This window comes from Taudactylus pleione, unplaced genomic scaffold (genome assembly GCF_031769625.1).
Source record: "Taudactylus pleione unplaced genomic scaffold, aTauple2 ptg000296l, whole genome shotgun sequence".
Classification (NCBI taxonomy): domain Eukaryota; kingdom Metazoa; phylum Chordata; class Amphibia; order Anura; family Myobatrachidae; genus Taudactylus; species Taudactylus pleione.
In genome coordinates, this window is record NW_028284698.1 from 6,714,486 (window position 1) to 6,786,574 (window position 72,089).

A 72,089-nucleotide genomic window follows, 5' to 3' on the forward strand; every position below is an offset into this window, starting at 1 on the left:
GGAAGTGCATCAGAGGAAATGGAGATGGTCAGGTGCCCATTTCAGAACTGGAACCTAGTGGCGACCAACTCCATTGTCTCCAGTACTTCCACCATAGCCCACTGCGGTTTCCAGCCCCGCCCCTTACAAACCATTCCCTTAGCACAGGCAGATGTGTCATAGTGACACAGTCTGCCCGAGGGAGCTTTGCTGCGCATATTGCTGGGATGGCAGAGCCTAGGCATCGTCCTCTATGTGGCACCCTACTCGGCCCTGTATCCAGTGTAAAGATAAAACTGTCCCTGTATAAATGTGAAAAAAGTAGTTTCCACCTGTTTTTAGTAATGAGTACATTCAGCATTGCCCTAAGGCAGGAAATATCACTGATATCAATGTGGCACTCCTTCCCCATACACTAGAAAGGAGACCTACATTCAGTGTTGCTTGAACTGGCCATCTTTAGATGGTGTTAGCTCTCGGTGCCCCGATCCTTCCGATGGGAATGGGGTTCAGGTTGTGGACACTTGTGTAAACTTTTGCTGCTACTGAATAACAGTGAAGGCAGTGTGATAGGGCTTGCTGGGACACCAGATTTTGGAGCAGCTGATCATGCACTTGAGCAATACTGAATTGATCCAGCAGTTTGGTATTTGCCGCCACAACCCATGGTGAGTTGGATACCTAATTAGTGGGGCCAACCTGGGCTGTGTGCCCTCAAGTCCCCTTTAGAAACTGTTACTGTGTGCATGCCCTTACATTGGGTACAGGCTCATCGAGTGCCAAATTGCCTTCTCCTCCCTGCACTTACCACCCTTTGCCCTACAACATACAGTGACTTTCCCTACCCTCTCCCCTTATCCTCATGCTACCTAGGCTGTCATTTTACATGTTATTGTACTTATGTTATGTCAGGTTACTCTGTTACTATGAATATTCCTTCTATGACATTGGGGACACTTTGTGGCACCTTAAAAAATAAAAGTAATAATATTTTCCAGCCGCATGATATGATCAGTGTCATTGCAGAGTTTTTTTATGTAACACTTGTCCTAAGTGCCATAACTTATGACAAAGAATAATGTGGTAGGGAGGATAATCCAGTCTGAGAGAATACATCTGGAGATGCATACAGCTCTGCATATAAGAGGAGACATGCTATATTACTGTGCAATTTCTTTGAGCAATTTATGCCCGTTCTGCTACCACTTCACCAGTCTCAAATGAGCTAATTCAGTTGTTAGCGCCAGTGGCTGTCAGTGCCGGGCGCACGACAGAGCAATTCAATTGTCACTTTGTTTGGGAGTGAACAGCCACTGGCATTTCTGCTCATCCCCTCCTGAGGAGGTGAGCAGAAAGGGTGTGATATAGAAGTATAATAGTGTCTAGATAGACACTCAATAGATCGACAACAGATAGTAGACAGACAATAGGTGGACAGGGACAAAAGGTCAACAGGTACAAATGATCGATGCATATGGTCATGCACAAAAATGGTTGACTTTTTATTTGTACATTTACATTTAAACGTAGTCTTCCCCCTAACCCTCTCCCTAGTGCCTACCCCTCGCCCCCGCACTGGTGCCTACTCCTAACCCTCCACCTGGTGCCTACCCCTCCCCCCCCACTGGTGCCTACTCCTAACCCTCCACCTGGTGCCTAACCCTCTCACTAGTAACTAACCCTAACCGTCTCCATCCGCAGCCTAACCCTTACTCTCTGGTAGGTGCCTACCCCTCACCTTCAAAATGTTGAAAAAATCATGCATTGACCATTTGTCACTATCAACCGTTTGTCAGTCGACCTTTTGTACCTGTCGACCATCTTGTGTCGACCTTTTGAGTGTTTATGTAAACTGTCGATTTTTAAGCCAGATAACGACCAAAAATGTGCACAAAATCTGTGGTTTGGGCAACCTAACCAGGACATTAGGCAAGTTTATCCATTATACGCGGCTAAACCCTGTCTAATTGGGTGCAACAAGCGTGATAATTAATGCCCATGTGCCCAAAAACATTCGGCTCCCATTAATTATTGCGGTGGCCAAAACAATTGAATCACTCCCAATAAGTTAGTTGCAAAAAAACATGTTTGAAACCACTGATATCTCAGGGTACATCCAACTGATAAACAGCAGCAGCAATCTGCATCAGGAGTGTGCCAGGTGTACTGACGCCACACCATAGTAGTACATGTGACAGATGCATTAATCTAAACGTACTCAGTATAATGTAATGAAGTGTCATGTACACAACCAGGGGCGCCGAGAGGGGAGGGGAGCGGGTACAGTTTACCCGGGCCCGGGCTTCCAAAGGGGCCCGGCGGGGGCCCGGGTCTGGTGCCGCCCCCCCCTCACTTCCTCCCTCCCTCTGCAGCAGCCCAGCACACAGCGTGTGCCGGGCTGCAACGGGAGATTGCTTGCGGCTGCTAAGTAGCAGCCACAGCAATCTCCTATGCCTGAAGGGGGGAGCGATCACACTGATCGCGCCCCCACTGGCTTTGCCCTGGGCTGAGGGGCTCACAGTGCCACCTCCCTTCGCGGCGCTGCAAAACACTGTTTTTTTTCAAGGGGGCGTGGCCACGCCTTCTAAAATTAGGCCACGCCCCCCTCTTTACAGGGGCCCCGCGTGGCTCTCTACGCCCCTGTACACAACAGAGAATTGTGTATTGACAGTATCAACAAATACAAGCCGCATGTCCATAAAAAATTTTATGAAATACTGTACAATTTGCAAACACACAAACATTTGTTGTGTAACATTTTTAAAATACAGTAAGGTTCCAGTAAGGCTCTTCTTTCCTGCAGTAGCCCAAAATAACAAAGAGGAAATCTGAAAACATGGCTGTGACCTAATATAACTTTCAACGTGGCCCATTGAGTTCTAGCTGTGTCAGAGTCTACTAGTTAAAAAGGTATGTAGTCAGGAAGCCAGTGGTCGAAACGCCAACCGCCGGCTTCCCAACTGTGAAATCCTGGCATGGGACTAATGATAGGCGTCTAAATACCGACGCCCATCGTCAGCCCCACACCGAAATCCCCACACCCGGCATACCGAACGTAGGTAAGCTGGGCGTCAAGACCTGTTATCCGCAGGGGGGGTTAGATTTATGGACTCCCGGGGGGTTTTAGGGTTAGGCACCCCCTGGGAGGGTTAGGATTAGTCTAGGGGAAGGGTGGGGTTAGAGTCAGGAACCCCAGGGGAGGTTAGGCACCCCCCTGGGAGGGTTAGGGTGCGGAGGGGGGGTTAGGGTTAGGCACCCCTGGGGGAGGTTAGGGTTGGGCACCCCTAAGGAAGGGTTAGAATACTTACCAGGCGCTTTTGGGATCTTCATCTGCCGGACTTCCGGTGTAGGTATTTCATCCGCTGGGCTTAGGTCCGGTGGTATGTCATACTGATTCCGATAAGAACACTTGTTTATTGCAAGGCGCTACGGCAGCACAAAACATAATATCTGAGATGAGATATATAAATGTCTCCTGTGGGTTGACCTGTTTTATTTCCCTGCCATTTTATATGTATTTAGTAGTATTTATGTAAATATGTGTAGATAATATTCCGTTAGACAACTTGGTAACCACAGATTCCTATAGAACAGCCCCACATGTAACTATACTTATAATGAATTGTAGAAAGCTTCCTGTATTTTTCCATACACCAAGTATCTGAATAATGCATCACTCAGCAGGAAATGTTCTGGAGAACATTTATTGTGTTTGTTCTTACAATTCTTCATTTTTTATATTACAATCCATTCAATTTTATATCAATTTATTTTATGTACAAGGGTGGTTCAGTAAATAAGGTAACAAGACCTCTCATTGAGTAAGTTTATTCAACTCATACATATACGTATAATCAATAGTATGGCCTTGGTACAGATTATTTTTCTACATAATCGCCCTATTTGTCTAAGCATTTGACAAGTATGGGGGCTACACCAAGGTATCTATCCCGGCATAGAAGAAATCAGTGCCAAGCGCCAGAAGCCAGGGCATGATGGATTGCTGAACTTCTCAGTCAGTTGCGAATCGCCTTCCACCCAGGTGCTTCTTCAATGGTCCAAAGAGATGGAAATCACTTGGTGCCAGGTCAGGACTGTAGGAAGGATGGTCCAGTACCTCCCAATGGTAGCGCCATAACAACTCACGCGTGCGGTTGGCTGAGTGTGGCCATTATCAAAGGTAGTGCACCAAGCTCAAACCTGTTTCCATCCCATGGCATTATCAATGTACACCTCAACAAATTGGTGATGAATATCAGCTGCTTATGTGCCTTTTGGACATACAAATCTGATCATACTACGCACCTCAATGTTTGCCCATGTTCCGCCAGCCCTGCCATCTTACAACTGATATTGGGACAGTATAACTGATATGAGCCTCAGTGTAATGACCGTGAGGGGAAGCAGTGGTCTACCTGCTCTGGCCTGGCCGGAAATTAGAATGAAATAGAGAACATTACACACGTGAGAGGTTATGTTACCTTACTTATTGAACCATCCTCGTATTACAATGCATTCACTTTTATATCAATTTATTTTATTTATATCCGGCCTCCAAACCACCCCTTCCAGCCGGCCAGCACACACCTCTGATGTTATTATCTCTTATCTAATAAATATATAATAAAACCTAAATATTAAAATATAAAAGTAAATAAATAAGTATAAAAGTGATTAAGGTAATACATATAAATCACGTTTTTCTACATATAATAGAACAGTTTTCATAGAATGTAACAAATCTTATTCATAAGGCTACAATCTTCAGTCTTCCTACAATCTTCAGTCTTCCTACAATCTTGACATCTACATGGTCTTCGATGTTCTGTATAATTACAAAAGTATATCAGATCAGTATACCTATTACACATGTGTAATAATAATAATAATAATAATAATAATAATTTTATTTATATAGCGCTTTTCTCCTAAACGACTCAAAGTGTTTTACATTTGCTGGGTAACATGTACAAATAGATACTGTATAACATTATATACAGCTTTATTTACATTTGTGCAGTTTGTTTATTCCCTGTTACTCACCAACAGCTGACTGCATGAAGTAATATAGCCGGGTTATATACCAGCGTGTAATATTACGCCCCTGCAAAGCATATGCAGCCTTGTGACATCTCTTCTTGCATTAATGTGCACACTTATACAGTAAGCACCTGGATCTGTATATCTAGGGGTGGTGCAACATCTTGGTGGGAGAAGTTGGGATAATCAGTGTTTGTAGCTAAATATCGGGGGCTGCACTTGCAGGATGTGATATGTAACTGAGACTGAAGGGAAGGAGATTGGGCATGTATAGGGGCATTCTCTGGTTAGTGGGTGGTCGCAGAGACTCTTCTCTACTAAAGGATCTTAGAAGGTGTCTGTAATTAGGAGATGGTCTAACTCTATACTATCAGTAGGACGGCTTTGTATCACCCAGACATCTCTCAGATGAATGCCTGACTAGGTGCACATATATACGCTTTGTAATAATAGTACTGACATATAAAAAGGACACATGTAGTAAGAACAGTTCACAACCCTCCCAGTCATTATTAATATATGACTGGTGATGCTTGTTTTAGGAGAAGGCGTAATATGGGAAACTAATGAATAGGGTGATGGTGTAATAATAGGTGGCCGGAATGTAACGTGACGCTTTTATTCTTTCCATCATCTACATTTCCATGTGCACCCACAATCCATCCAATACAGCTTTATCTCCATTTTGTGGACAGTTACCAAAGGTGTAACATGGGCTTCCCCTGTGTATGTTCTAATACGCACATTTAAAAAACAGAACACACATTGAACGTCATCATGTTGCAGTTAGTAAATGACACTTAGCACCTTTGTGAGCTTTCAGCGCTTTTGTTTTCATAAGAAAGTCTTGTTAATTATTAAGGCATGGGGGTTGATTTACTAACATACATGTGATGTATTCCATAGCAACTAAGTAGTAATTTTCTATCAAACATCTATCCACTAGACTGATGAACGGTAATATCTGTTGTTATAGCACATTGTCATATTTATATTATTGCATGCCTGTCCAACACACAGCCCACAAGGGGTCCTCATAGAGCCTGCAGTGTAATTAGAGAAAAAGGCCTCTAATCATAATATAACCTTCCAAAGAATCAGAGTATGCGTCATCATCATCCTCTTTTTCTTATATAGGACTTCATGTCAGCATGGTAGCACCTTTAAAATTAGAGTGTGCAGTCCAGCCCCCCTTCACTTGTATTTGTGTATATAAAGAAGATAGCTATTTCCTTCTGCTAGGTACCAGCACCCTCCCATCTGCCCTTAGGCGTTTATAACCAGCACAGGTTCCTGCATTGCTGTCTACATATTAGGGGGCATTATATAAATATACAATAATAAGCTGTAACTAAAAAATATAAATAGGGTTTTGGTAAATGACTGATAATGAAAGCAGGGGATTGGGTGCCAGTATACCAAACCATTTGGAGCAATGCTGGAGGATGGGAAATAAATAAAACAAAGGGACATTACTCTGTACAAACACTGAACCCTTCTGTAGATAAGAACATGTATTAGGTCTGTGCGGTACTGTATGTGTAGCTGAGTATATAAGGCTGTGTTTTATGACACTTATATCTGATAATGTTAGGAAAACATATGTCTGTGACTGCAGGAAAATGTAACAAATCCCTCTTGGAACATTTTTAAACATCAGTGTTTCCTATGTGATATGGGCGCTGTCATTGTATGACTTCCTTTATTCATACACGTAAGCCTAAAATATGTCCCTTCATATGTCAGAAATGATGCAGAAAACAACCTGTCTGGCACAATAGTGACTGCTTATGGTTAGTATTGTATGAATTAAGCGATATGTTAGACTTATATTTTAGTGTGTGCCGGTGGGTGGTGTGTTGCATGATATAAAAGCTGGTGAACAGGGGGTAGCAAAATATTTTATAGAAAAGTTGGTGGAGAAATAGTGGCATATGAGGGACAAGATCATGGGCATGTTAGAGACAAGCTGGTGGGTAGGGGCTGGCATATGAAATGAAAGCTGGTGAGCAGGGAGTGGCATGTGATAGAATAGATGGAAATGTGTATGATGTCAGTGGTTTTGCTTTATTTAAATTGTCATTTATTATAAATCCCTCAGATACCAGTTTAGAAATAAAACAACAGTAAAGAAGCACTGACCAGCTGACAGTGGGGTCACACTAACCCCAGAGATCTTACTTTTCTGGACCCATGTCAGGACCACCAAGTGGCATGTAAGAGAAAAGCTGGTTGGTAGAAGGTGACATGTGAGAGAGAATCTGGTGGGAATGGGGTGGAATGCTTTGCATGATTGTGGGGCATGTGAAGTAAGAGCTGGTGAGCAGGGGTTGGAATGTGAGAGACGTTGGTGGGTAGGGTTGGCATGTTATAGAAAACTTGCCAGTCAGGAGACATTTGGGTGCAAAGTTATTGGGTAGGATGTGCATAGGATAGAAAAGCTGGTGGGCTGATTGTGGTATATGATAGAATAGATAGAAATGTAAATATTTATCATCATTTGTTTTGCTTTAGTTAATTTGTTTTTTATGATAAAGCCTCCAACCACAGAGTATTTGTGTGGCCAGTCACCATTTTAGAAACAAAGCAGTAAAGAAATAGTACCCAGCAGAAAAGAGGATCTTGTGTGGGAAAAGCTCTTGTGCAGGAGTGTTATTTGTGAGATAGAGACTGAGCATATATGAAGCTGGTATAATGTCAGGCAGAGCATGATACCTGTTATAGTCTTGGTATCAGTACTATATACATATATAAGTTTGGAATAGAATCAGGGCAGAGTGTGGTCCCTGTAATGTGCTGGGTATAAGATACTGTATATAAATGAGGCTGGCACAGAATCAGGGCAGTGTGTGATCCCTATAATATACTAAGTATGTACAGTATACTATACAGGATGTAGTCATAATGCCGGCTATTTGAATGCCGGCGCCAGTCAGAATCCTGACCGCCGGCATCCCAATGGTAAGTAGTGGGGTTAGGGAGAGGGTGAGGGCTAGGCACTAGGGGGGGGAGGGTTAAGCACTAAGGGGAGGTTAGGTTTAGGGTGCAGGGAGGAATGGTTAGGTGCAGGGTTAGGGGTTAAGGGAGGGGTACTTATCTGTAGGCATTGGGATTGTAATCCAGTCCGGGATGCCGCCATCAGGATTCTGACCACCGGCATCCTGTACCCAACCGATACTGTACATATATGGGGCTGGATTATTGTCAGAATAAAGTGTGTTATGTATAATGTAATTGTATCAGTACTGTACATATCAGGCTGGCAAAGTGTCAAGACAATGTATGGTCAGTGTAATGTACATTGTGTGACATTTGTGGGAACATCTGTTGGGCATGGAAGGACAGGGGTGAAAAAATTTGAAAGGCAAGGGTTAGCATATGGGATAAACGCTAGTGGGCAGAGGGTGTCATGGGAGATAAGACATGGTGGCTGTGGGAGCATGTGAGAGAACAGTTGGTAGGGAGTGTTTGGCATGTGATATAAATCTGGTGAGCATGTGGGCATGTGAGTAAATGTTGGTGACCAGGGGGATATGAACAAAAAGCTGGTAGAGAGGACATCAAATGTGAGCTAGAAGCTGGTAGGCAAAGGGTGGCATATGATAGAATAGTTGGTGAGCAGAGAATGACTTGTGATTGAATAGATACAGGACTAGGGCTGAAACGGGAGGTGTTGGGCATATTATAGTGGTCAATGATCCTGCCCACTATGCCAATAAGTAAGGTGTAGAGCTAGATGAGAGTGAGAGAGACACCTCAAATTCCTGACTCACCATGCTGTGATCCAGCAGTAATCAAGGAAAATACTCAGGCCTCACTGACGGGCGCAGCACTGATGCGGGAGAAGAGGATCCCTGCCTTGTACACCGGCCTTGGATAGCTGTAAAGAAAGGAAGGGCAGTTCTGTGAGAGCACCACCATTCACATCACTGATCAAACTATACTCACCAAGTAACGAGTTCATCTGATGACCTTGGTGGAATCCTTGCTCCTACTCTTCATGGACATGACGGTGATCTACTAGCAGGCTCTCACTGATGTTACCAGATGATCTGTGGACAGAATACACCTTATTACTTATCCTGTCCCTATTCCATCTCTGGTGATACTCTCTACAATCATTTACATGCAGCCCTGGCTGTTATACTCTACATGACATACAATAACCCAATCATCCACTGCACTGATCAGTTACATTTGGGATACATACCAGCTAGAGTACATTACTAGCGTCTTTCATGAGTGCTATAATAAATTCTCCAACAGTTGTTCCTCCTGGATCACGTACCATAAGGCCCCATGAAACAACTGATATTGCATGGTTCTCTTGCTTATTCTGAGGTGTCCATCCTCTGCTAACATCCCTGACAGGCCTCTTCTCCTCTCCTCATCCCCTATCCTCCATTTCTCCCATTTTATTATATCTCTTATGCTTAACTCAAGCTGTATGTCAGTTTAGGTAATAACCTCAGGACTGCTATTGTTCTCCATTTAGTCTTGTGAGAAGCCTATTGTACACCTTTCATTATGAATATTGATTATTACTGCTCCTTACATTATTGTTACTAGCTCTAGCTCCCTTTATCCTGCCTCCATTTAAAATATTCCATTAAACATATTTAAAAAATAATAACACACAAATATATTATGTACATACATGCAGAGACCTCCATTGGTGTAACCAGCAGTGCTGCTGCCTGAGCTCTGTGTACTTATAGGCAGGGTGGCTTTGGCAGGGTTCTCCAGGTGGAGTTGGTAAATGAGAACCCATGAAATACTGCCTGGTCCTTAGATGTTATTGGCTGTTTGCTGGCCTCTGCTGCTTCCAGACTTTCCAGGTGGTTCTTTCTGCATCCAGAGTGAGGAATGGCTGACTACAGAAAGAAGAAGTAAGTGATTATTGCATCTTTTATTTCAATGTGTAAGATAGAAAAACAGCATTTATGAAACTTCTGTACTCTGTAGCCTCAGGAGAAGCCTACGTAACCTAGAAGAGCACCTTGGTGTGCAGACAGGATAATGAATTTCCAGAGGCTCACTATGGTAAAGTGTAACTATCACTTTATATGCCAACCACTTTATTTCCCCCCATTTCAATAACAAACATTTAGTGTTTTTACTGCAATACTGAATTATGTAAGGCAAGAAGAGCCCCACTAATAGTGGAAATTCCCCTTTGCACAAAAAAAAATGTTTTTTTTGTGCAAAGGGGAATTTCCGCGTCCGCCCTTATCTCATTTCCAAAATATCACTCTGAGAAAGTAAATCTTAAGCTGGCCACACACATAGCGATATTTTACCCGATCTGGCCGATTCCGACACATTGGAACTACAGATCGTCTAAAACATGGCCAAATCCTGAGTAAATCGTGAGTCCTCACTCACGATGACGATGCAATACGCGTCCCCGCTGGTCGCACATTGCATCGTCAGACCTGCCGTGCAGTACACCAGATCTGACAATCTTGGAGGCGATGCACTGTGAAAGTCTGGATGCAGGAGAGATCGTATGAAGATTGGACACCAAATTGTGTGCAGATCGTGTGGAGATCGTGTGTAGAGCTGCCGGGGACAGTTTCAAGGGAAATCGTACACAAATCGTACACATTGGCAGATCGTGTGCAGATCGCCATGTGTGTGGCCAGCTTTAGACCTTACTGCTCTGGAAACATAGGAGTGCCGGTGTGCCTACTCCCTGCTTTATAATGAGCTCCCTTATTCAGCCTGTGCTAATTTGTGGTCTTCCACAGATGCTGCCATCTTGCCCATGTGTTTTGATGGAAATGTTGGTGCACTGGGTGCTCACAGCTGGCTTTACTCAGTGCAGCGACTGTGTTGTTTTTCACCAATGATCCAGAGGAGGAAATCTCTTTGTGCCCTGAACCAGCAGTTATGAGAATGAAGTCTGCCAATTCATTAGGAAAGAGTGACACCACTCAGGCACAAGGCACTGTGGGGTCTATTTAGTAAACAAAATGAAGGCTTTTATCCAGCATTATTTTTTCTAATAACAGTGCTACAGCCTCCGTAGGTTTCAATGGGGACTGTGCACAAACTCTATTTAAAAACACCATCTAAGGATGGCATTATGTGCACCCTCAGGGGAGATAAGCAAGAAGAGACCGTTCTTTTCCTGCTTTCTCCCATACTGCATTGCACCCCAGGCTACTTTGGGGCAGAAGGGTAAAAGATGGCAGTGGACTCTGTTATCTCCACACTAGGTCTGTCTCGGCGCCCAAAAATATAAATATGGAGATAAAAGATAAGAGAACAGAGGTGATGCTATTATGCCACTTCTCACTTTCCTTTTTAAATAGAGCCCTGTGTGTCCTTATAAACTTATTATGCGGGGGTGGGAGGGGTTAGAGTGGGGGGGGAGCGAGAGAGAGTAAGATGGTAGAAGTGACAGGTGCACATCTCCTTAGATCTATGTGACTGACACTTATACATCATCTGCTGATCTGCATTTAGTTACAGGCTGCCCAGGAGCTCATACAAGTTCTGTTCTATACTTACTGGAGCGGGTATGTATGGGGGTGCAACTTCAAGAGCTTCAATTGAGACCCAGTCAACATGCTGGAAAAATGGATGCTGGCGGATCTTTCCATGCACTCCAAGACGTCTGGTCGGATCTTTATCACGCAGCTGAAAAAGTGATTTGTATTTAATTTAGTGACTTTAATTAATACAGCAGAAGTGCTCAACACATCATGTTATACACATTTCTGCGGCCTGGCACAGAGGAATATAAAGTGATCTGTCCATGGCCACAGTATGATAACACTGAGATTCTATCTAGGGACTGTAGCATGTCTCACATTGGGCCTGATGCAGAGGAGGATGCATTTAATACATCAGACAAAAGTGCCGGATGTTATATATGTGTGCATGGGTCTGAGACGCACTGAGCAAGCATCCTGATGGTTACCGCCAGTGGACGCAGATTGGAATTTCATGGAGACATATGCAATTCTGATAAACGTTCCTGGCCGGTGACTGGGGGTGACTTATGTCGGTGTACATGTCAGCAGGCAGTCTCACGGACTGCATTGTAAGATGCATTTCCACTGGCACCGGCGGCCATGTACCATCGGACATTCTGAGAAACCATAGGATTGCTCTGTCAGGTGATGCGACCGGTGTCTACTCAATTGTGCATCTATTTGTGCACTGCAGCAGATTACAGCATTACAGTAACAGCCGGCCGGTGTCTCAGTAGACAGCCCATCAGCTGCATAAAGTCACAGTAGCCCATCATCATTTCCCACTCCAGGAACACCTAAGCACCAAGTCATTCCTTCCCATATTCCCTGTCATATGTCTGTGCAACGATGGGGGATCAGGTCTGGCTTCATTATAAAGTGAACAATTGTTTAGAAATTTGGAAATGAAATAATTACTCTTATAAATCTTACTAGACAAATATATACTTATATGTAACATCATGGTGTGCAAGCCCAAGGGTACACAGCCAGAGTGCTCAAAGACCTCACATGTGACCACTAGAAATATGTTTGTGGGCTTTGTTAGAATAATTAGTATTTTTCCAATTTGTCTCACTATACATTAGTCTTTAGTTACTTTTCTTATTATTGTCTCTTTTTCTAATAATAATGATAGCAGAGAAAACAGTTTGATGATTTAGTCATTTGTGTATGTACTTCAGTGGAGTTACTAGGGGGTGCGGGCCGTACCAGGTGACATAATCTGAGGGGGTGACACCAAAATAGTAGGAGCTACTCTGCTATTTTGCTATCACCCCCTAGGATAGTGTCATCAAGCAGAGCAATTGGAGTAGTTTCAGTGAAAAACTACTCCAATCCCTTCAATTCACATACTTTTAGTAAGCAGATCGCATTTCCCATACTAAAATGTGAAAAAAATACTGGGGGAAGCCCTGTGATGGCGTTATCAATTGTTTCCACAAGCTGATTACTGTAAAAAAAAAAAAAAAAGTTTAAAACAGAAAAACACTTACTTACCGGTGATCGGTGCTCTGGTGATGTCCTCTGGGGCTCCTGTCAGCTGGTCTACGTGCTCCTGCACTGTGACCCTGGTCAGCTGCTGCCTAAAGGAGCTGACTGGGATCAGAGTGCAGGAGCCGGCGGACCAGCTGACCAGAGCCCCAGAGGGAGGACTTCACCGGAGCACCATTCACCAAGGTAAGTGTAAGTGAGCGGAGGTGGAGGTGGCTGGTGAGTCGGTGGCACATGCTTTATCGCAAGCTCTGTCCCTGCAAAGGATTTTTTATATATTCCTGTGATATTTCCTAAATTCTCAATGCGAATGTAGGTAAAAATATAACACTACAACTGATTGTAGTAAATAGGGCCCTTAGTGTGGTATCACATGGGGGCATCTATGTGTTTAAAAATCAGTAAATGTTAAACATGGCATCACATGAGAAGCTAATACTGGTCCTGATTCAGAGCCAGATGCTCTGACAGAGCACTCGCTCTGAATCAGGGCCGTCCCTCTGAATTTAAGAGCGGCCTCCTGGCCGCTCGCATTGCTGTGGGTGACCACCCACAGCTATAGCGAGCGGCCAAAATGATGGTCCATCGGGCTTGCAACGAGACCCTTGTGGTAGGGTCTCATCTGCCGCAAGCCCTGGAGTGCTTTTGGCTCTATCAGAGCCAAAAGCACTCCCACTGACATCACTAGTGATGTCAGCGGGGCCGGCCCCAGACGGTAGGCGTTCCCATGGAAACGCCTCCATCTGGGCAGCCATGCCCCCGGCACGCCCACCAAAGGCGGCGTTCTGTCATTCACCATCAACAGCACGCCTCCTTTGGAGCGAGACCCATAACGACGGCTTGGCCGTCGTTATTCGGGTCTCGCGCATGCGCACGATGGAGCCCCCTCCATCGTGCGCATGCGCACTTGGCCAACATCGACCCGCTTGCAAGCGCTCAGCGCTCTCGAGTGGGTCTGAATCAGGCCCACTGTCTGCAGTGTCTAAGGAAAGTGTAATAATTGCTCATGTCAAATGTTTCATAGGAACTAATTTGTTTTTGTCACACTCAACGGGTTATTTAATAGGTCCGAAATTACAGAGCTGGCATGATTTTGACAAGTTCGTCTTTAAATTTTAAGCGGCAATCAGTTATATGGCAAAACCAGACTTATAACGGATTGCCACTTTAAATGCTGAAATCATACCATAATCTTGAAACCAATAGCACAGTGATAAATGGAATGTTAATTTAAACATCTAGGATTTCCCTCATGCTGTATATAATGTTATATAATGTTATCTATAGCCATTAGAGTTGCATAAGTTACAGAAATACTTCTAAACATAATATCTAGGTTACCTTTACAATGATGTCTCTGGCTGCTGCGCCTGGTGCTTTAAATAGCTTACGTTGGAAGGTAAGTCTGCTGGTGATCATTTGGGTTAGGATGACACCAAACGAATACCAGTCAGCACCAGCGTTGTAGTTCTTGCCAGACCGCATCTACCAGAAGAGAGATAATAGTTATTATGGCTGTCACCAATCCCTCTCTAATTTACATTCTTTTATCTCACTGCCCCAATCCATCACTCTATATAATAAGTGTTTATGTGGGGATAGAATACATGGAGGTAGAATAACAATACAATGTAATGCTCCAATTCAGAACACTGATGAGTGACTGTGCAAGCTTGTAATCATATTGGCATGTGCTGGGTTGTATGGGGAAGGCTGCATGTATACTATACAGGCATTACTATTACTCCGATCTTTATTTCATTATTTATATATCATGGGTATTTCCCTGACCTGGGATATCAGGAATATAATAATAGTTACTGTCTTGTATCCTACCTTACTCACCTTTTCTTCCTGTTTACATAGTAACATCACAAGACAACATTATAAATCACGTGAGGACGATGATGGCCATCATTATAAAGATCCAAATAAATAACTAAGAACTCCTTGTTATCCCTCATAATGTGTAACCAGCACCAGTGCTATAGCCAGGACTTGGTACAGCTAAAGCAGAGGGACCACCAGGGGGTGTGGGGATTAGCTCTCTGCATGGTTGGGTCACCAGTGATCTTGCAGATACAACTGTAACAACGTAATCACATATGAGAGCCTGAAGTCTCACTAAGAGATCTCTGACAATGGCTAATGGGCCTGACTCAGAGATGTACACAATGCCGATGTTTCCGCAAGTGGAGTGATTATTTGCCACTACGCAGGTATCACGGTACATTACCGTAGTCACACGCTGCCAGTTATTATTCACAGTGTAATTGGCAGGCAGGGAGCATGTGGAGGTGGCAACGGGAAGTGTCGGCTAAAAACTAAGGTGTGTCTCGTCCATTTAGGGGCGTGTCACTTCCTGCCTCTGTGATCCCGTACACAGGTAATATGGTTCTGGCGGCTTAGTTATGGAACATTCTGAGTGGCAATAGACTCTCTCAAGGAGTCAATGTTTGCCTGATCAGCGTCCGATGCTGCGTATGTGTATGCAATTGCGGATAGCTCTGATGGGCGTCTCCATACAAGTTCTGGCCACTGGTGCATTAGCATATGTTCTCACACCCACAGCTAGCTGGGGCAGCAATATCTATGAATCAAGCCCAGTGTTGCCTAATCCTCCATTTGTTTAAAGGGATAATGACAATAGATACAAACTGGTACTCACATCCTATCTGACTCCTGGAAGTGGTCACCGTGCCCTTTATACACCCTATTTCCTATTTCCCATTCATATCTAAAGTCTGTAGACTGTGAGTAAAATCAGTATCGCATTCCATGAAATTGTTTCCTGGCTTCTATTGTGGCTCCATGTGATTTATGGAATCGGTATGAAATACCGCCGGCCGCATGGCCGACAAAAGCAGGGTTCCCGGCAGCGGAAGCCCGACAGCGCTGGAAATCCCGATCGTCGCGAAGGTAAGTATAAACTAACCTAACCTAACCCCTTAACCCTCCTTAGGGGTGCCTAACCCTAACCTTCCCCCAAGTGCCTAACCCTAATCCCCCCTCTCAGTGCCTAATCCTAACCCCCCCTTCCCCGCTGCCTAAACCTAAGTCCCCCCGGGGGGGTTACCTAACCCTAAGTCCCCCCCAGGGGTGCCTAACCCTCCCTCCCCCTGGCCTAACTCTCCTGAGGGGGTGCCTAACCCTAAGTCCCCCCCGGGTGCCCTAAACCCCTAAACCTAACCCCCCCGCGCGGCGCCCGGCATCGGGGAAATGTCAGGCGTCTACATCTAGACGCCCGGCATTTCACCCCCGCCGGGATATGACAGTCGGGATGCCGGCTGTCGGTATTAAGACAGCCAGTTTCCCAATGGTATACCTGATTTATTGCATCTACATATATATAAAACTAGACTATTTTGTTATTACTTACATTGTATATTTTTATTAATTTTGTTATTTATTAAAAGTTGTCAAATAAAAAAGTTGAAACATAACAAAGGTTAAAATGCTGTTATACAGAAGCTACTGGACGAGAGCTACCTACACACTAAACAATTATTGGACCAATTTGCGAACAATGGGTGATTGGCATTATTTATTGTATTGTGTGTATGAATGATCGTTTCAGCGTTTCACCAATAAAACAGTTAGATAACACATTCCTTCCATTATCTCAGTGGTTCCCAAACTTTTTTGAAACGTGGCGCCCTAGAGTATCAGAATTGTTTTCACGGCACCCCTAAGTCAAAAGTAATTGAGAAAATCAGAAGAAAAATGTAAAGTAGTAAAATGAAGTGAATTGTGCATTCACAACCTGTCATCCTTAGGTTCAGTTATATGGTGGTGGACAGGTTTGCCCTTCTGTTTGTCCACATATTAACATTACATTGACTGCTGCAAGTGTCCCAAGGCACCCCAGGGTGCCACAGCGCACAGTTTGGGAACCACTGTATTATCTGATCTGTCAGTCAAGAATGAAAATCTCGGCCTCAATTTCCTGATATGAAGCAGTGTGTGTGCATTCTCAATAACCTGCCATACTTCCTATGTTCTCCTGTCACAATGTCATCATCCCTGTGAGTGGACTTATGCATAATCAGCGTGGTGTGGTGACAAATCTGTAGCTTCTATGAGAAAATTGCATATTGTGTAGCACAGATATTGGGGCTTTCAATTTTCGGAAAAATTCCCCCATTCCTCGTCCCGATCAAAGAAATCTGACAGTGTGTAGCTATCTGTAGCCTGTCCACACATGTACATTCCATTCAATCTGATTGCTTCTTACAGGATTGTTAATCAAGAGAGTATGGAAAATAATAAATTCAATGAATCAAATGTTGATAGTTACTTCAATCAATAATCTGATTGGTTTAGGTGAGAATGCTCTATCCAAAATGATTGTGTTATATCTTATGGGACCCATACATCGGCGACGGATTGCCGCGATCCTGCAACCCGGCATCGCAGGATCGCAGAAATCCAACATGTTGGATTTCGGCGATTTGACGATCGCGATAAAAAAAATGATCGCAGTTGTCAAATCGCTGACATTTAACAAGTGAAATGTCTGCGATCCGGCGATGGATCGAAGAACATCGATAGTGGGCGATCGGAAATTTCCGATCGCAGCCGTGCATCACGGCGATCACCTTAAGTTTGTGTATTGCAGTAATATCACTACAGTCTTGCAGACGTCTATCTTCTATTAGATACATATTGTGATGTCTATGAATCTATCACTCATTTTTTATTTATCACCAGATAAACACAATCTTATGGTGGGTACACACTACACGATATGCTCCCTGAGCGATATCGTGTAGTGTTGTCCCCGGCAGGCTGTGCTCAATGTCGTTCATGACATTAAGCACAGCCGCTGAACAATATCATTAACGATATCGTTCAGCGCCGGGCTCTCTCCCCCATTCCCTGACATGCAGCAACCTGACGAGATCATCAGGTTGGCCTGCATGTCAGCCCGATGAACGATGATGACGTACGACCCGCGGGAACGCGCGTCGTCGTCATCGTTCATCTTTTTGGGGTTAAAAATGGATGATAATGTGGACGACTGAACGATAACGATATCGTTCAGTCGTCCACTTTATCGCCCAGTGTGTACGCACCATTAGTGTAATGTGTTTACAGTACACATTGCCTATAAATGCATTGTGACATCTTGCTGCACGGCTGCAATGGTGCTTTTTATCAGGAGACAACACGTGCTGGTCTCAGCTTTCAGTTTTCCTAGTGAGGAGAAAACATTGCCATGTACAGTATGTGTCAGTGTAGAGACAGATTCAATTATCTGCAGGACTTACTTAATTTGAGATGGTAAAAGCAGCTGAATGACAGCTGTAATAGGAATATTACAAATGTCCTCTGCTGATATGGAAACTGTTGTATGAAATCTCAGTTTACTTTCCTCGTTATTGGATAGTTTGTAGGTGTAATGTACAGGTGTTCTTACAGTGTGCCTTTTGTAGCCATATTTCCTTACACCAGGCTTCTCTATGAAATGTGAGTAGTTACATGAGTAACAGTAGGAAATCCTGTGCACCTCACCTCAGGAGCGATGTAGCCAGGTGTTCCTGCGTATCCATTGGCTGTTCTGTCTCCCAGCATGTTTTCAATTGCAAGACCGAAGTCTGCAATCTTCAGATGACCCGTTTCAGCAACTAGAATGTTTTCAGGCTTTAGGTCTCTGTGAAGAAAATACAATCTTTGTATGCACTATGCATATATTATTTTAATACGTTAAATAATGTTAAACTTTAAATGTGTACATTCTAAATATTAGTAGTTTTGAATGTAGGTTTAGGAGCAATGACTAGACTGCCAGCACCTATGGTAACTTTTAAATTAGTGTCCATATGATCCCACTATTTTACATTTATATGGGTTCAGCAGAATTCTGTTAACCATTTTGCTGCTAAGGACGAGTGGGACTCTCCCTAACTACTGCATAGGTTCAAAGTGGGGTGTGGGACTTACCTAACATTCCCCTCTTAGGGCTATTTCACACACACCGGTATTCACCGGCCGGCAAAAGAAAAAAATTTTTTGCTGTGTATTAATTTTAATACAGCCTTAAAATAGATGGGTCTGTTTAGACGGCACGGACACGGCGCGGTCATCATGTTACAGATGGGAATATCCACTGACAAAGATGGCTGCCGTCCGTGCCGTCACTGCCAGTCATATATATATGTTACAATGTTTCCTTTAACACACACCAGCCGGCTTTTCTGAGCTTGTACTGGCGTGTGTGAAATAGCCCTTATAGTTGATGTGGCTTGGACCTGTGAGGGGGTGGGGCATGATTATGTCATCTTTTTGTCCTGTGATGTCATTAAGTGTCATTACCCTTCCAGGTCAAACAATAAAGAACTTTTTGAAAGCTACAAGATTGGGGAGAGAGCATTACAAGTGCTCTATCTCCTCTCTCCTGGAATCCATAGACTAAGGGGAAGAGAATCTTCCCATTCAAATGATGTGACCCCATAGAAGTTATTTTGTGGTGATCATGTGTGATTACCAGAGAACACATCTGGGCAGTCTGCTCTGTTGGCTCCTCTTCTATGGCAGGAGCCGGGTGCTGAAGGAGAATGTCACACTGCAGCACCCCATTCCTGTCACTGCAGAGGAGCCGGCATTTTGGTGTCACACCCTCCGAGGGTGACACCTGGGTGTGGGCCACACCCCCTTCATGACACCACTGTTTCTGTACAAGTGTTTTAGGGCCCTATTTATGAATGATGTATAACCCCTTTAGTGCTTGCTAAAGGGTTATGTCATCCTTTCTGTATCCAACAAACAGCAGTAATCTAAGATTACCGCTGTATGTCACAGCATCGTTCTCGCCATCTTGAGAAGGCGAGAACGATGTGGTCCCCACTGATGGAAATGGGGACCTAGCGCTGCCTTTCCGGCTTCAGCAAAGATTTCCAGGCACTGCCGGGTCTCAGACAGGTGAATGTGTCATGCACATATACAAACGGACCATCGGGGAGCCCGTCGCTAGCAGTGTTATGCTGCCAGCAGCTAAGCAGAGGACCTCGCCGACGAGGAGGACTCTGCTGGCCCTCACTGGAGGGGGAAGTATTGATATATACTAGTGCCATTTTCACTTGTATCGCAGTGATACTAAATGAAAAATGTCGCTGGTATTAAGATTCATTCTTAAATAGGGCCCTTAAGGCCATATTCAATTTGACGTCATTTTCGCCTGTTTCATTTATCCCTGTATTCAATTTCAAAGACTTTTCGCCGGTGTGAAAAGTCTTTGTAAAAAATCGGGAATAAGTTTTCGCCACAGAATAGGTGGCAAATAAAAGTGCAGGATTGAGGTTTAGGGATGCAGGCTTTAAAAAAATAGCCTGCACCCCTGTGAATGTCCCCTAAAAGTAATGTGTGTCAAAAAAAGTTTTAAAAAAAAATCAGGACACCCCAAAAAATGATCTTTAATTTTGGGGGTAAAAAAAAAATAGGGAACAAACTTCTCAAAAAGCAAAATTGATTCCAGAGGGGTTCCCAAGTATGCGGCAGGTGTTTTCTTCATTGTGGGTAGTAGCAGCAGATGCATTTTTTAAGAATTTTGAAAAATCATTTTAGGGACTTAAAAATATGCTTGAACCCATTTTCATGTACCCCAAATTTGATAGGCATAGTTATTTTCCCCCCAAAAAAATAGTTAAATGCTTTTCTGCATCACCTTCTTCAAAGCCGCATTTATGCACCTGCCGCGGCTATTTAAAAACCTGACTTCACTTCAGCAGGCAAAAACGGGGGTACCAATAGTGATCCCCCATGTCAGGACATCTTTAGGGGGAGTGTCAGGATGATTGCCCGAAAATTGTCAGGACCGTTCGCCTCTTCCAGTTTCGCCGAGTCCCGTTTTCGCGTCCTTACAAATTAAATACGGGGATACGAGGGCACGATCGCGATACTTTTCCGCCTACAGAACAGGCGAAGGAGGTGAAAAGTTTGGCAGGCGAAAAGTCTGGACTTTTCGCATCAAATTGGGCCTTACTCTTTTAATTTAATGTAAAGATGAAGGGGCTTTAATGTTTTATTACTCTTCCTCAGAGGTCCTCTCCAGTAGTGTTAGACATGTGCAGTAAGAGTGTGACATCCCTGTATTACAGGAGAGAGTTACGCCCTTAAGCAAACACAGAAAGTTGCCAACTTCTATATTTTCCTCCCCTCGCGGTAATTTGCAGCTAAAAAGTTACCGCTAGGAAGTGGGCAGAATGCGGGAGAAGTGCCTACACTTCCAGGGATGCAGGGGGTTACCCGAAAAATCGTGAGCCTCCCGCAGGTCCCAGGAGGGTAGGCAAGTATGCAGAAAGGATATCCAAAACTCAGCATGTAGACTGCTATGGAGTTACCCTGACAATGCCTGATATGAGGGGGCCATAACCAATACAGTCCCACATCAGGCAGCTGAGAAGCTTCTGGAAAGAACCTCTGAATAATGTGAGTACAAATTTTTTTAAAACTCTCCTCACCCACAAATCCCAGTAACAGAATAAATGACTTGTGCAGAGAGATCCTATATGTGTTCTGAGAATACAGAGTGAGCATTACTGTGTAAGGGACGCAGTGTGTAAGATGTAGGTGGAAATATCGGCAAAGAATAAAAGTATAACATGTAAACATTCTGCATAATACAATCCATACTTATATAATGTCATTATACTATTGTTATGTTGTAGATATATAATTACCGATGGACTATGCCCTTGGAATGGAGGTATTGTACCCCACATACAATCTCCGCTCCATAGAACCTGGTAGAAAGAAAATAAGTTAATGTTTCATTGTTAGGATGGTCACATAATGCCAACACTCATATTTTATGACAATGTCTCTGACATTTGCTTTATATTTACTAATTTCTCTTTGGTGATCCCTATCACTAATCTAACTGTATTCATAAGATTGGCCAACTTGCACACCCCCAGGCAAATAGCACCTTTCTATGTGATAAGCTCCACCCCAGCTCTATCCTATTTGGATGGTGTTATACCCATGTGTCCTTCTCCCTGCATCTGACAGCTGCCTCCTTTCCTATATAAAGCTGACTCGCCCCCTGTTCTCTCTGACCTGCCTAATGCAGCCCAGCCAGAGATCTGGCAACAACAGTGAGAGCAGAATCTTCTCCAAACACATGTGGTGAGTAATATATGTATACATTACTATAGGGACATTCCTCATCAAGTGACCAATGCAAATTACCTTACTGTTTACTTTTATGCTCAGCACACATTTATTACTATAAGAGTGTGTCCCAAATATATATCTCATGTAGCTTCTGCTTTATAAGTGTTTGACAATGTAAAAATGTGGGTAATATTGGCATTGGTGAGCATATGATTCTGAGTGGGACCCAGCCGCATCTGTGTGTGCGTCTTTTGGTGGTCGCCCATCTATGACTTTATGCCAATGATGCTACAAAGTCCTCCCTGGTGTACTCTTGTGCCTACGAATGTGCAAGGACTAAGACACCAACTGTCAGTGCCCGAGGATGCTGAATTACCAATTGGTCGTACCACTGACACTGGCACCAGCCCTATGGCAGATGCAGTTTCCCCATCTGAGTACGGCCTCCTATATGAGCGGGCTGAGCTAGCAATTTATGACTTTTAAGGCCCATTGACAGCCTGTTTGAATACTTATTTTGATATTATCCCCGGGAGTTTTTCTATATGTATAAGTGTAATTATTATTAATATAATTAAAAATATATTTTTACTATCCAAGTGTTTTCCTGTTTGATACACCAGTGCCTGGCATAATTCTCCTGGTATAAGTGGTTAAGAGTCTGTGTATACAACCACTTTCAATGAGACACCCATGGTACACCCATGACACGTCCATGACAGGGACCATCTCTGTGTATGCTCTAAGCCACCCCCCTGTCACCACCCAGGAAAACCCACTACATTTTCAGCACATTTCTGAGACTGTGCCTCCCGTGTGCTTCAATTGTAGCTCTGACCCTGTGCGCACACTATCTGGGCACATGAGCAGTGTGACATAAATTCATGCACAGCATAAAGAAATCGTCAGTGCATGCAACTCAGAGTCAGGCCCTTCATTTTCTTAGGTTAGGATAAAGATATTTAAAAAAACAAAAACATTTTGTTAAGAACATAGTATAATCTGTTATACCACATGGCTAGGTGTAAAAAGGAGAACATAATATAATTTGTTATACCACATGGTGTAAGAAGGAGAGCATAATATAATGTTTTAGTATAATCTGTTATACCACATGGCTAGGTGTAAAAAGGAGAACATAATATAATTTGTTATACCACATGGTGTAAGAAGGAGAGCATAATATAATTTGTTATACCACATGACTAGGTGTAAGGAGGAGAACATAATATAATCTGTTATACCACATGACTAGGCGTAAGGAGGAGAACATAATATAATTTGTTATACCACATGGCTAGGTGTAAGGAGGAGAACATAACATAATCTGTTATACCACATGGCTAGGTGTAAGGAGGAGAACATAACATAATCTGTTATACCACATGGCTAGGTGTAAGGAGGAGAACATAATATAATTTGTTATACCACATGGCTAGGTGTAAGGAGGAGAACATAACATAATCTGTTATACCACATGGCTAGGCGTAAGGAGGAGAACATAATATAATCTGTTATACCACATGGCTAGGTGTAAGGAGGAGAACATAACATAATTTGATATACCACATGGCTAGGTGTAAGGAGGAGAACATAATATAATCTGTTATACCACATGGATAGGTGTAAGGAGGAGAACATAACATAATCTGATATACCACATGGCTAGGTGTAAGGAGGAGAATATAATTTGTTATACTACATGGCTAGGTGTAAGGAGGAGAATATAATTTGTTATACCACATGACTAGGTATAAGGAGGAGAACATAATATAATATGTTATACCACATGGCTAGGTGTAAGGATGAGAACATAATATAATCTGATACACCACATGACTAGGTGTAAGGAGGAGAACATAACATAATCTTATACCACATGGCTATGGCTAGGTGTAAGGAGGAGAACATAATATAATCTGATACACCACATGACTAGGTGTAAGGAGGAGAACATAATATAATCTGTTATACCACATGACTAGGTGTAAGGAGGAGAACATAATATAATTTGTTATACCACATGGCTAGGTGTAAGGAGAACATAATATAATCTGTTATACCACATGACTAGATGTAAGGAGGAGAACATAATATAGTTATACCACATGACTAGGGAGTCTATTTACTAAGCAGTGTTAGGAGACAGAGTGAAAAGTGATAAGGTGCCAGCCAATCAGCTCCCAACTGTCATTTTTCAAACACAGCCTGTGAGATGACAGTTGGGAGCTGATTGGCTGGCACCTTATCACTTTTCACTCTGTCTCCTAACACTGCTTAGTAAATAGACCCCTAGGTGTAAGGAGGAGAACATAATATAATCTGTTATACCACATAACTAGGTGTAAGGAGGAGAACATAACATAATCTGTTATACCACATGGCTAGGTGTAAGGAGGAGAACAAAATATAATCTGTTATACCACATGGCTAGGTGAAAGGAGGAGAACATAACATAATCTGTTATACCACATGACTAGGTGTAAGGAGGAGAACATAACATAATCTGACACACCACATGGCTAGGTGTAAGGAGGAGAACATAATATAATCTGTTATACCACATGACTAGATGTAAGTAGGAGAACATTTCATAGTCACAGATGCAAACATTGAAAAGCAGATTTCCTAAAAAATAATGTTTTAAAATTTCCAAAAAGATTGATGTTTTAAGATTGTCCACATACAATTTCAAGAATCTCAAAACACTCTTATATTTTTAGCCATGTGTGTTTATATTAGAAGTTTAGAACATGTCTGATGTTGCACTATATTGTAGTCACTTATCAAATATTTATTTGCAATTGCAATGAGAACTGGAGCAAGGCCCTACCCACCCTCCCCTCACAGCTCTCACTGGCTGCCACATACACAGCCTCTCACCCCCTCTAGCAGTGTGAAGAGGGAGAAAGAGGAGGGGAGGAGAGAGAGTGAGTGAGAATGAGAGTGAGGGAAGAGAGATGTAGAGGTTGGAAGGGAGAGAGCGAGAAGGGAGAGGGGGAATGAGAGAGGAGGGGTTATAGAGGGAGGAAGGAGGGTAAGAGATATAGATGTAGGAGGGTGATAGAGAGAGAGAGTGTGAGAGAGAGAAGAGGGAGGAGAGGAGATGGAATGATGAGAGAGACATAGGAGGGGAATAGAGAGAGGAGGGGAAGCGAGAGAGGGGGGAGGAAGAAGAGAGATAGAGGAGAGGGAGAGGGAAAGAAAGAGAGAGAGGGGGGAAGAAGAAAGATAGAGGAGAGGGAGAGAGAGAAAGAGAGAGAGGAGCGAGGTAGAGGGGGAAGAGAGAGATTCCATAGCCATTGTTATATTAGTAGTAGCGCCAACCAGATATATACTAGTGGTCAAGGAAGGACTCAATGACCAGGGTGACTGCAAGCAGCCCAACTCTACCCTCAGGTAGGCTGGGGTAAAACCGGATGTGGTTTAGGGGTTTGCAAACTGCTACACATTGGATGTAGAGTGAGTTTCAAACCACACCAATAGTAAATGCAACAGTTTGCTTCTGATAACCACATCTGATGAGTAGTGGTTTTAAAAACACATACTAAACTACACCTTATTAAATCTTCCCTTTCATTTTGCTGACCATTATATTTATATACAGCTGGGTGCACACTGAAGTGATTTCGGGCCCAAATGTAGCTTCCGGACAAATCGGAAAAACATATCGGCAGGATTGTTTACTGTGTTATGGCTAATCTGCACGCTCCCGAGGTCTTTAGCGATATCTTCTGGTCGGCCATGCTGAATGGCCAACAGGACGATATCACATGTGGTGCCATGCAAAGTAACGAAGGACAGAACAAGGTATAATTTCGTCCCTCATTACATAGTTTTGATGTGTACCATGGATACGATATGTCGGCCCATCGGCTGCCATATTATCTGGGTACACATCGCTCCAGTGTGTACGTAGCATAAGACTTAGCTATGATCGGTGACATGTTTGCACACTTTGATAAAACAGCTTTACAATTATGTCACAGCTGTTATTCCAGGATAATATTACTGATATCCCTATTCTAAGATATAACACAGATGTAATTTATGTGTTATCTATTTCTATACATCAGATGAAAACGTTCATTAAGTCCATCCTCTATCTAGTTGTGTTTACAAGATATCATTCTATATCCTCACCTTGCACTGGGGATGTCAAGGCGGCCTTCCCTTGTGAGGAGCTGATGGAAATCCCCACCACATGCGTACTCCATGCCAAGAAGCACATGCTCCTGTTTATGGAAGAAGCAGTAGTATCATTACACATGTCGGGGAAGCCAGGAGGGAACAAATTGGACTGTGGGGAAATGTCATCTATTTACCAATAATAAATAAACAGAAATTATATGAGTTTTGCATTTTTAAAAATGTTTTTCCCTTATTTTCTCCTCTTGGGAATATAATGGACAGTCATAGGGAGGACAAGGAGAACATACAGTGGGTAGGAGAACTGGTAATAAGAAGTATCACACTGAATTAAAGCTCTATAGTGTTTTTACAGTGAAGTTCTTAATACATCACACCAGTAAAATGTTTATTTTTACAATGACAAATTAGAAAAGGAAATAAGTTGTCCTACATGCAAACATTGATAATAATTCAAGCATCTAAAGCAAAACATCACAATTAATGAGTAATTGCAGAAGGGCCACAAAACTACATTAGCATTAGAAGCTGTTATCAATGGCACCAATCCCAAATCTATGGGCCACATAGCACTGATCCCCAATCTATGGGCCACATAGCACTGATCCCCAATCTATGGGCTACATAACACAGACAAAGCCGCTCTTTTCTTCCTGCAGGAAGCAGGACAGATACATGGATACCTGGTCAGAAATACCGCTGTCTCCCTGTAATTGTCCTTTCCTGCATGGTCCTGAGTCTGAGTTTGGCTTTCTGCAATCACCCACACAGCTGCAATAAGGCCTTTTATAAGTAATGTCAGTCACGCAGCAAGAATGAATGTGCTACACTGTGATATGCCCCCAGACCATTACTGTCCTAGAGCAGAGCATGGTTACCGCATGGGAGGACAGGTAAGTGATATATAGGGGAATGTGTTACTGCATAGTTGGGACATACTTGCCTAGTCTTGGAACCTGCGGGAGACTCACGATTTTTCAGGTAGTCCTCCCGCACCCTTGTAACAGTAGGCACTTCTCCCAAATCCCACCCACCCACTGACTTGTAAAGTTGGCAGATTGCGGAAAATTTTACCGCAAGTCCACCGTCCGTCAGTAGGGGGCGGGGCTTTTTGACACAATTATATGATAAATGCATCATTTGGTCTGCCCCTATTCAAATTTGTGCGTTTCGCAGCATTTTGTCATAATGGGACCTACTGATAGACATAGCGTGTCCCTGGCCATTACTGCCCACCTGCATCTCCTTTCTTGCTTCTCCCGGAGAGGACAATGTAAAAGTTATTTTTGTCTCCCTGGCCTTCGTTCAAAATTCCTCCAACACTTGGCTTCCTGGCTCTTAATATTCAAATGGGCTTGCAAGACCCATTTCTTCCTCAATGCTTTCCAGAGCTCATCCTAACCCACTACTCTATGCTCCTTCCTCACTAACTGGCCCATCTGTGTCACCCTTGTTTGTATGACCCTCCCCTCAGAATGTAAGCTCTCACGAGCAGGGCCCTCTTTCCTCACGTGCTTCTTCTTGCCTTACTTTTACTTTCATTTACAATGGCACCTAAAACTTGGTTACTGACACCCTGCCGCTTATTTAGCTGTTATGCAGCATTGTTTATAAATCTTGTATTTGTCCTGCATTGTCTGTACTGTTAATAACTGTTGTCTTGTGTGCTCATTTGTTTCTGTACTTTGTAAGGCGCTGCGGCACCCTTGTGGGGCCATATAAATAAAGGATAATAATAATAATAATAATAATAATAATAAGTAGGTAAGTATGAGTTGGGAGGGGTGGAGAAGAAATACAAAATGTTACTGCAGTGATGGAGGGGGAATGTCTTGCTACAGAGGTTAGGGAGGAATATGTTATAGCAGTGATGGTGGTATAATAAGTAACAGTGGCATAACTATAGAGGGTGCAAGTGGTGCACTTGTTATGGGGCCCGGCGGCTTAGGGGGCCTGCCGGCCCCGCAAAGCAACCCCCTGCACCCAGGGCCAGTTCTATAATTAAACTGCATGGTACGCAGTCCGCAACCATGCTAATTTATTATTTAACACGAGGCAGCGAGCAGCTGAGCTTGGGGCGGGCCACGGGCATACTTACTGTCACTCATAGCTGCCTGAGCAGCACCGCAGTTGGCTGTTCCGCTGCTCGGCAGACCTGCCCCCTTTGCATGTAAGGGGGCACTGGTGACAATACAGGTCACAATGCAGATGAAGCACTTTTTATTAGGTCTCACTACCCGCAACGTTTACAAACTTAAATAGATACAAACTTGGGGCCGTTCAGCCCTGCCTCCCCCCTCTGCTTATGTATGGCAGCCCGCTAGTGTGATATCATGGGGTCTTGCTGTGGTTGCCAGTGTGAGGAGCCGGCCAAGAAGCTGAGGCGCAGCAGCCAGTGACAGAGAGTTCACCAGCCAAACACCGGCAGTCAGACGGAACACTGCCTGACAGGGAAGCTGGAGATGAGGCAAGTGAGCTGTTGAACATAGACAGCTGCACAGGGGCGGGGTGGGCAGGACGGTACGTGAGGTCAAGACATTTACTAAGTCACTCACAATTGATCCCAGAGGGCTCTCATGCAGAACCCTGATAGTGACAGTCAGGACTGGTAGCTGCAGCTCAATAAAATGGTAATGAGGTCAGACAGAGAGATACAAGCAGCCTATTCACAAGGCAGCCTATGGTAACTGTGCAGACTTCTGCTGCCTGCACTGCATATTATCTCTTCCATCCTTAATTTATACCCACCCTTTTATCTTCTCTTGATTTGCTGATAGAGAGAGATATGTATCCGTATCCTCAGTCTCTCCACTAATGCTGCTATTTATCTTACTTTGATCCTCAATGGTCTTTCCTTCCTCTATGTGCCCCCTGATTCCTATTAGGAGTTGTGTCCCTTGCTTACCAATTAGGGGTTACACACAGGTGCAGCCAGACAATGCAGGAAGGATGGTTGAAGTGGATATGATGTAAGGTAGAGGTTCCCAAACTTAGGGCCTCATTCAGACCCACTCGCGAGCGGCTGTCCGCTCGCAAGTGGGTCGATGGTGTGCACTGCGCATGCGCACGATGGAGGGAGCTCCATCGTGTGCATGCGCGAGACGCGATGAGCGAAGGACTTTCCTTCGCTCGTTGTGTCTGATCAAAGGGGGCGTGCTGTCGATGTTGATTGACAGCACGCCCCCTTTGGTGGGCGTGCCGGGGGCTCTGATAGAGCCAAAATCACTCCTGGCCTTGCGGTTGAGAAACTCAACTGCAGGCTTCTGGTCGCACTGGCGATGGTCGCGATGGTCAAGACCATCGCGACCATCATCCTGCACGCTCGTATAGGCTGTGGGTGTTGACCCACAGCTATACGAGCGTCCAGGAGGACGCTCCATATTTATGGAGGTGGGCCCTGATTCAGAGCGAGTGCTCTGGTCAGAGCATTCGGCTCTGAATCAGGGCCTTAGTCCTCAAGGCACCCGAACAGTCCAAGTTTTAAGGATATGCCTGCTTGACCACAGGTAACCTAATTAGTACAACAGTTAATTTAATTTAACCACCTATGCTCAACAATGGATATCACTAAAACCTGAGCTGTTGGGGTGTCTTGAGGACCATGTTTGGAAACCTCTGGTGTAAGGATATGCATGTGCACTTTGTGCCCTGAGCTAAACCAAATACCTGAACCACATAGGACAGTCCCACCTAAATGCACAGGTGACTGCATACTGGCCTTAAAAACACAACTGACTGAAGGGGTCAGAAGAATGTCCCCCCCTTTCTTTGGCTGTCCTAGTGCTGATGATCTGTTTCAACTGTGCCATGTGTCATTGATGCTGCCCATATCATCCCAGGCACATGGACATAATCCATCTGCTGTTTTTGTGGGGGTTTTTTAAGCAGGAACCACCTTAGCAAGTTGAGACTATGGCTCCCTCCAGTGTGAGCCATGAGCTCATTGTTCCAGTCTGCATACATTCAGTGTAGTAGAGAACATGCAAGTGGGTGGGTATGGTGGTCAATAGGGTTCTGGATTTTCTCCAGGTCCACTTTAAGTGTCCAGTCTGTCCCTGGTTCACAGTCTACAAGGGACTTATTATGGGGAGTCAGTCATCAATATGGTGTACATGGGTTATTTTTTTGGTTGTTGTTTGGTAATGAATGACTGTATAGTGTTGTCAGCGTCATTTGGTAATGAAGGGATTTAGCATGATGAATGAAGGGGTGTCAGGAATTATTATGGAAAAATTATTTACCAGATTTTATTATGTCCAGACATTAATTTGAAAGTGTAAGGATTCCAGGTGCTACTATGGAATTATAAACTATTATGCATTAGTATGGAGGTGAAAAGCAGTGTGGGTTGGGACAACTAGTAAATATATATTCTGAAAGTGATAAAATGTTTATCAAAAGCCTTTCTTTTTATATCAATTAGTAAAAATGGATTAAACAATCCTGCATTGGATGAAAATGTTCCACAAAGTATATTTTTAAATATTTTCTTCTGGATACTGTTAACAAAACAGGCAGAACTGCCTCAATCTTCATAAATACTTTTCCCCCAATGGGGATTATTGCAGATGGTATCCCCTCAATATATAGGGCAAAGTCAAAACAAGGCCTTTAGACAGCAGAAACACCCATTTTTCCATCAAAAGGGCTCATCTCCCTTTGATAAAATTGCCCACACTGTGCTTTATACTTAAAACCACTATTTAAGGATGGTTCAATGCTCAAGGGCCAGTGTTAAGGTCTGTTCTTGCCCCCAGGCCAAAATCTGCCAGGCAGCCTTTGCTGCTGCAGAAAATGGAGAGGGGTTCTACAAGTAGTCTACAATGATGATACTATTTGTGAGTGCTGCTTAGAGCAAGCGGTGAATAAATGCCGTGCACTTGCGTGCCGCATCTACACTGGAGAGAGGGACTGGGCATAGGCGAAACTGGGGGGTGGTCCGGGTGTGCACAGGACCACCCATTAGCCCAGTTCGCTTAAAAAAAAAAAAAAGGCCTCCGAGGGAGCTGCTGCGCATTCCCAGCAGCAGCTCTTCACACAAGCAACAAAACAGACGAGCAGCAGGTAAGTGCTGGCAGCGACTGCAGGGAGGGGGGTGGGGTGGATTGGAGCTGTGCACAGTGCTAAGGGGGGAGGGGGGAATTGGAGCTGTGCACAGTGTTGAGGGAGGATGGGGGATTGTTATAGCTGTGCACAGTGCTGAGGGGGGATTGTTGGAGCTGTGTACGGTGCTGAGGGGGGAGGGAGGATTGTTGGAGCTGTGCACAGTGCTGAGGAGGAAGGGAGGGTATTGCTGGAGCTGCTCACAGTGCTGTGGGGGGAGAGAGGATTACTGGAGCTGTGCACAGTGCTGAGGGGGGAGGAGGGATTGTTGGGATCTGTGCTGAGGGGTGAGGGGGGATTGTTGGAGCTGTGCACACTGCTGAGGGGAGGATTGTTGGAGCTGTGCACAGTGCTGAGGGGGGACTGGTGATGTGCACAGTGCTAAGGGGGGATTGAAGCTGTGCACAGTGCTGAGGGGGGATTGGAGCTGACTGCACAGGGGGCTGGGGAGGAAGGTTGGAGCTAACTGCACAGGGCTGGTGGGGGGGAATAGAGCTGACGGCACAGGGCTGAGGGGGGATTGGAGCTTACTGCACAGTGGGCTGGGGGGTATGGTTGGAGCCGACTTCACAGGGCTGTGAGGGATTGGAGCTGACTGCACAGGGGGCTGGGGGGAGGTTGGAGCTAACTGCAAAGGGCTGGGGTGGTTGGAGTTAACACAGGGCTGGGGTGACACGGGCTGGGGAATGACGCTGACGGACACTGTGGCTGGGGGAATGGGGCAGAGAGACGCACACTGGGGCCGGGGGAATGGGGCTGAGAGACACACACTGGGGCCGGGGGAATGGGGCTGACAGACGCACTGGGACAGAGACGCACACTGGGGTCGGGGAAATGGGGCTTAGACACACACTGGGGCAGAGAGACACACACTGGGATTGGGGCCTGGAGATAGAGACATGGAGGCCTGGAGATAAAGAGACACAGAGAGCCTGGAGAACCACAGAGGTCCTGGGGATGGAGACATTGGGGGGGTCTGGGGTAACAAAGGGGTGCCTGGAGAGACACAGAAGTTTGATCAGGGAAATTCACATTTTTCCTGCACAAAAGCTTCTGTTACTACAGTATATATTATTTGGTTATGATGATGACATGGGTTATATTTCTACCTAAACAGGCATCTTCCAGACAATGTGATCTCCTACATGAATAGTGAATACCGGCTGAAGACGCTGCCCAGTGAGGCTCAAATTCCTCAGATGTTCCCCGTTGCAGAGAAACCACCATATAGGTAAGAAAAGACTTTCAAACTGACTGGGGTCCCAAAAACCCGCCTAGGTGTGACACCAAGGTGACAGGAGCCGAGTGCTGCACTGTAGCATTAAATGCAGCACTCGGCTCCTGACAGTGTGAGGGAGCCGGCACTGCACAGTGCTCACCCGTACTTCTTCCACACACCAGACCACTGGGGTTCGGGCTGCGAGGCCATTCCCCCTTCTCAAGTGACCACGCCCCCTGTTCACGAGGCCACGCCCCCTTTTTGACGGCTCAAGGCTATGCACAACATACCTCCCTGCACCTGGTGACACCATGGGGAAGGACGCCACTGGTGTTTTTTTCCCAATATCTGACATGGTGCTAAAACTGGGACCACCCATTACCAGATCTCTAGTTTCGCCTATGGGACTGGGGGCATGCCCAGCAGCTTCCGGAGCGCTGTGCATGCATCCAGGGTGCCAAAAAGTGGATGTGGCTCATGGGTAAGGCTCTTCCAATGAGACGTTGGCCCTTTAATATTATCGTGTGCGTGCCAAAGCAAGTGAAAAAATAAACAGTGGGGTGCCAGGTGCCAATTAATATATTCGCTTACCCAAAAAATTGGGCTAGGGCCAGCTCTGTCTGCACCCTGCCAAGTTTTTTTCAGTGACGTCATGCCAGAGGGGCGGGTGAGATGAGGAAGTTGTTGTTCCTGCTGCTGCTGCAGGAGTCACTGACTGGCCCCGTACACAAGCCCCCCCCCTGTCTAACAGCCTTTCTCTACATCTGGTGGGGCTCTACTGAAGTGATGGTAAGTCCCCTGAATCTGGTGAGTGTCCCCCAACCCCCTCTGCACTGGGTCACATACGTGTTATGGCTGGTTACTGGATGTCAGGGCATCACCTATCTACCTGGCAGCTCACTGGTTGCATCTATGGCAACTACAGTGTTACTCCTCCCTCTACCACTATATATGCTTGTGTGACACTACATGTCCCAGCAAGTACCTACAGTGCAGACTTGTGTTTGTGGGTCTTCTCTGCCTCTACTGACAATCCACAGGCTGCCCACACCTGTGTTAATGTCACTCAGGTTATTTATATATTTGTTTATACACTTATATACACACACTCTGGTTGACACCTGAGTTGGGGAAAGTCTTAAAAATTGTGCTATGGGGACCACAAGGGTCTACTTACGCCCCTGATAAGTAATACATCCTGACTATATGATAAATAGAATAGTGGACAGCTGGCTCTTATTGGTATTTCTATGTTAGGATATCCCATACTCATCACCTGCTATGTCCTCCCATTTATCAGCCCAGTAACTGCAGCCCCTCAGATAACCCCACTCTTAAATGATTATCGGCGAAGGTCTGTGACATATTTAGGCCAAGTAAACAGCCTGGTCCCAGCACTGGAGTAGATATGGCAGGAGATACAAAATTGATGTGTACATGAATATAATACTGCAGGAAGCACTTAATTAGTCTGATGTGACAGACATACAATCAGGTACAACATTAAATTCTCTTGTCTATTTTCAATAACTTGTATATCACCAAGTGTTGTAGATACAGAATACCAGGATTTCTGGAAATTATTAGATGAGATTTGCTTTCTAGGAAAGAAAAGTCACAGCAGAAGAAATTGAGGATACATGGTATAAGGGATATGTTCAGTATCCCAACACAGGGGATGCCGGCGTTTAGAATACCGGTGCCAGATTCCCAACCACCTTCATCCCAAAGGTAAGTAGCAGGTTTGGGGGGAGTGTTAGGGGTTTTGTTTAGGCACTTGGGGGAGAGTTATGGTTAGGTTTAGGGTGCGAGTAGGGGAAGCTTAGGTTTAGGCACTGGGGGGGAGGTTAGGTTCAGGGGAGGGAGAGTTAGGGTAGTGAGAGGGTTAGGATACTTACAGACAGGTGTCGGTGTCCTAACCCTGGCGGGATGCCGCCCTCTGCATTTTGCCCATCGGGATCCTAAGCGCCAGATCCTATACCCATCCCATGGTATCAGGGCAGTTTCTAGCCAATCTGGCTCCCAGTGCGAGCATTCAAAATGTTTAGCTCTGAGGAAATGGAAACCTCTCTCTGCTGCCTGCGTGCCGTGCTCCGGCGTCTGTCATCACCACTGCAGTCCAGCCAGGCAGTCACACTCCGGCATCCCCTCACGAAATGGCGCCCAGGCTCCTCAGTGTCCGGGTTGTGGCTTTCACGTCATGATGCAGCCGCATCATGGGTGGGCGGGGACGTGACAAACAGGGAGAGAATGGACTCCAGTCTTTCCCTCTTTGTCGCATCCCCACCCATCCATGACACTGGAGGTAGGGAAGGGGTGGCGGTGAGCGCTCGGCAATGGTTGCTGATGCTGCCACTGGCCAACTGTCTGAAGGGTCAGGGCAGAGTGCCACGTGCGATTGCACGGGTCGCCCGCCCCTAGAAACGGCCCTGCATGGTATATACGTGTATATTTAGCAATACAGAGATAGTGACAGCAGTACCTTGGTCTGGAAAGCAAAGTACCCATGGATAAGGAAGGCGCTTCCCGATGCAAGTTCTAATATCCTCCTCTCCACAAACACCATATCCTCCTCGCCCTCCGCTAGCAGCTCTCTCTTGCTCATGACTTTAACAGCCAAATGGTGACTGCCATAGGAATCTGCAGCCAGCAGGACCTAGAAGAAATATTACAGAGTCAGCCTCATAAGCAACACAGGAATGTAAAGGCAAATGCATTGTTATTTCACAGTGATTGTGTATTACCTGTTGGATTACTGAAAAAGAAAAATACCAATAAGAAGCTTTTGTTCTGCAGGCACCTTCCCTCACCCATAATCCAATTTATCTGGGACCATGGAGGATAAGGGTCTAATCACCAGTTCCAAGTGGGCCTGGGACAGGTACTTCAAAATATACACCACCCTCCTCCCCCTCTCAGTACCTGCATTGCTGAAGGTAAAAGTTTGCAGATACTGATGAGAGGAGTCTTTGCTAAGTGTGCATTAGACAAAGAATTGCACCTTGTTTTCCACTTTGCAGAAAGAGACTTGAAGTATTTGGGATATGCAGCTGCTCTAATGTGTAATTGGCTGACAGTATAAGAGACAGCTCCTGATTGGCTACCCAGCTAATAACAATCCACTATCACTGGAGCTTAATTAATTTTATGTATGGTCAGGGTGTAACTATAATTTTGAGGGCCCCATAGCAAAATAACTCCCAATACTTCTACAGAGACACAGCTCTCAGAAGCAGTAATTAATGCCTGATTGTAGTGTCTCAGTTTACATTATACCAGTGGCCGGGGAACAGGGGTAAATTACCCCACATGGGGTAAAAATTAAATTCCTAGCGGTAATGGACAGACAGCCGGGCATGCATACGAATCATTCTATAATATAGAATGATTCATATGCATGCCCGGCTGTGCCGCAGGGAGGCTCTAAGCCGGACACCCGCTGAGATGAGGAGCAGCCGGGCGGACAGGACGGCGGCGGATGCAGGAGCGGGGATTAACGTGTTTTTTTTGTACAAGCGGCACTACAGGGTCATTATATGGGGACACTACTACAGGGGCATTATATGGGGGCACTACTACAGGGGCACTATATGGGGGCACTACTACAGGGGAATAACTATGGGGGCACTACTACAGGGGAATAACTATGGGTGCACTACTACAGGGGCATTATATGGGGGCACTACAACAGGGGCATAACTATGGGGTCATTATATGAGGGCACTACTATATGATTTCCTTCCTTTCAAATCAAGGGGGTAACGTCGGCGTATCTAAATATATTTTGGGGTAAAAGGTAAAAAAGTTCCCCTGACCCCTGTATTATACTATACAGTACATCCCGTTTACATTATACAACATGGTGCCTCAGTTCGAATTATGCCACACAGTGCCCCCAGTTCACATTATGCCAAAGTGCCCTCAGTTCACATTGGAGTGCACCTGCTTACTGTACCACGGTTCTTGACCTTGGATGCTTTCTATCCCATGTGCTCGGCACACCAAATCTGCTGCACGTGAACCACTGTGAGGCAGGGGTGGTGGAACGGGACAGACTACAAAGTACTTGCCATGGGCTAGTGTATACAATACACAGTATTAATTACACTAGAATCATGGAAAGTATTTTGTAGACTCTCCATTTTGGTATTCAATACTGTGTCAGCTGTTCTTACCGCACTGTTCGATGCCAATGTGAGCTGGGTGCAGGGGTCTCTGGCCCCCTAAGCCTCCACACTCCATAGCAATAGAACGCCATCCACCCACTAGCTAAGCCCCTGCAGTCGGGTGCTCCATAGAGTAGGACCATTCATTCCATGAGGCAGATTCAATTAGTGGTCTGTTTCCCCAGGTATAGTACCCAGAGCTATTCAATTACAGAACCAAGAGCAGCCCAGACACCACAAATGATGCTCATTCCTGCTCACACCTATGGGGGGAGCAAACATAAATAAGCATTAGCTTCATTGCTGCTCGTGGGTTTGTAATAAAATAGCTGCAAGCACTTTACCAAAAAGATTGCGCAACTCAACCCGTAACTAATTGAATCTGCCCCATGTGTTTTTATTCTTTCCCATATGGATTACAATCCTCCCCCTGAATTAGATCAGAACAAGAAAGAATAAAGATGTTAGGTAACTATATATCATGGGAGCTGCATTTTTTTCTTCAGCGGCGGCAAAACCTAATTATTAGTCACAGGGAAGATTTATTTCTTTAGGATCAGGTGGATTATTTCTTTAAAATCAGGGAAACAATGAATGTCTTTATAATCAGGGACAAGATTCATTTCTATATTATCAAGGGCATCATTTATTTGTTAGGCAACAGTTCTTTTATATATTATGGATGCAATACTTTTTTGTCATATATTTTTTCTGATACTCAGTTACCAGGGGCACTAAGAGAGGCCTGACAGTGTAGATCTGGAAACCTCATCTCATGTATGGGTAACAAACTGCATAATAAACCCAGCCGTCGGCAGCTGTAATAAACACAGCCGTCGGCAGCTGTGTGTTTGTTTTAGCAGCCGATGAGAGTCAGACAGACTCTCATCGGCTTCTGCTGCGCCCACTGCCAGAGCCATCTTCCGGCTCCTGCAGTGGGTAATGGGAGAGACGTCATGACATCTCTCTCATAATGCAGAGCAGATCCGCCCGGGGTACAGAGGAGCGGACGCCGAAGCGGGGATTAAGGTAAGTGGAGTTTTTTTTTATTTTTTATGTGTGTGATTGGCTGGGACTACTGCTGGGGGGGCGATCACTACTGGGGGCACTGCTGGGGGGAGACTACTACTGGAGACACCGCACGACTACTACTGGGGGCACTGCTGGGGGGTGGCTACTACTGGGGACACCGAACGACTACTACTGAGGGCACTGCTGGGGGGGATCACTACCGGGGGAGCGATTACTATGGGGGTATTGCTGGGGGGAGGCTACTACTGTGGGCACGACTACTGCTGGGGGGAGGCTACTACTGGGGGCACTATTACTACTGGGGCATTGCTTGGGGGGAGGTTACTACTGGGGGCACTGCTGGGGGGCTACTACTGGGGGCACTGCACAGGGGGCTACTACTGGGGGCACTCCACAGGGGGGGCTACTACTACTGGGGGGTACTATATAAAGGGCACTGCATATGGGGGGACCACTACCTGGGGCAATGCGTAGGTGGGACTACTACTGGGGGCATTATATAAGTGGCACTGCATAGGGGGACCACTACTGGGAGCACTGCATAGGAGGCCACTACTGGGGGCACTGTATAAGGGATTGTGTAGCTATCCAAGGGTGGGGGGCGCAAGGTTGAAGAAATGCCTAGGGTGCCAAGAAACCTTGCACTGGCCCTGAATAAACCAGAGAGTAAACTAACTCCTGGGTCTTTTATAATACTGTTACTAAAAAGATTTTGCACCTTGCAGGTTGCACGTCAGGTGCATGTGCAGCCAGCGATGGCTTTCTATATTTCATGCGCAGTTAGGAATTGCTTTCTATGGTGCATGTGCAGCCAGTGATTGCTTTCTATGGTGCATACGCAGCCAGTGATTGCTTTCTATGATGTATGTGCAGTCAGCAATGGCTTTCTATGGTATATGAGCAGCCAGTGATTGCTTTCTATGGTGCATTTGCAGTCAGTGATTGCTTTCTAAGGTGCATGCGCAACCAGTGATTGCTTTCTATGATGTATGTGCAGTCAGCGATTGCTTTCTATGGTGCATGCGCAGCCAGTGATTGCTTTCTATGGTGCATGCGCAGCCAGTGATTGCTTTCTATGGTGCATGCGCAGCCAGTGATTGCTTTCTATGGTACATGTGCAGTCAGTGATTGATTTCTATGGTGCATGTGCAGTCAGCAATTGCTTTCTATGGTGCATGCGCAGCCAGTGATTGCTTTCTATGGTGAATGTGCAGCTAGTGATTGCTTTCTATGGTGTATGTGCAGCCAGTGATTGCTTTCTATGGTACATGCACAGCCAGTGATTGCTTTCTATGGTGCATGTGCAGCCAGTGATTGCTTTCTATGGTGCATGTGCAGCCAGTGATTTCTTTCTATGGTGTAGGCGCAGCCAGTGATTGCTTTCTATGGTGCATGTGCAGCCAGTGATTGCTTTCCATGGTGCATACGCAGATAGGAATTGCTTTCTATGGTGCATATGCAGCCAGCAATTGCTTTCGACGGTGCATGTGCAGCCAGCGATTGCTTTCCATGGTGCATGTGCAGTCAGCGATTGCTTTCTATGGTGCATGTGCAGTCAGCGATTGCTTTCCATGGTGCATGTGCAGACAGCGATTGCTTTCTATGGTGCATGTGCAGTCAGCGATTGCTTTCTATGGTGCATGTGCAGTCAGCGATTGCTTTCTATGGTGCATGTGCAGCCAGTGATTGCTTTCTATGGTATATGTGCAGCCAGTGATTGCTTTCTATGGTGCATGTGCAGCCAGTGATTGCTTTTATATGGTGCATACGCAGATAGGAATTGCTTTCTATGATGTATGTGCAGTCAGCGATTGCTTTCTATGGTGCATGTGCAGCTAGTGATTGCTTTCTATGGTGAATGTGCAGCTAGTGATTGCTTTCTATGGTACATATGCAGCCAGCGATTGCTTTCTATGGTGCATGCGCAGCCAGTGATTGCTTTCTATGGTGCATGTGCAGCCAGTGATTGCTTTCTATGGTGCATGTGCAGCCAGTGATTGCTTTCTATGGTGCATGCGCAGCCAGTGATTGCTTTCTATGGTGCATGTGCAGTCAGTGATTGCTTTCTATGGTGCATGTGCAGTCAGAGATTGCTTTCTATGATGTATGTGCAGTCAGCGATTGCTTTCTATGGTGCATGTGCAGCCAGTGATTGCTTTCTATGGTACATGCGCAGCCAGTGATTGCTTTCTATGGTACATGCGCAGCCAGTGATTGCTTTCTATGGTATATGTGCAGTCAGTGATTGATTTCTATGGTGCATGTGCAGCCAGTGATTGCTTTCTATGGTGCATGTGCAGCCAGTAACTGCTTTCTATGGTGCATGCGCAGCCAGTAATTGCTTTCTATGGTATATGTGCAGCCAGTGATTGCTTTCTATGGTGCATACGCAGATAGGAATTGCTTTCTATGGTGCATGCGCAGCCAGTGATTGCTTTCTATGATGTATGTGCAGTCAGCGATTGCTTTCTATGGTGCATGTGCAGCTAGTGATTGCTTTCTATGGTGAATGTGCAGCTAGTGATTGCTTTCTATGGTACATATGCAGCCAGCGATTGCTGACTATGGTACATGTGCAGTCAGTGATTGCTTTCTATGGTGCATGTGCAGCCAGTGATTTCTTTCTATGGTGCATGTGCAGCCAGTGATTGCTTTCTATGGTGCATGTGCAGCCAGTGATTGCTTTCTATGGCACATGCGCAGCCAGTGATTGCTTTCTATGGTACATGCGCAGCCAGTGATTGCTTTCTGTGGTATATGTGCAGTCAGTGACTGCTTTCTATGGTGCATGCGCAGCCAGTAATTGCTTTCTATGGTATATGTGCAGCCAGTGATTGCTTTCTATGGTGCATGCGCAGCCAGTGATTGCTTTCTATGGTACATGCGCAGCCAGTGATTGCTTTCTATGGTACATGTGCAGCCAGTGATTGCTTTCTATGGTGCATTTGCAGTCAGTGATTGCTTTCTATGGTGCATGTGCAGCCAGTGATTGCTTTCTATGGTACATGTGCAGCCAGTGATTGCTTTCTATGGTACATGCGCTGCCAGTTATTCCATTCTATGGTGCATGCGCAGTCAGAGATTGCTTTCTATGATGTATGCGCAGTCAGCGATTGCTTTCTATGGTGCATGCGCAGCCAGTGATTGCTTTCTATGGTGCATGCGCAGTCAGAGATTGCTTTCTATGGTACATGGCAGCCAGTGATTGCTTTCTATGTGCATGCGCAGCCAGTGATTGCTTTCTATGGTGCATGCGCAGTCAGAGATTGCTTTCTATGATGTATGCGCAGTCAGCGATTGCTTTCTATGGTGCATGTGCAGCTAGTGATTGCTTTCTATGGTGCATGTGCAGCCAGTGATTTCTTTCTATGGTGCAGCCGCAGCCAGTGATTGCTTTCTATGGTGCATGTGCAGCCAGTGATTGCTTTCCGTGGTGCATACACAGATAGGAATTGCTTTCTATGGTGCATATGCAGCCAGCAATTGCTTTCGACGGTGCATGTGCAGCCAGCGATTGCTTTCCATGGTGCATGTGCAGTCAGCGATTGCTTTCTATGGTGCATGTGCAGTCAGCGATTGCTTTCCATGGTGCATGTGCAGTCAGCGATTGCTTTCTATGGTGCATGTGCAGCCAGTGATTGCTTTCTATGGTATATGTGCAGCCAGTGATTGCTTTCTATGGTGCATGTGCAGTCAGCAATTGTTTTCTATGGTATATGTGCAGCCAGTGATTGCTTTTATATGGTGCATACGCAGATAGGAATTGTTTTCTATGGTGCATATGCAGCCAGCAATTGCTTTCGACGGTGCATGTGCAGCCAGCGATTGCTTTCCAGGGTGCATGTGCAGTCAGCGATTGCTTTCTATGGTGCATGTGCAGTCAGCGATTGCTTTCCATGGTGCATGTGCAGTCAGCGATTGCTTTCTATGGTGCATGTGCAGCTAGTGATTGCTTTCTATGGTGAATGTGCAGCTAGTGATTGCTTTCAATGGTACATATGCAGCCAGCGATTGCTTTCTATGGTGCATGCGCAGCCAGTGATTGCTTTCTATGGTGCATGTGCAGCCAGTGATTGCTTTCTATGGTGCATGTGCAGCCAGTGATTGCTTTCTATGGTGCATGCGCAGCCAGTGATTGCTTTCTATGGTGCATGTGCAGTCAGTGATTGCTTTCTATGGTGCATGTGCAGTCAGAGATTGCTTTCTATGATGTATGTGCAGTCAGCGATTGCTTTCTATGGTGCATGTGCAGCCAGTGATTGCTTTCTATGGTACATGCGCAGCCAGTAATTGCTTTCTATGGTATATGTGCAGCCAGTGATTGCTTTCTATGGTGCATACGCAGATAGGAATTGCTTTCTATGGTGTATGTGCAGTCAGCGATTGCTTTCTATGGTGCATGTGCAGCTAGTGATTGCTTTCTATGGTACATATGCAGCCAGCGATTGCTGACTATGGTACATGAGCAGTCAGTGATTGCTTTCTATGGTGCATGTGCAGCCAGTGATTTCTTTCTATGGTGCATGTGCAGCCAGTGATTGCTTTCTATGGTACATGCGCAGCCAGTGATTGCTTTCTATGGTACATGCGCAGCCAGTGATTGCTTTCTGTGGTATATGTGCAGTCAGTGACTGCTTTCTATGGTGCATGCGCAGCCAGTAATTGCTTTCTATGGTATATGTGCAGCCAGTGATTGCTTTCTATGGTGCATGCGCAGCCAGTGATTGCTTTCTATGGTACATGCGCAGCCAGTGATTGCTTTCTATGGTACATGTGCAGCCAGTGATTGCTTTCTATGGTGCATTTGCAGTCAGTGATTGCTTTCTATGGTGCATGTGCAGCCAGTGATTGCTTTCTAGGGTACATGTGCAGCCAGTGATTGCTTTCTATGGTACATGCGCAGCCAGTGATTGCATTCTATGGTGCATGCGCAGTCAGAGATTGCTTTCTATGATGTATGCGCAGTCAGCGATTGCTTTCTATGGTGCATGCGCAGCCAGTGATTGCTTTCTATGGTGCATGCGCAGCCAGTGATTGCTTTCTATGGTGCATGCGCAGCCAGTGATTGCTTTCTATGGTGCATGCGCAGTCAGAGATTGCTTTCTATGATGTATGCGCAGTCAGCGATTGCTTTCTATGGTGCATGCGCAGCCAGTGATTACTTTCTATGGTGCATGCGCAGTCAGAGATTGCTTTCTACGATGCATGCGCAGCCAGTGATTGCTTTCTACGGTGCATGTGCAGTCAGCGATTGCTTTCTATGGTGCATGTGCAGTCAGCGATTGCTTTCTATGGTATATGTGCAGTCAGCGATTGCTTTCTATGGTGCATGTGCAGTCAGAGATTGCTTTCTATGATGCATGCGCAGTCAGCGATTGCTTTCTATGGTGCATGCGCAGCCAGTGATTGCTTTCTATGGTGCACGCGCAGCCAGTGATTGCTTTCTATGGTGCATGTGCAGCCATTGATTGCTTTCAATGGTGCATGTGCAGTCAGTGATTGCTTTCTATGGTGCATGTGCCGTCAGCGATTGCTTTATATGGTGCATGTGCAGCCAGTGATTGCTTTCTATGGTACATGTGCAGCCAGTGATTGCTTTCTATGGTGCATGTGCAGCCAGTGATTGCTTTCTATGGTGCATGTGCAGTCAGCGATTGCTTTCTATGGTGCATGTGCCGTCAGCGATTGCTTTATATGGTGCATGTGCAGCCAGTGATTGCTTTCTATGGTACATGCGCAGCCAGTGATTGCTTTCTATGGTACATGCGCAGCCAGTAATTGCTTTCTATGGTATATGTGCAGTCAGTGATTGCTTTCTATGGTACATGCACAGCCAGTGATTGCTTTCTATGGTACATGTGCAGCCAGTGATTGCTTTCTATGGTGCATGTGCAGTCAGTGATTGCTTTATATGGTGTATGTGCAGCCAGTGATTGCTTTCTATGGTGCATGCGCAGCCAGTGATTGCTTTCTATGGTGCATGCGCAGCCAGTGATTGCTTTCTATGGTATATGTGCAGCCAGTGATTGCTTTCTATGGAGCATGTGTAGCCAGTGATTGCTTTCTATGGTATATGTGCAGCCAGTGATTGCTTTCTATGGTATATGTGCAGCCAGTGATTGCTTTCTATGGTGCATGTGCAGCCAGTGATTGCTTTCTATGTTACATGTGCAGCCAGTGATTGCTTTCTATGTTACATGTGCAGCCAGTGATTGCTTTCTATGTTACATGCGCAGCCAGTGATTGCTTTCGATGGTACATGCACAGCCAGTGATTGCTTTCTATGGTATATGTGCAGTCAGTGATTGCTTTCTATGGTATATGTGCAGTCAGTGATTGCTTTCTATGGTACATGCGCAGCCAGTAATTGCTTTCTATGGTACATGTGCCGTCAGTGATTGCTTTCTATGGTACATGCGCAGCCAGTGATTGCTTTCTATGGTATATGTGCAGTCAGTGATTGCTTTCTATGGTACATGTGCAGCCAGTGATTGCTTTCTATGGTACATGTGCAGTCAGTGATTGCTTTCTATGATGCACAGTCAGTAATTGCTGTCTATGGTATATGTGCAGTCAGTGATTGCTTTCTATGGTGCATGCGCAGCCAGTAATTGCTTTCTATGGTACATGTGCCGTCAGTGATTGCTTTCTATGGTACATGCGCAGCCAGTGATTGCTTTCTATGGTATATGTGCAGTCAGTGATTGCTTTCTATGGTACATGTGCAGCCAGTGATTGCTTTCTATGGTACATGTGCAGCCAGTGATTGCTTTCTATAGTGCATGTGCAGCCAGTGATTGCTTTCTATGGTACATGCGCAGCCAGTGATTGCTTTCTATGGTGCATGTGCAGCCAGTGATTGCTTTCTATGGTGCATGCGCAGCCAGTGATTGCTTTCTATGGTGCATGTGCAGTCAGTGATTGCTTTCTATGGTGCATGTGCAGTCAGTGATTGCTTTCTATGGTGCTTGTGCAGTCAGTGATTGCTTTCTATGGTGCATGCGCAGATTGCAGATATCCACATTTCATCCACATTTCCACGTGCATCACACGGAGAATCTGCCCCTATGTGTCTATCCTTAGATTTTTGTACATCTCTGTAAACTACTCACTAATTAAACCCCAACTGCACCATAGAGCACAATGAAGTGACCCTGTCACCATCTCAGCACTTACCACTATTAAAGTATAATCAATGAATGTTCAATCAAACAAAAGTTCCAATGAAGTTTTATTCTCGCCCCCCAAAAAATATTGACAAACAGCCTACTGAATATGCAGCTCAGCCGATTGCATGGATCTATCCAAAAGCCCTCCCATCCAACCTCGAAGCATACCTGCCTACTCTCCCAAAATGGCCGGGAGGCCTCTGAAAATCCGGAAAAATAATCAAGTCTCCCACACCGCCCGGACCCCCCTGCAGCCCTCTTCCATACGCTCACCCCCCAAAAAAAAACCTCCCACGGCCGCCCACTAACTAGCACAAGACGACGGTCTTTGGGAGCTAATGACGCAATTCGCAGTGAATTGTGTCATCGTAGTCCTGCCCCCAGTATATGATGTCTGTTTTCTCTACACTGTACAGCTGGGGCAGAGCGTGTCATCATGCCCCCTTCACCACCCACTTTCCTGACCACCACGCCCCCTCTTTACTGACCTGGCTGCCCCCTCCCGGAGGAGGGGGCATGAAAGTCAGTAAGTATGCATCAAAGGCCTCACATTTATACCTCACAACACATTAACAACACAAATATTCATAAGCAAACATGAGGATTTCCACGTGTGGAATATTATTACATGGAATGTGTATGCAAAATCAAAACTGACAGATTGAATGGAATTGTGCTGCAGCTTTGCTCATTTCTAATAGCATCCAAACTCAGGCATACAGTAACTCCCCTGTGACTATTGGAACTTCATTGCTTACCTTTCCAAAACTACCCTGGCCTAACTGGTGGTAAAATGTAAGTCTCTGGATGGTTTCAGAGGCTCTATGGCAGGATGACTGAGCACTGCTGGTTCCTAATGGAGACATAAAAGAACATGTCAACATCTACCATATATTATAGATCATTAACTGAGGGGTTTATTACAGCAAAAAATCACAGAAAAATCACATAAAGACCTAGGCATCCAAGTGATAAAGATTTCTATTCCTGTATCCTACTACCTACTGAGTGCCAAGTGCAGTAATAATATTATTTAACACTACTGATAGTAATAATATACACATACAGTAATAAATGCATACACATCTAAACTCTTTATTTTGTTAAGGATTCCCCTTTGTGATATACAGCAGTGCCTAGAACATTTATGTTTCCGTTACCTCTGTGTGGTCACATGACAGTGCTGCGAGTGTAAGCCAATCATAAGTCAGTGACTGGTCATCAGTGCTGCACGCTGTCATATACACATTTGCACAGCTCTTGAGGGAGATGCAAACTTTATTAAAGAGGTTATCAGGGCAGCTGACAGTAAAGAAAAGCCTATTCTTCTCTTGTCAGCAAGAAAAATATAATAATAGCAGTTGCAGCAGAACCCATTGCAGTGCCACATTAATAATGAGGCAGTTGGAGTGGGATGGTGGGACTCTCCCGCTGAAAGTAGGACAGTATGGAAGTATGCCCAAGCTGCGCCAATGCCAGGCACTTCAACCAACAAGTAAATATCAGGTATGTTATTAAACATGTACTACTGCCATATACTATATGAGTGATACAGTATACTGTATTTGCAATGAAAACTTAAATAAGATTTTAGATCTATGTTTTGTACAAACTTGTCATTCCAAATTCTGAAATGTAAAGCGCAATGAAAAGATAATAAATATAAAGTGATTTAATGCTGAGAACTGTCTTTACCTTATCAATGTGAGTGGATCTGAATTTAATGTCAAATGTTTAGTACTGTTATATAATAACTTTTAGGGGGGTACCCAATTAGGTGCGAAAAGCCGTTTTCGGGAAAAAAGTTTCGCCGGTGACGTCATTTCGCCCGGTGAAAACTTATCCCTGTATTCAATTCCAAAGTCTTTTCGCTGGTGCGGAAAGTCAATGCATTGGAATATGCGTAAAAGATTAGCCTATGAAAGCTGTCGAAAAAAAGGGCAGAATTGGGGTTTTGGGGTGCAAACTTGCGAGAGCCAGCCTGCACCCTTGGGACAGCCCCCCAAAGGTAAACTGTGTCAAAAAAAAGTTTTTAAAAAACTTAACACCCCAAAAAAGTACTTTCATTTTGGGGGCAAAAAAAAACAAAGTTGGGGGACCAACTTAAAAAGTAGCTAAATAGACTCCAGGGGGGTCCCCAAGTATGCCCCAGGTGTTTTTAAGATTGCAGGTGCTTGTGGCAGGTGGATTTTTTATGTTTTTTAAGACTTCACATTAGCAACTTCCAAATATGCTAGCACCCATTTTCATGTACCCCAAATTTTCTGGGATTAGTTATTTTGATGAAAAAATATTGCTTAATGACATTCTTCACCACTTACGCAAAGACGCTAATAGCAAGCTTTTGGAAGGAAAAAAAGCCCAGATTACCTTTATTAGGGGTACTAGAACACCCCTATAGTGATCCCCTATGTTAGTGCAGCTTTTCAGGGGGTACACACTGTATTCCCCATTTTTGACAGGATTTTTTCGCAGGATCCAAATTCGCCGAGTTCCGTTTTCGTCACTTTCTAATTGAATACGATGATAAGCGGTGACGCGCGCGATACTTTTTCGCATGGGAAACCAGCGATGACAGTGAAAAGTCCGGCATGCGAAAAGTCTGGGACTTTTCGCACCTAATTGAATACGGCCCTTAGTGTACTTACAAGTGAAATTGAATACGTCCACTCGACCTGAGAATGTTCCCAACAATTAAATAGAGGAATTTTGCTTTGGCAAACAAAAATGACAGTGCTGGCCCGAAGCAGTAATATACATATACTAGCAATAGATAAAAGCAGCCTTTATGTCTCTCAAGGAGCAACCTTAAAAAAAAATATGTTTCATAGATTCCCAGGCCCAGTTAAATTGTACCTGCTTAAGCACATCACTCATCTCCTGACATGCTCTGTGCTGCTGGGGACCCTGCTGCTTACACTATATAAGTCTGTGGCTTCCTGCTGCCTCCATTACTCCTCCTCATATCATGACACACCCACATAGCACTAGCCATACCCATACTGTTTCTCACAATAGGCCACTGATTTTTTTAGCCCCAGGTGGCCCTTAATCTGTCCCAGAATGCAACACAAATACAGTAGACACAGAAAGGTCTCCCCAGTGATTATGAGATTGTGTAGGACTGAATTTTACCTACAATATCTGTTCCCATTGTTTTGTGGATGCTGCTATTACTTTTACTTCTAGAGAACTTTTCATGTAGCAAAAACAAGTCAGTGAAAACTGTTTTATTAATGGCCATTTGTTTTCTAGAAAGTCCCTGTTTACTTACATAGTTTCCATATGGGGGCTATTTAACAACATAACAACAGCCTAAAACAGGAAATATCAGTGATATTTTGAAAAACTCTAATTGGTGCTGCAGACCACAGTCCCCATTATTCTCAATGGGGAATGCGGTCTGGCACTTATATACTGAGCTCTGCAAAGTGTATGTTTTCAGAATTTAGCCTAGATTAGATTATTTGGGTGAGGGGTGAGGTTTGAACAAATAATTAGTAATTGCAATCTCTATAGTAAGCTATAGTAAACTATCTTCCTGGGGAGAAACTTTGGACGTCTCTGATAACAGACGCAGCAGTAGGAGCTGAATTTCTAGTTACAGCCATTGAAGTTACTGTGGTGTGCTGTATTCCGATATCCAAAGCATTAGCACATTTGCATAACTGTATTTACAAAGAGCAACCTTTGTGATAAGTATGTATACTAACCTACTCTCCCAGGACCCGCAGGAGTTTCACGATTTTTCAGGTAGCCTCCACCCCCCCCAGAAGAGTAGGCACTTCTCCCGCTTCCTGCCCACTTCCTAGTGAAGTGGGCAGGAATGGGGAGAATCTTACCGGCAGTCTGTATAGGGGGGCCGGGCCTAATAACATGATTTTATGATAATCGCATCACTACGCACCGTCCTCTAATATGCACAACTCGCAGGATTTTCCCACAAAGAGGCGGTGCCTAATGACTTAAATACTTCGCCCCCACCCCAATTACTGCCCACTTGAAAGGGTAGTGGATAGATCCCCTTCCGTAAATGTACCCTGACGTCATCAGTTACTGTCCAATGTCAATACTTATTATCCACGTGGACATAGAAGGGGAATATAAACCTGTGGTGAGCAAAGCGAGCCACCGTGCGAGAAGCGTGACGAGCAAAGTGGGCCAGCGAAGGGCCAATTTTCTTGTTTTGGTGGCCTTTATGGGCATGAAACCGTACTTCTGACCTCACTCCACTTCACTACCAGGAGCATCTACTGAAGGGGATCTATACACTACCCACTTGAAAATCCTTCCTAGGCCACACGGAAAGGTAAAAACAAATGTCGGAAAGTATGTAAGGACTGTTAGCACTGGCACTCTTACTATACATTCCATAAAGTGGACTTTTCGCTCCTGTTAGGATCATTGATCTACTACGTTTATGCAACTTCCCACTAGAGAGATGTTAATTTAATTTAATGGACTATTCAAAATCTTCATGTATCTATAATTACAATTTATCCCCACAAGAAAAAAGTGGTGCTGATTATCCTTGTACCCAGGTGCTAGTAACACTGTCACGTTGCTACAGGACTACAAGATCTGCATGAATATATGGACCGTTAGTTCTACATGAATCCCTCCGAGAGATAACTATTCATCAGTGACTGTATTATAAATGGCACCCTTACATTGGACAAATTGATGACAAGAAATTCATTTGTGACATCCTTTTTTATACTTAGCGCTCTTTTGTGGATAAGTTATTGTGTTCAGTCACCTATAGCTATTTAATAATTCTAAATATTAAAATAGCCAACTCCATTTTATTGTGTAATAAGGGCCTGATTCAGACCCGCTCGCGAGCGCTATGCGCTCGCAAGCGGGTCGATGGTGGCCCAGTGCGCATGCGCGAGACCCGGATAGAGACGGGCAATCCGTCGCTCCGGGTCTCGTACCAAAGAGGGCATGCTGTTGATGTTGAGTGACAGCACGCCCCCTTTGGTGGGCGGGCCAGGGGCGTGGCTGCCCAGACGGAGGCGTTCCCATGGGAACGCCTACTGTCTGGGGCCGGCCCCACTGACATCACAAGTGATGTCAGTGGGAGTGCCTTCCACTCTGATAGAGCCGAGGCCGCTCTAAAAACACAGAAGGCCGGCCCTGATTCAGAGCGAGCGCTCTGTCAGAGCGTCCGGCTCTGAATCAGGCCCTAAGTTCTTTGGGGAATGTTGGATTGACCCCATTTTTAGGATCTGCTAATATACAGTATATATAAATTCGTCAGTATAATATATATATATATATATATATATATATATATTTGTCACTCTGCATTTAATAGATGAGCCTGATAAATTTCTGTATTTGTTGTTTTTAAATAATGTAAGAGATGCGATTGGTGTGGGAACAAATTGGACTGAAACAGCACAACATTTTTTTGACCCTTGTGATCCCCCAGATTCAAAGCTCCCCAAGGTTTTGGAAATAGCAAAAGCTGAAGGTAATTTTTTTTTTTTATTACTTTTTATCTTACCTCATAAGTCTGCTTTGATGGTAAATACAGTAATGATTAATGCAGCAGTTGTGTACTTTATAATGCACTCTTCTCTATTAGAAACCAGACTGACTACTTTATATGATATAAAATTGATTTACAGAAATAATTTATAAAAGTTTTGATTCATTGATGGAATATTTGGCCTATTAAATCAAAATGCTGCAAATAGGCATAGATTATAAACAGTATAAATACATCCTTCACTTTTACTAAGAAATGTAACCATGGCCGGCCCTAGCCAATGTGGTGCCCTAGGCAAGATTTTGGCTGGTGCCCCCTATCAGATAATCCCACCACCAATCTTAAAGTGTATACACACCTGACAGATACAGTATATCTGCAGATTATGGTTGTTCATACACACTGAACAACCATAACATAGCAACCCTCTCCCCCGATGGCCTTTGCAGCAAGTGTAAGTGTGGTCGGCTGGTCGCCCGTACACACAGCATGATGAGCAGATATATCTGTCAACGGCTATGCTGGATAGCCAAAGCGATATGTCTGTGAACGATGTTGTTCATGAACAGATCGTGTGTACGGGATACATTCGGTATCTCGGCGATCGGGATGCCGATGCTTACATTACCTGCTCCGGAGACCCGACGCCGAAATCCTGCCTGCCGGGATACCGAAGGTAAGTAGCGGGTTTGGGAGGAGGGGTTAGGTTTAGGGTGCTGGGAAGGTTAGGTTCAGGCACTAGGGGAGGAGGTTAGGGTTAGGCACCTGTCAGGATTCCGACCACCGGGATCCTAACTGCCGGCATCCTATACCCAACCCATGTGTCCACACTGGCCGACGGGCACACAATATATCGGCCGTTCAATTAATAAAACGGCCGATATGTCAGCCAGTGTGTACCCAGCATTAGTGATTATACGTGGACGCCAAACGATATCTATATATATATATATATACATATATATATATATAGTGTGTGTTTAATACTAGCCACAATGAAATATATATATATATATTTATATATATTATATATATATACACAGGAGCGCCGAGTGGGGGGGGGCGGGTACAGATTACCCGGGCCTGGGCTTCCTGAGAGGCCCGGCGGGGGCCCAGGTCCGATGCCGCCCCCCCTCCCTCACAGTAGCCAAGCACACGGCGTGTGCTGAGCTGCAGTGGGAGACTGCTCGTGGCTGCTGTTCCTATGGGGGGGAGCGATCACACTAATCGCGCCCCCCTGGCTTTGCACTGGGCTGAGGGGGCTCAGAGCGCTGAAAAACTGGGGGGGGTTTTCGGGAAGGGGGCGTGGCCACGCCTCCCACGATTAGGTCACGCCCTGTTACCAAGGCCCGCCCCGGCTGCAGAGAGAGTAATGAGGGATGAAGGACCTGGGAGCTACAGGCAGAGTGAACTCTGCATAGTATAGAGACACTGGCACACTGCATGCCTCACTCTCTCCAGTCACTGACACCCGGCGCCACCAACAGCAACTAATCACCTCAGTCACCCTACCCCGGGGAAACCTGTCATGTACCTGATCTGTCAATGCAGTCACTGTGCAGCCAGTGTCACAGCTCCATGCTCCTCACGCTGCAGCTGGACTGGTCTGGCACATTGACTCCGCCCCAGCCGGTCACATGGTTGTGAAGCCAGAATGAGCTTCTGACCCGGCTCTGGCTGTCACCTGACAGGCTGACTACTGCGCTGCCCGGTCGGAGCTGAGCTCCGATCGCGGTAGCGGAGGGGGGAGCTGCAGAGCCATGGAATGCCCTTAGGCATTCCAGATGCCCTAGGCATTTGCATAGAATGCCTATGCCTAGGGCTGGCTTTGAATGTAACCATATGTGAGGTACATGTAACAGCCTGTGAGAGTCAGACATCCATTAGATTTCAGCAGATTAGCCTCTAGTGCAAGTGACTGAAGCTTCCTTGCAGGGGCGTATTTAGAGAGAAGTGGGCCCGTGTTCACTCACCATCCAAGGCCCCCTCCTCTTTCTCCGGTGGCTGCGGCATACTGACAGCTACAGTAGACACTGGGCACGAGTCTACTGTGCATGCGCAGCACGCCAGGAAAGTGGCCGCTGTGGTCAGTTTCCCTACTGCGCATGCGCAGAACACTGGGAAAGTGATCGCTGCGGCCATTTTCCAGGCGTTCTTCGAAGCGGCCTCTCCAGCCAATGTTCGGATAGGTAAGTATAGGGAAATATGGGTGCAGGGTGTGCGGTGTGGGCCCACCTGGACACAGGGGCCTGTGTGCCCGGCACACCCTGCACCCATTATAGATACACCACTGCTTCCTTGCCATGGGCAGCTCCCCATAAGCCTCTACATCTAATTAAATCACCCACAAACCCAACCTGAGTATCACTGCTCCAAACCTGAGCTCTTATGTGTGTCTGATTCAAAAGAGCAGCTCCATGGCACAGACAGATAGCACAGTCATTGTATTACACATTAGCGATACTTGTTGTGGAGAAGATACAGGAGCTGATCCTGAGTTAGGAGCAAAGCAAGTACAGTAACTGTGTACCAGATTTAAAATGTGTGACTTAGATGGATGTGTACACACTCAAATCCACAGTGTAAAAATAAAGCTGTCCAGTATTTGTGGGCTACATGCAATAGCAGCCAGTATTTACCCTTCATTTATACAAATATCTAAATGTATTTGCACCCCTTGCATTGCAACATGGTTTGTTCCAGATACAAAGATACTTTTTTTTTTGCTTCACTCCCAACTCAGAATCATTAAATATTGGGATTTATAGGCATTTTCGGAATTACCAGCAAGACAAATAACAGTAATTTAGATTTTGATGCAGGTAATTTAGCATTTCGCAAATAAATTCTAATAAATGTATTTTTAAATATTAGTAGATGAGATAGAGGCCTCAGCACTTCTCTAATGTGGTGCAGCGACCAAAAGACATTTACAGTGTTTATATGAATATAGTTTGCATGTGTGAGTTTCCCTTACTTCTTTTCTCTGCAACTGCGTCATGTACGTCGCTCATCTTCCTCTCAGCTCCGCTCTCACTCTTCTCGTCCGAGCTAGATGGTAACTTTCTCCATCTCTTCTTATCATTTCTCTTGATGGATCCCTTCTGTTCTTCATCAGAGGAGTCGGAAACCATCCTCCTCTTCCTGGCATATCCAGCCCCGCTCCTCTCCTCCTCTGAGCTAGATTTTAACTTCCTACATCTCTTCTTAGTCTTCTTCATGATGGATCCCTTCACCACGTCCTCATCAGAGGAGTTGGAGCTAATCCTCCTCTTCATCGCATCTCGAGCCCCGTTTCTCTCCTCCTCTGAGCTAGATAACTTTCTCCATCTCTTCTTATTCCTCCTAATGAAGGTTCCCTTCACCTCTTCCTCATCAGCGGAGTTGGAAACCATCCGTCTCTTCATGGCAGCCTTCTCCATCTCTGCATCCACAGCTGACGTCCAACTGTCACTGTTCCACCAGTGGTTTTAAAGTAAACAGCTCAGCTGTCCTGGCGGCAGCCGCATGCCTCAAAAACAACATGTGGCAGTTACCTGCCCATATCACTGTGCTGTATATGGTGTACGCTGGATGTGTCCATGTTCATGTAACATCCATTGGGGGGTATGGGTGAAATGAACACTGAATAACATAGGGGTGTCCTAAATTATGATGTGGAAGTAATTTGATCGATCAAGACTCACCAGATTAAAATGTATCTATATTAAGAACATTTGAAAAGATGTTTATTTTAATTTATTTATAACAATAGCAACTAGTTATTGGAAGAATAAACAACCAGGTGTAAGGGTAAATAATGTTATATAGAAGGTGAGCACAGTAGGTATTTTGTATAGCTTAGGGGGAAATTCAATTAGCTGTGAAAAGCCGATTTTATGAAAATTAAAAAAACCGGCTTATTGTGCAAATTTGTACTTATCGCGCATTCCTATCAGCCGTAACTTTTTGTGGCAAATGGTATGGAGAATTCACACCTGCAAAAGTTTTTACCACCTCCTGAATAGTAAAGGACACCCTCCTTAATGACTAATTAGGCAAAAATAAGTTTTTAATTAGCTTAATTTGGAAAATAATGATATGTAATTTTGGGGGTGAAAAATGCAAAGTGCAAGAAAATGGGTTAATTGATGTGGGACATGTATATGGAGGTGCTGTATGAATGGGACAGGTGTTTTTAACCACTTAATTGACAATTATTTTTTTTTCCAAAAACCGCTCCCAAATTGTAGGGTTTTTTTATGACTGAATTAGGTCAATGACATCTTTTTAAAACTTATCCAACATGATTTTATATAACATTTTTTTTAAAACACTGTATACCATAAAAATAGCAATTTTTATGTTATACTGTAATGATGGCTGTTGACAGCTGTACCATCGATAGCCGATGTGTCAGCCACTGATGTTTAATTAACATCGGTTGGGGGGCAAACCATCCATGGTCGGTGGCCATCCCTAGTATACTGTATATAGTATAGTATACTATATATACATTATATTCTCTCACCGGCTACTTCTGCGGATACCACTGGACCCTCTGTGGATGTCACTGGACCCTCCTGCACCCCTGCCCGACCCCCCTGCATCCCTCCACCAGGGCCACCTCCACACCTTGCCACAGGCACTGTTGGACACCCGAAACGAAAGCCGGACCCCCGCTGACAACGCTGGAACCCCACGCACCTACGCCAGACCCCCAGATATTCTAAATACTGAAAAAATCCCATATCCGATATATATATATATATACTGCATATACTGTACATACAGTGTGTATATATATATATATATATATATATATATATATATATGGAATTGAGAGCAAGAAAGAAGGGGCGCCACATAGTGCATGAAACTGTAAAACAGATTTTATTGCAGACAGCGGACATAAAACTCGTTCAATGCCCAGGGGCGTGGTTTGGCGTTGCTTTCCATTACTGGTCGAATAGCCGACGGAGTCCCCGAAGACGTTCGGGTGATATTCAGGCTTCTTCATTTTTATTACTTGCGATGGTATCTGACCGCTGATTGTGGTACGCATATTCATTGAACGAGTTTTATGTCCGCTGTCTGCAATAAAATCTGTTTTACAGTTTCATGCCCCTTCTTTCTTGCTCTCAATTCCAGATAAACCAATACCCGCTTGGATCCGGGTTTTAACGTGGGGAAGACGCCGGCCTGTGTGGTACCTGTGGCCTGTGCTATATCTGGCGTCTGTGACACAGATTTACTTTGTTCCAAAAATCCATTTATTTATTGGATTCTAAAAAACTTTTCACAGTATTATATGTGTTTATGCATTGATTGATTGATTGATTTGCGCACTGAATTTACTGTATTTATATATATATATTAGGGATGTGCAGGCTCGGATAGGTTCGAGTTTGCACGTGGAGTTCGGATTTTTCCCTCCAAAAAAACGGAACTCAGAACGAGGCAAAACGTCATCTTACATGGACGAACATCATCATTCCTGGTCTTTTGTCCAGGAATGATGATGTTCGTCCATGTAAGATGACGTTTTGCCTCGTTCTGAGTTCCGTTTTTTTGGAGGGAAAAATCCGAACTCCACGTGCAAACTCGAACCTATCCGAGCCTGCACATCCCTAATATATATATATATATATATACACACACACACACATACTGTATACATATATATATATACACATTAGTGTTAGGGACTGCTAGTGACAGAGAAGCAGTGACGTGGCCTAGCAGCTTCCCATGTATTTGCAAATTCATGCAACTAATATCTCTGAATTCCTATTACCATATATTCTTCATATATTGTTGCAAGTATATTTCAGTGTGCTGAGGAACTATAGGGGGTTAACCCCCCCTCCCACTTTTTCTACTTGGTATAACCCCTCCCTTTCATGCACCTAAATATAGTACTGCCAGATTGATTGAGCAGCTGCCATTTTTTGTTTGTTGTTATGAGATGCATGAATGAGCCAGCATTAGGAAGGTATGCTGGTTCTAGTAGTGCTAGTTAGAGTTCCCAAGGGTGACTTCCTGGTAAGCTGGCTCTCAATTTGGATGCATTTATGTATGTGCCTTTATCATGAGGCCTTACATTTGACAAAATTTATATGTGCCTTTATCATGAGGCCTTATAATTGGTATATATTACATTTGGGGTGAGCGTTTGGTCGTAGGGCCCCTGAGGCTACTCTGGCTGGGCTTCCTCAGGGTATCACCGCTTAATACACGTAGTTACTTTTCACATCACCTTTTATGTTTGTTTTTTATTCATGTAATTTTTTCACATATATCTTAACATCTTTTTCAACACTTATTAAATACTCGTACACATCTATACTTTACACTGCACTGTCACCCTTTTTCCATTTTTCGTGTGATGCCCTGGGGGGGTCCTGGGCTGGACATTTTTTGGGGTGCCTTCCGCCCCGGACATGAACCCCTTAGTGTTAGGGACTGCTAGTTACAGAGAAGCCGTAACGTGGACTAGCAGCTTCCCATGTATTTGCAAATGCATGCAACTAATATCTCTGAATTCCTATTACCATATAGTCTTCATATATTGTTGCAAGTATAATTCAGTTTTCTGAGGAACAATAGGGGGTTAACCCTCCCCTTTTTCTTCCCCTATATCTTCCCTGGCCCTTCCCCATGAGAGCCATGGCCCTTTTTCAGGTGCACTATATAATGTCCCTATTTAAAAAATGGGGGGCACAGGGCACCAGTCTACTTACAGTTCTGGAGGTTAGGGTTAGGCACCAAAGAGGTAGGGTTAGAGTAGGGAGAGGGGGAGCGTTAGCATATCGACCAACAAGTGTCGGTATGTTAACCCTGTCGGGATCCCGACGTCGGGATTCTGACCGCCGTGATCCCGACTGTCAGTATTTCATAACGATTCTCTTTTTACAACTACATGGTATTTTGTGCACACAGACACTAACTCACATGTATATACAGCACAATCTGTTCCGCCTGTTGTTGAGGAGATTCACTGCATTGTTGCTTACTCAAATGCCCATGTTCTTTCACTGCAAGTATCTGTGTAAACTATACAAAAATCAAAGAGTTTTATGAAAGCCAGCAATGTATTGTATTCAGAAAACCTTGTATTAACACTTTATTAGGAATAACAATCTGTGATGCAATTTATATACCGTTGAGTCTCCCATATCCAAAATGCTTGGGACCAGAGGTATTTTGGATAACGTATTTTTCCGTATTTTGGAATATTTGCATACCATAATAAAATATCTTTAGGAATGGAACCCAAATCTAAACACAGAATGCATTTATGTTTTATATACACCTTATACACAGCCTGCAGGTAATTTTATACAAAATTTTATGCATCGAACGAAGTTTGCGTACATACATAAAAATTATTTATGTTTCATATACACCAGTGATGTTAAACCTTTTTAAGCCTGCGGCACACCAAACAAGATTTTAAAATAGCTAATGCACACCATCAGTCCCCCATGGGAAAAAAAACACACACACATTGGCCCCCACGGGAAAAAACACTCACAAATCGGTCCTGCGTATTAAAAAGCACAGACTGTGGGCCCCACAGAAAAACAAACACACACATATTGCCTCCCACAGAAAAAAATAAAATTCATTCGCCCCTACAGAACAAAAAAAAAACACATTGGGCCCCACAGAAAAAAAAATATAAAACACAATGGTCCCCACAGAAAGAAAACAAACACACAAATCGGCCCTGCACATTAAAAAGCACAGACTTTGGCCCCCACAGAAAAACAAACACACACATATTGCCCCCCACAGAAAAAAATTAAATTAATTTGCCCCCACAGAACAAAAACAAACACATTGGGCCCCACAGAAAAAAAATATAAAACACAATGGTCCCCACAGAAAGAAACCAAACACACACATCGGCCCCCACAGTACAAAAAGCAATCACATTGTTTTTTTTTTCCTCTGGGGGTCAACCAATGTGATTGTTTTCTTTCTGTGGGGACCATTTTTTTCTATATTTTTTTCTGTGGGGCCCAATGTGTTTGTTGTTGTTCTTTTTTTTCTGTGGGGAGCAATGCAATTGTTTTTTGTTTTTTTTTCCTCTGGGGGCCAAACAATCACATTGCTCCCCACAGAAAAAAAAAGAACAAAAAAAAAAATCACATTAGCCCCCACAGAAAAAATAAAATAACCAGCTGAGAAGGCTCACTGTCCTGTCCCTCATTGTCTGGGGTTGCTCAGTCACACTTAGTGACTGAGCACACAGTGGAGAGCTAGGAGAAGGTGCAGGTGGGCGTGCAACGTGGTGTGTGTGACCCATGTCATGCTGCCGCATCTCCATAGGTCACGGCCTGGGCGCGCCAGAGCCTCCCAGAAGAGCCCAGAAGTGCCCAGGCCAGCAGTACAGGTCAGCTCTGACTTTGGTGACCTCACTTGACAACCGCTTGTGGCACACTAGTATGCCACGGCACAGTGGTTGAAAAACGCTGATATACACCTTATACACACAGCCTGAAAGCAATTTTATACAATATTTTTAATCATTTTGTGCCTTAAATAAAGTTTGTGTACATTGAACCATCAGAAAGCAAATATGTCACTATCACAGTCATGCTCAAAATATTCTGTATTTAGGAATATTCCGTATTTAGGAATATTTGGATTTGGGAGACTCACCCTGCAGCAAGAAAAGAAAGTCTGGATGTTCCCTAGTTGTGCATTGGACTGGCAAAGATTCTACAGCATTGCAATGTACAGGGTAACAGTGACATTTATTTCAGACTCACTATTGCTGACAGCTTTAATACAGTCACTGCCATGAAAATATTTTGAGATTGTGCAACCTAAATACACAAACATGGGAGCATCATATGACTGAGACATAAACAAGTCTATATAAGACATGACACAAATACTGTAGGTGCACAACACCAAATAGATGCAAACTTGCAGACACTTTTTCAAATATCTATATTTGTCTGTTATCATTAATCTGCTAATAATTATTATTATTATTATTATTATTATTATTATTATTATTATTGAGTGAATAAAATTATGTACACTACAAACAAATAATTATGAAATGTGATTTCTATGTGAATCCCTTATCCATTTGCCTCACACAGAGCCTGATTCAGACCCGCGGCTGTCGATGTTGATCGACAGCTCGCCTCATTTTGTAGGCGTGGCGGGGGGGTGGCTTCACAAACAGAGGCATTCCCATGCGAATGTGATGTCAGTAGGTGGACTTCCTGCTCTAGTAGTGCAGGAAGTCCACTGGGGCTTGCGGCAACGAGACCCTACCGCAAGGGTCTCGTCGCAAGCCCGATGGTCGCGATGGTCTTGACCATCGCGACCATCATCATGGCCGCTCGCATAAGCTGTGGGTGGTAAGAGGCCGCAACAAAATATAAAAGCATACGCCCTGATTCAGTGCGAGCGCTCGCTGTTTGCGAGCGGCTCTGAATCAGGCCCACTGTTTTAATGTTTAGTCAAAGCTTAATACACTGTTTTAATACAAAGGATTTTCTACTATAAAGGAAATGCTGATATGATACTCTGATGCAGAGCCGTAACTAGACTTTTTGGTGCCCTGTGCCAGAGAGAGCATGCGCGCCCCCCCCCCCCCATTTTTTAAATAGGGACATAAGATAGTGCACCTGAAAAAGGGCCATGGCCTCATGGGGAATGGCCAGGGAAGAGATAGGATAGGCCAGGAGATGCTGGGGATAAAAGAAGAGGAAGCTACAAGTGAGAATGATAATAAACAGGAAAATTGACAGGCCCAAACAGCACCCCCTGCCCTGCGGTGCCTTGTGCCAAGGCACAGGACAACACCACCCTAGTAACGGCCCTGCTCTGATGCCCATATGGTACTCTGTAGCCCTACATGTGAATATTAATGACTGTGCATGTGGTCTATGTAGTACTCATTTCCAATCTACCCAAACCCTTTCTGTGAACCCACACCTATTTTGGGCAAAGTTTTTTTTTTGTTTTAAACAAGAGAGCTGTTTGCATGTATGGATTTATTATAAAATACAAAAAATAAATAAATAAAAAGGAACAAATTTGAGAGTTTCAGATTTAACATAGCTGACTACACATAGACAAACAACTAGATATCTTTGAACTTTCCATGACTGCATACACAGGCTAATAATAGTAATTATTAAATACCGACATGCTTGGCTCATTATCGGGCATTAGGAGGGGCATAAAGCACCTTTTTTTTACGATTGCTGTCTATATTGGGGAATGTTTGACCCACTTTCAATTACCTTTTTTTTTAACAATTTTCCTTCCGCTTAAATAGGGTGTGGTATATTAGGTTGACAGGTATCATGTTGACATGCATCAGGTCGACATGAGAATGTCATCATGGTCAAAATGTCGGCTAGTATGTTGACAGTGACCATGTGGACATTCATATCTACACGGATGACATGTTGACATGATAGAATGTTGACTCAATGTCCCTGGTGGCCCGACAGCTGCAGCGGCTCTAGCGCGTCTTCCGGGTTCCAGCAGTCATGTGACCATCACTTCCGTTGCAGATATCTGATGGAGCACAAGTTATTTCTCCCCCTATCTCTAATCCCTACCCATAATCCTCCCCTTAGGGCCATATTCAATATGGGGCGAAAAGTCCGATATGGGGCGAAAAGACGATGTCGTCATTTTCGCCTGCAGGTGCGAAAAGTCTTTGTTAAAAGAACGGGGATAAGTTTTCACCATGTAATACATGGCGAAAAAAGTGCAGAATTGGGGTTTTGGGGTATAAAGTAATAAAAAGTAGCCTGCACCCCTTGTAGTGTCCCCCAAAGGTTTTCTATGTGAATTTTTTTTTTTTTAATGTCCTCTGGTCACCCAAAAAATTTACTTTTATTTTGGGGGTGATAAAAAAAAATGGAGGACAAACTTCTAAAGTAGCGAAATTGATTCTAGAGGTGTTCCCAAGTATGCGGCAGGTGTTTTCTAGCATGCGGGTGGTAGCGGCAGGTGCATTTTTGAAGAATTTCAAAAAATTACTTTAGGGACTTAAAAATATGTTTGCACCCATTTTCATGTACCCCAAATTTGATGGGACTAGTTATTTCCCCCCCCAAAAAAAATAAAAACCTAAGTGCTATATCAGTTCATCTAAAGCCGCATTTATCCACCTGCCGCGGCTATTAAAAACCCCGACTACTTTCAGCAGGCCAAATCGGGGGTACCCATAGTGATCCCCCATATCAGGACATCTTTTGGGGGGGTGACAGCATGATTTCCCCAAAATTGACAGGATTTTTCGATACCTTTCCGCCGGGTCCCGTTTTCGCCGGATCCTAATTGAATGCGGGGATAAGCGGGTACGCGCCCGATACTTTATCCCTGCATAAAACGGAGATGAGGGCGAAAAGTCCGACCTCAGACTTTTCGCCCCATATTGAATATGGCCCTTAGTGCCTAACCCTAACTAACCATTGGCATTCTGAAAATGTAGACATTTCACATGGCAACATTAAGAGGGCGTCGACATGGTGCCTGTCGACATTGTGACTGTATCCCCTTGAATATTGGGAGTACATGGCTTTTTTTCTAAACACAGGTTTCAATATAAATGTGCGTCTGCTTCAGAAAATATTTCACCTAGAGATATTTTCACATACAGGTTTCATAGTTCAAAGAACAAGTATGACTAGTAATTTCCCTAAACCAGTTCTCAATTCTGAAAAATAATGTTTAGAACGTGTACACAACAAATGCAGTAACCTGGGTGCACACATGACACATTACTTTTGTATATACCGCTGTAAAAACCAAATCTCAACCAGTCTGCGGGTTTTGTTCCTTACTGATTCCATTCATCTGCTTACAAGCAACAGTTTGGTTGTGATATTTAGTTATTATATATCCCGGGTGCGACCCACAGGGACATTTCTAGAGAGGAGGGGGCCCGTGTGCAGTCTCCGTCACGGGCCCCCTCTTCTCAAACCGGCGGCCGGTAGCACACTGTGCGGTGCACTAGAGTGTGCCCAGAGTCTATAGCGCATGAGCAGGTCACTGGGAAAATGGCCACGGCCTCCCATTTTACCAGTACTACGCATGCGTAAAACTATGGGAAAATGGCAGCGTCAGCCATTTTCCAGGCATTTTTCAGCACCGACACTGGCGCCGATTTGGGACTTCGAAGAGGTAAGTATAATATGAGTGCAGGGTGTGAGGTGCGGACCCCCCCTGAACCCAGGGGCCTGTGTGCACCGCACACCCTGCGCCCATTATAAATATGCCCCTGGCGACCTGGCTGAGACCCCTTTCAGACTGGCAGCCCGACCCGGCTTATTGACAGGTGGATGACATCACCGCCATCATGTGCCGAGCTGGAGATGAGATCATCTGCCAGCACTGGTTCTTTCTATGCTGTGAATGGGACCCGGTCGCATCGACCTGGGTTACCCGTTCACACTGCATCACGAGCCGGGTTGAACCAGTGTTCAAACTTGCTCATTACCAGGGTTGAAATGCCGGATTGACCCGGCTTATTTCGATCTTGCACTTTCACACTGCACAGTACCCCGGGTTGCTGCGCGCTCACGTGCATAACCCGGGTTATTGCAGCAATTGTGAAAGGGGTATAAGACAAGTTCTGGTGATGGATGATATTCATTCCTGTATTCATTCCTGTGATGTCAGCAAGATGTCTGTAAAAATAGTGAACGTCAACCTGTAGGTTTTTGATATGAATTCAAATGTTGGGGTTTATTTGCATAAAGATTGGGGAGTGCTTGAAGGATTTTAAGTTTCCTACCTTGGAGCTGTAGCCCAGCATTTGAATTTGGAAAATGAGTGTACTATAATCTTGTTCTAGGTGCTTAATATTAATACAACAGTCTCACTTACAGTACAGCTGTTGTGTTAGTGTGGGAGCCATCCTGTAATTACCACAATTCATACTTAAGGAATGTAACATTTAGGAAATGAGGATGAAGACAGTGCCCTCTTGTGTAGTATCTTGAAAAGAGATTATTATACATATTTACAATGCAAAATAGCCTCCTACCCAAAATAATATTATTTTTAGCTCACTGGTAAACTTGTCTTTACGTCCTCCTCTGTTAGATTAATTTCAACTCACTGGGGGCGATTCAATTAAGTGCGCTGTGAATATCCCTGGGAAGGAGTACCCGGAGCTATTCATTTCAGCGAGTTGTTAAGTCGGTCTATTCGGACTTCATTTGGAGAATGCCGGATATGGTATGAAGGTATGAACAGATGACCAGGTAGCTGCTGCACAGATGTCTTTCACAGATACTTCAGCCTTCTTTGCCCATGAAGCCGCCATTGCCCTAGTCGAGTGTGCCTTCAGATTTTCTGGAGCTTTACTCCAGTTTTCTTCATAGATAAACCTAATCAATTGTTTAATCCATCTTGCGATGGTCTGTTTTGTGGGTGCTCTGTCTTTCCTTGCACCTGTGTGCAGGACAAACAAATGTTTAGTCTTCCGAAATTCTTTCACTCTGTCTGAAAAATCCCCTTCACCAGATCTGACATACTGTATGTATTCTCTCTTCCTTCTCATCTTTTGTTTGTGGAACAAATGATGGCAAAATAATTTCTTTGTAAAAAACTTGGATTTGTCCTGAAGACAACCTTATCTATTAGGATATTCTGCCCATAATGCTTGATGTTCACCAATTCTTCTTGCTGAAGTGATAGCAGTTAGGAAGACCAGACCACTTTCCAAGTTAGTAGCTTTATTGGGATGTCATGTAATGGTTCAAACAGAGTTACCATTAATGCATTCAGTATTAGATTCAAATCCCACGGGGCTAAGGTCGATCTCACTTGAGGTCATATTTTTTTCATTGCTTGGCAGAACATTTTTACAAGATTCTCCTCGGATAATCTTCTATCCAATAAAATACTTAATGCTGCTATTTTTATCTTAATGGTTGAAGTCGCTAGACCTTTCTCAAACCCATCATGTAGAAAACTGCAACACTTGAGGTGTATCAGCCTTCATCACATCAAATCTTGAGCCAGTCCAAAATATTAATGTTTTCCAGATTTTATAATAGATATCTGAAGATATAATTTCTTATGTACTCAAAAGAGTATCACTTGTTCAGACACACCTTTCTGTCTTAGTAGCTCCCGTTCAATTTCCACACCGTCAAATGAAGACTTTGAAGATTCGGATGTAACAACGGCCGTTGATGTAACAGACCTGGTGTGACTGGTAAAATCCATGGATCTTCCACTGCCATTCTCACTACTGTTGGGAACCACACTCTTTTTGGACAAAAAGGAAGCACTATTATCACTTCTACTCGTTATCATCTGATCTTTTACGATAAATCATTGGAAATGGTGGGAACACAAATCCCAGTTTGAACTTCCAAGGTAGAGATAAAGTGTCCACTCCGCTTGTTTATGGTAAGTGGCATCTGGAGAAAACGCTTTGCACCTTTATGTTTTCATGGGTTGCTATCATATCTATTTGTGGATGACCAAACCTCATCACTATACTCTGGAAAACTTGGACGCCCAATTCCCATTCTCCTGGTAGCACTTTGTGTCTGCTGAGAAAATCTGCAATTATATTGTTCTTCCCTAATACATGAATGGCTGACAGGGAACACAGATGTTCCTCTGCCCATTTCAGAATTGTTGACTTCTTCCATTAGAACACAGTTTTTGGTACCACCTTGACGATTCAGATATACCACTACTGTTATATTGTCTAAAAATATCTTTAGATGTTCCCCTCTTAAATGAACTTGGAAACCCTTTATCGCATTCTATACTGCCCTAATTTCCTTTTAATTTGAGGACATCAACCTTTCTTTGGCATTCCAAAGTCCTTGCAGACTTAATGCTAACAAACGTGCTCCCCATCTTGTCGAGCTTGCATCTGTAGTCAGATCCAAAGCCTGTTTCTCTGACAATGATGTTGTTCTGGAGTTTATTTTTGTACTTACCCACCACCTTAGAGGATATTTTGTTTCATAATGTAGATATATCTGTCAAGATAATGGAAGTTCCACTGTAACTTCCTCATTCTCCCTCTTGCCCATGGCATTATATCTATATTAGATGACATCATTCCCAATAGGTGAAGCCCTAGACGTAATGGTATTCTGCAGCATACCTGAACTAAAGACGCCAGACTTCGGATCTTTGCACATTTTTCTCCCAACAGTGCTAGATTGTATTTTCGAGTGTCTGTCTGCACACCCAGAAATTGTATTTGTTGTGCCTAATATAAATGACTTTTCCCAATTGCATTATCCAGCCGTGATACTGAAGAAACCTTATGGTTCTGTGCACAGCTTCTTTCACTATCTCTCTTGAGCTTCCAGTAATTAGCAGATCATCCAGATATGGCCATACTGCTATATCATGCATTCTTAGGCAATATTTAAGAGTCACCAATACCTATGTAAATGTTCTCAGAAACGTAGCCAGACGGAAAGGTAGGCAAGTAAATTGGAGATGTTTCCCTTGAAAGCATATATATATACACAAGAGGAATAGAATAAACTATTCCACTTGAGGGTGCGCGATATCATAGATTAACTAAGACACAGATGTAAAAAATCATTCATATTTAATAATATAATATAAAAGTACCTAGTTCTTGGCTAGGCTTGCATAAAACCATACACCACACAATTCCAATAATACATATATATATATATATATATAATTATAATGGAACAATATCCTGATATATCCCCACTTGACTGTTGATAAACAATAACATGCCTAGAAACCACTAGAGCAAGTAACCGATCATATTCTTTCACAATCTCACTCTAGGTAGCAATGCTACAATGCTGCCAGGATTGTTCATATATCTTATCCAATATCAATTGATGATCTCTTATTCATTTATGGAGAAAATATGAAAGGTCCTTTATCAAATGAGGAATAGAACCTCTTAAGTGGCTTCTTCTTGTGGAAAAAAAAGAAACAAAAAGCAGTAGGGTATAATGGTATCAACTGCTCCGATATAATAGAGCTCTCACTGGCAGTATCCCGTTCTCAATCCGACATCAGTCTTCACCGCTGTTAGCGCAACACCCGCCGTATTTTGCCAAGGAGTAATGGATATTCACTATCATTCATAAGTCATGTATCGCCCCATATGGAATAATAATGGGCGTACTCACAGTCTTGTATCAGACACTCCTGGCTGGCTCCGGTGTTTAATCTTTTTAGCGTATAGCGTGTATAAAGGGAATCGCATCCAGCATCTGAGTCTTCACGAATATCATCCAGTAAGTATCCACAGATATGCCAGGGGTCAGGACTGGTCAAACAATGTCCCTATAAATGTCCTTGACGCGTTTCTCTGCCTGGTTCAAATGGCAGTTTCTTCAGAAAAGCAGAATGTCAGAAAGTTTTGATATTTTCTGCATACTGGAACATGAAAATAGGCATCCTTTAGATCTATTGATACTAGGAAATTATTTTGTCTTATGCCCATCAAAATGGATTTCAGTTTCCATATGAAATTTATTTACTCTTACACATTTGTTCAATTGTCTGAGATCTAAAATGGGAAAATGGGTTGGACTCTTCCTGTAGCTTTCTCTACCCCCAAAAATTGGAGAATAAAAACCCTTCTTCTCATCTGACAGTGGGACAAATTCCACAGCTTTTGAGGTGATCAATTTCCTTATGCTGTTTTCTAAGACTATGACCTCCATAATTGACCCTAGAACCCTTAATTCCACAAATTTGTGTGTTCTGGGGATATCTAAAAATGCTATCCTGTATCCCTGTGATATACTTCCACAACCCAACAGTCTCAAATAGACTATTTCCACTCACTGGTGAACTCCAGAAGTCTGCCCCCTACTGGCACGTGTCGAGATTCTGTAGTAGTCATTGTCTCCGATTGTCTCACCTGTAAGATTGGCGAAAGGATTGTCTCGTCATCCCTGCAGAGTATCTGCCACTGTATTACCGCCAGTCTATAACTTCTGGCTTCTTTTTACTGCCGCTTCGCAGATGTCATAGGATACCTACTTCTTTTATCCTGAGGTAATTTTACTCCAAATCAGGGTATTCTATTAAGTCAATGTTTCGGGGATGAAGTCAGGGCAACATATAACCACACAGTGTGCATAACAGTGTTTAAATAAGACATAACAGTCACACTTACCCTATCCCCCAATGTGTCCTGGTCCCGTCAGCTGGCAAACTCGAGCAGTATCCTCCGGCAGCAGCACCTCCGTCATGTCGGAAGTCATGCCCCGGGACCATGGTAACAGCTAAACCAAAATAAATATGCGGCAAGTGAATACAGAGTACAGATGTCATCAAGCAAAGTGTCTGTGTGCAGACACATACAATCTAGTGCACAATACTTCCATCCCAGTGATAAATAAGATGACATACAGTATATATACATATGTGTCAATTATTTGCCAGCTGACAGGACCAGGACACATTGGGGATGGGGTAAGTGTGACTGTTATGTCTTATTTAAACACTGTTATGCACACTGGGCCTGATTCGCTGAGCGCTCGCAAGCGGGTCGATGTTGGCCAAGTGCGCATGCGCACGACGGAGGTCGCTCGGCCGCTCGCTATAGCTGTGGGTGGTCACACACAGCTATGCGAGCGGCCAGGAAGCCTCTCTTAAAATCAGAGGGACGGCCCTGATTCAGAGCGAGCGCTCTGTCAGAGCGTCCGGCTCTGAATCAGGGCCACTGTGTGGTTATATGTTGTCCTGAGGAAGGGGACTTGATCCCCGAAACGTTGACTTAATATAATACCCTGGTCTGGGGTTCACCGTTTGTAGTAGTCTCCGAGTGCCGCCTCTCGTTTTCTGATGTGTGTATATATATATATATATATATATAAATACACACACAATTTATATTTTTACACATATACAAACATAAAAATATACACACTGCAACTGGTTGCTGTTTATATCTATATAAAAAACTATTTTGTTAAAAAGTACTAGCTTTCATTAGCTGAAAAAAAGTCCCAGAGCAATAATTTCAGATCCCAGGATAGTTTAGTAACATAATTAAAATGTAATCTTTAGTCTGTGTGTCTCCATAAGATCATTAGTATGTTATATGTCTCACAACTTTAATCCTTAATATCACCGGATAAATAAGCTGGAGTAATATTCCTCCAAAACAATGAATCTGTAGTCTTGTGTTTAGAAGACACTTATAGGAGGAATCCATAACCTGCACTGCTACTGTAACAGTGGCTTTCTGTATACTCACAGCTGTTTTTCAGCAGTGGCTCCACTCACCAGCGGCTCCACTCGTCTGCGGTGATGGAAGCATTCTGGCCGCATCCACTTGCAAGTAGCTGTGTCCTCCGGCTGCCTTTCAGCCCACACCACGCTGCTGACTGCTGTCCCTTGATACAGCGCTGGTGTATAGCCGGGTAAGTGTCTCACTGCTCTGGCTCTTAATGAACGGCTCCAGTACCAGTAATTGTGAAAAGCAGCTCTCACACAGATATTGCACAGTCTTCTGAGGTTCATCAAAGTGGGGGTTACCTCTAACCGTTTTCACTCCCTTTTGTGGGAGCTTTTCTAAACATGTTGAAAAAGCAGTTACTGGTGTTAGTATTGCCTGAGATAACAAGGGGAAGAGCGATACTAAATAAGAAAACACTTTCACTAAAGAGAGGTTGAGAAAAAAATGGGGGGAAGAAAAAAGGCAGAGAGAGACGTCAGGGGAAAGAATGAATGTGAGAGAGGAAAGTAGAGTGACTGGGAAGAGAGAGGCAGGGAAATAGAGAGACGGAGATAAGGAAGGAGAAAAACGGGGAGAAAGAGACAGGATAAGAGATAGGAGGAAAATGGAGAGAGAGAGAGAAGGGAATTAGGAGAGGGAAGAAAAGGCAACGCAGGGCACAACAGCTACAGGTAACCATGCAGATCACTGTTTTATGTATTGTGCTTGTGACTCAGCAAATGTGTGGAACACTACTTACATTCATAAATACAATCTAAACGCAAAGCTCAAGGTTTTTACATTAACAATAATTTATGTGTACTTATCTTTAGAGAAATTGCCATATAGATCAAAGTACATACAGTCAGGTGCATAAATATTGGGACATTGACAGAATTTTCATATTTTGGCCTCTATTCACCACCACAATGGCTTTGAAATGAAACAAACAAGATATGCTTTAACTGCAGACTTTCAGATTTAATTTGAGGGTAATTACATCCAAATCAGGTGAACGGTGTAGGAATTACAACGGTTTCTATATGTGCCTCCCACTTTTTAAGGGGCCAAAAGTAATGGGACAAACTAAACAATCCTAAATCTAACTTTCACTTTTTAATACTTTGTTGCAAATCCTTTGCAGGCAATTACAGCCTGAAGTCAGGAACGCATAGACATCACCAGACGCTGAGTTTCATCCCTGGTGATGCTCTGCCAGGCCTCTACTGCAAATGTCTTCAGTTTCTGCTTGTTCTTGGGGCATTTTCCCTTCAGTTTTGTCTTCATCAAGTGAAATGCATGCTCAATCAGATTCAGGTCAGGGGATTGACTTGGCCATTGCATAACATTCCACTTTTTAGCCTTAAAAAACTCTTAGGTTGCTTTTGCAGTATGCTTCGGGTCATTGTCCATCTGCACTGTGAAGCACCGTCCAATGAGTTCTGAAGCATTTGACTGAATATGAGCATATAATATTGCCCGAAAAACACTTCAGAATTCATTCTGCTGCTTTTGTTAGCAGTCACATCATCAATAAATACAAGGGAACCAGTTCCATTGGCAGCCATACATGCCCACGCCATGACACTACCACCACCATGCTTCACTGATGAGATGGTATGTTTTGGATCATAAGCAGTTCCTTTCCTTCTCCATACTCTTCTCTTCCCATCACTCTGGTACAAGTTGATCTTTGTCTCATCTGTCCATAGAATGTTGTTCCAGAACTGTAATGGCTTGTTTAGATGTTGTTTGGCAAACTCTAATCTGGTCTTCCTGTTTTTGAGGCTCACCAATGGTTTACATCTTATGGTGAACCCTCTATATTCACTCTTGTGAAGTCTTCTCTTGATTGTTGACTTTGACACATATACACCTACCTCCTGGAGATTGTTCTTGATTTGGCCAACTGTTGTGAAGGGGTTTTTCTTCACCAGGGAAATAATTCTTCTGTCATCCACCGCAGTTGTTTTCCGTGGTCTTCCGGGTCTTTTGGTGTTGCTGAGCTCTCTGGTGCATTCTTTCTTTTTAAGAATGTTCCAAACAGTTGATTTGGCCACACCTAATGTTTTTGCTATCTCTCTGATTGGTTTGTTTTGATTTTTCAGCCTAATGATGGCTTGCTTCACTGATAGTGACAGCTCTTTGGATCACATATTGAGAGTCGAAAGCAACTGATTCCAAATGCAAATGTCACACCTAGAATCAACTCCAGACCTTTTACCTGCTTAATTGATAATGAGATAACGAGGGAATAGCCCACACCTGTCCATGAAATAGCTTTTGAGTTGATAGTCCCGTTACTTTTGGCTCCTTAAAAAGTGGGAGGCACATATAGAAACCGTTGTAATTCCTACACTGTTCACCTGATTTGGATGTAATTACCCTCAAATTAAATCTGAAAGTTTGCAGTTAAAGCACATCTTGTTTGTTTCATTTCAAAGCCATTGTGGTGGTGAATAGAGGCCAAAATATGAAAATTCTGTCAATGTCCCAATATGTATGCACCTGACTGTATATATTCACAGGACACTCCACCCTTCCCCAAAACATCCAATGTACAGTTTTTGAATTTGATGACATTCAGCTCTACAGCAAATATTATTAACATACTGTATATATTAAGCAGAATATTTATAGTGCTTCTAAATCTATGCAGAATAATCAGAATTTTAAATAATTTTTAATTCATTGCAATGGCTACCACTAATTGTAGCACATAGAATTAGCAACACTAGCCAAAAACCAGTGAGAAATAACAACTTCTGGGCTGAAGGACCAGGACCCCGGCAGACTTAGAAATTGTAAATTTTAGGGCTCGATTCATAGTTGAGCGGTATTCAGATATTTACGCAGTTGAACGATTATCGGTGGCTTGCGCATGCATCACAGCCGCATTGCACAAGCGGTGCAAATTAATTTGTGATTGCGGTAGCTGTGAGGATTGACATTGGGCCTCCAGGGCAGCTGAACAAACTGCTTCATCTTGTTCATTACCCATCTCCCCTAACACCCCTTTGGAAACATCTGCTAGGGGGTTGTGCTACCGCTTATGCTCATTATTGGACTTCGCCCAAAAATCTTTCCATGATGTGTGCATACGGTATGATATACCTCCCGCACTACATTTTCAATATATTCTGCTAAAAATCTTTATACTAGCTCAATGTAAAATGTCCAAAATGTGTTTCCTCTTTTCTTTTGAATGGAAGTGCATATATAAACCAGTAGGTACAAGTCCATCTCCCTTTTATACACTACAATCATGTTCCCAAACCCACACCTGGGGGTGTCTGTGGACTTAGACACCCCCAAAACTGTCAGACCAATCACTAATCTGGCATATCTGCAAAGCACGAAGAATAAAGAGAGGTGCGCTTATCAACCAATTAGTATATCTTAATCAAACAGGCTACTCACACAGCAGGTTCTGCAAGTGTTGATTAAGACTGGTGTTCCCCAGGGTT

At 44.1% G+C, this 72,089-nt stretch overlaps 1 protein-coding gene across 2 annotated transcripts; it reads right to left on the reverse strand.

Moving 5' to 3' along the window:
- Positions 1-3,695: 3,695 nt before the first annotated feature.
- On the reverse strand, positions 3,696-59,180 carry LOC148511681 (protein kinase C delta type-like). Of its 2 annotated transcripts, none has more exons than XM_088482901.1 (12): positions 59,094-59,180; positions 57,378-57,479; positions 45,706-45,800; positions 35,063-35,236; positions 26,253-26,344; positions 21,674-21,736; positions 18,510-18,648; positions 14,337-14,480; positions 11,536-11,664; positions 9,687-9,893; positions 8,793-9,071; positions 3,696-4,804 (listed from the first exon to the last, which is right to left on the reverse strand). In XM_088482901.1, exons 4-10 carry the CDS (start codon positions 35,183-35,185, stop codon positions 9,732-9,734), a joined length of 852 nt encoding a protein of 283 aa, XP_088339027.1. In that variant the 5' UTR covers positions 35,186-35,236; positions 45,706-45,800; positions 57,378-57,479; positions 59,094-59,180; the 3' UTR covers positions 3,696-4,804; positions 8,793-9,071; positions 9,687-9,731. The 2 variants fall into 2 exon arrangements, with proteins under 2 accessions (XP_088339027.1, XP_088339026.1); XM_088482900.1 differs by having other exon boundaries at positions 9,677-9,893.
- Between the last annotated feature and the right edge of the window lie 12,909 nt (positions 59,181-72,089).

Excerpts from the sequence above, each read along its gene's own strand:
- LOC148511681 (XM_088482901.1), bottom strand. The coding sequence starts at position 35,185 with ATGAGCAAGAGAGAGCTGCTAGCGGAGGGCGAGGAGGATATGGTGTTT. Across the intron at positions 26,345-35,062 it reads ACTTTGCTTTCCAGACCAAG|GAGCATGTGCTTCTTGGCAT; the intron begins GTACTGCTGTCA and ends TTCCATAAACAG. Across the intron at positions 14,481-18,509 it reads CTGGCTACATCGCTCCTGAG|ATGCGGTCTGGCAAGAACTA; the intron begins GTGAGGTGCACA and ends CTCTTCTGGTAG.